General features: G+C 39.0%; 1 protein-coding gene across 1 annotated transcript; it reads right to left on the reverse strand.

Annotated features, from left to right (window-relative positions):
• Positions 1 to 17681: 17681 nt before the first annotated feature.
• LOC109419378 (uncharacterized) lies at positions 17682 to 44474 on the reverse strand. Its single transcript, XM_029879297.2, has 4 exons — positions 44140 to 44474; positions 28421 to 28537; positions 27865 to 27986; positions 17682 to 18216 (listed from the first exon to the last, which is right to left on the reverse strand). Exons 1-4 carry the CDS (start codon positions 44195 to 44197, stop codon positions 17887 to 17889), a joined length of 627 nt encoding a protein of 208 aa, XP_029735157.1. The 5' UTR covers positions 44198 to 44474; the 3' UTR covers positions 17682 to 17886.
• Positions 44475 to 72089: the final 27615 nt, after the last annotated feature.

The raw sequence follows: 72089 nt of genomic DNA on the forward strand, positions 1-72089 counted from the left end.
GAGACAAAGCTTCCCTGCGGAACACTACTAGTTCTGATTTTCGTGCTGAATAGGGTCCACAATTCACTGTTGTAAGCTGATTCAGATACGCATCTCATGATAGCGATAGGCGATAGTCTCCATAGATCAATCGCTGCGCATGTCATATAGCGTAGGACATCCCGCTCGATAGAAATAGGTGCTAGGCCGCCGGGCTATGCATACTGATTCAGCGGGGCAGCGTCATTAGAATGTTGAACTATTTGTTGTATGATTCAAGTGCAGGGTTAATTAATTGCTATGTGGGTATTGCAGGGGATGGTCGATAATCCCCCTGCTTTCAATAGCTGCTACTTTGTATTAATTGACTGGATGGCATTCTACGAGGTTAGTGCGTAAATGTGGTATGAGATTGATTATTTTATCATTCTACTAGTTTAGCGTCGCTGTGAATACCCGCTTGCAAATATTCATAGTAGGGTGATAAACCAAATTTGACTTACAGTTTGCACACCAATGTTCTAGGCTATCCCAGAAAGCATGATTACGACTTTGCATAGCAAAAAAACAATAATTTCCTCAAATAATGACACATTTTTAGGTTATATTCTCATGCATCCAAATTATACACATTGGCATATGTAATGAGTTTATACATTGAAAGGAGTTTTTATAAACAGAATGTTTATTATAGAAAATCAAAGGTTTAAATCCATACACAAACCACTTTTTTCTTTCTAGATAAGATGTGTGCGTAGACATGGGATTGTCCACCATGATGCAGATTTTTTGAGTTTGTATTCAATTTCAGGTGCAAACACTACAATATCTTTGCTTTGATGATGGTTTTCTTTATGTTTGATAACTAATCGAAAAAAAAATAAACGCTTCTAAGAATAGAAACAACGTCTGCGAAACCCCTTCAGTTCCACCATACGATAAAATATATAGAAATTCTTTTGCCAATCTTATTATAATTTTGTCATTGAAATAGGTCGATACCTCCGGTTCGGTCGGTCACATCACCGAATCAGTTCCTGTGTACAAAAATAGACGATATACTATGTCTACAGTAAAACCAGTTGGGGATGAAGATCTGCTTTACGACCGGCATCACCGTGGCGATAAATGTTTAAATCCACGAGTGATGATAGCAAAACACACTCTAGTTTTGAATGATGCTTGATGGAGCATAAAACCGTTGATGTTATGCGCCGATTCAAACGTTGAACTTCACATTTCGCCAATCAAATAGAAATAAAAATGATGATCTCGTAAAACTTGGATTCCGTACCTTAAAAAGCCGCATTTGCACATGAAATGGCCGAACGAATCAATTTGGATCGTCAAAACATATCAAACATAGTCACACAAATTCGACTTCGTTTCAGATCAATCACGATTTTATTCGATACCGCAGCGATCAGGTGCTACGGTACCATCACCTGTGGGTGATGTGCACTGGCATTGCTAGGGAATACATCAGAAGGGTGCTTTGTGAGGTTCAAGCCGTGATGGTTGCAATACATTGAGGATAATAGAGCAAAGCAAAGCAAAGCAAAGCAAAGCAAAGCAAAGCAAAGCAAAGCAAAGCAAAGCAAAGCAAAGCAAAGCAAAGCAAAGCAAAGCAAAGCAAAGCAAAGCAAAGCAAAGCAAAGCAAAGCAAAGCAAAGCAAAGCAAAGCAAAGCAAAGCAAAGCAAAGCAAAGCAAAGCAAAGCAAAGCAAAGCAAAGCAAAGCAAAGCAAAGCAAAGCAAAGCAAAGCAAAGCAAAGCAAAGCAAAGCAAAGCAAAGCAAAGCAAAGCAAAGCAAAGCAAAGCAAAGCAAAGCAAAGCAAAGCAAAGCAAAGCAAAGCAAAGCAAAGCAAAGCAAAGCAAAGCAAAGCAAAGCAAAGCAAAGCAAAGCAAAGCAAAGCAAAGCAAAGCAAAGCAAAGCAAAGCAAAGCAAAGCAAAGCAAAGCAAAGCAAAGCAAAGCAAAGCAAAGCAAAGCAAAGCAAAGCAAAGCAAAGCAAAGCAAAGCAAAGCAAAGCAAAGCAAAGCAAAGCAAAGCAAAGCAAAGCAAAGCAAAGCAAAGCAAAGCAAAGCAAAGCAAAGCAAAGCAAAGCAAAGCAAAGCAAAGCAAAGCAAAGCAAAGCAAAGCAAAGCAAAGCAAAGCAAAGCAAAGCAAAGCAAAGCAAAGCAAAGCAAAGCAAAGCAAAGCAAAGCAAAGCAAAGCAAAGCAAAGCAAAGCAAAGCAAAGCAAAGCAAAGCAAAGCAAAGCAAAGCAAAGCAAAGCAAAGCAAAGCAAAGCAAAGCAAAGCAAAGCAAAGCAAAGCAAAGCAAAGCAAAGCAAAGCAAAGCAAAGCAAAGCAAAGCAAAGCAAAGCAAAGCAAAGCAAAGCAAAGCAAAGCAAAGCAAAGCAAAGCAAAGCAAAGCAAAGCAAAGCAAAGCAAAGCAAAGCAAAGCAAAGCAAAGCAAAGCAAAGCAAAGCAAAGCAAAGCAAAGCAAAGCAAAGCAAAGCAAAGCAAAGCAAAGCAAAGCAAAGCAAAGCAAAGCAAAGCAAAGCAAAGCAAAGCAAAGCAAAGCAAAGCAAAGCAAAGCAAAGCAAAGCAAAGCAAAGCAAAGCAAAGCAAAGCAAAGCAAAGCAAAGCAAAGCAAAGCAAAGCAAAGCAAAGCAAAGCAAAGCAAAGCAAAGCAAAGCAAAGCAAAGCAAAGCAAAGCAAAGCAAAGCAAAGCAAAGCAAAGCAAAGCAAAGCAAAGCAAAGCAAAGCAAAGCAAAGCAAAGCAAAGCAAAGCAAAGCAAAGCAAAGCAAAGCAAAGCAAAGCAAAGCAAAGCAAAGCAAAGCAAAGCAAAGCAAAGCAAAGCAAAGCAAAGCAAAGCAAAGCAAAGCAAAGCAAAGCAAAGCAAAGCAAAGCAAAGCAAAGCAAAGCAAAGCAAAGCAAAGCAAAGCAAAGCAAAGCAAAGCAAAGCAAAGCAAAGCAAAGCAAAGCAAAGCAAAGCAAAGCAAAGCAAAGCAAAGCAAAGCAAAGCAAAGCAAAGCAAAGCAAAGCAAAGCAAAGCAAAGCAAAGCAAAGCAAAGCAAAGCAAAGCAAAGCAAAGCAAAGCAAAGCAAAGCAAAGCAAAGCAAAGCAAAGCAAAGCAAAGCAAAGCAAAGCAAAGCAAAGCAAAGCAAAGCAAAGCAAAGCAAAGCAAAGCAAAGCAAAGCAAAGCAAAGCAAAGCAAAGCAAAGCAAAGCAAAGCAAAGCAAAGCAAAGCAAAGCAAAGCAAAGCAAAGCAAAGCAAAGCAAAGCAAAGCAAAGCAAAGCAAAGCAAAGCAAAGCAAAGCAAAGCAAAGCAAAGCAAAGCAAAGCAAAGCAAAGCAAAGCAAAGCAAAGCAAAGCAAAGCAAAGCAAAGCAAAGCAAAGCAAAGCAAAGCAAAGCAAAGCAAAGCAAAGCAAAGCAAAGCAACAAGTTCAAAGAGATATGCTCCTATCAACTCGTCTGCGGATTCCGTGAGAATAATTGTAATGATTTCATGCCTCATTGATTAAGTTACAGAATTTTTGTGTTTGTTTAGATATTTTTTTTCATAAACTTGTCTTAAAATTACTCTAGGAATTAAAAAAAAAACCTCTACCCCCTTTGTTGCCACACTAATGCTTATGCATTGACTACTAGGCTCCTAGGCTTTAGGGGCGATCGATAACGATGACAACGATCACGACAAAACGCCGACGATGACGACGATGATGTGATGACGCTTCTCACTCGAAGGTTGGGGTTAAAGCATAGCTGTAGGTTTTTCTCTGTGTAAAACAAAGCTTACTTTAGCTTAGCTTAGCTCTTCACCCTGCAGAAGCTTGCAGCTTCAATTCCGTGCATTCCACGACAAAAACACTTGTCCCTGCTCAATGTCACCATCATCAGCAGTAGTAGCAGCAGCAGCAGCGCCAGCGGTCCCAACAACGATCATCTAATTGATCGATTTTGAATTTGTTAACATTGGCATTGTGGTTAATCAGTTGGGTAGCTAGCAGCGCGCAAAGCTAAGCCGTAACTTACGGTCCGTATGCGCGATTGTAGGCATAGTGTCGTGTGTATCTCGTGCAGCTTCGTTTGCTCATTTGCGTTGGAACACCATAATCAATGTGATTCATGATATTGTTTCATCAATGGGGACATTCTAGCTTGGAGGTTCTCTTTTGTTCGATGGTTTCTTGTTTTCGGGCGATGAAACGAAGCACAACTTTCTCGATTTTGTTTCTCTCGCTGTCGTTTGGAAATAGCTCTCTAGAGGTTAACATTCTGTTTCACGTTTTCAATGACGCTCATTTCCGTGTGATGTGTTTTGAACTAGGAAGGAAGCAGGAAGGTGTGTTGTTTTTGAAAGTTTATACAGACCACGAGCCGCACAAAAATTTGTTTGTGGATGGTACATTTCAAGAACAGTAAGATTGGTCGGCCTGTAACTGATCATTCGCCCTGACAGCAGATTATTAAATTATGGGCAACTAAGAATCGTTATGATCGTTATGTTCCAACAACAGAATTGCCAGTAAATCCTCTTAAAGTTTATCAAATGAAGTACTCCAAGGTAGATTACTGACGTCGTTCCTGATGTGCCCGAAGCACTATCACCTGTACTGGGGTACTCTGGAGAGAGTTGCTTCCGGATGTGAGGAATTTCTGAAGACGCCCCGCAGGGCCAACTGCTGAGCCCCCGTCACGCCTAGGCAGAATTTCCTCTAGAACAGTGATTCCCAAAGTGGGCGAAATCGCCCCCTTGGGGCGAAAATCAGGCCTAGGGGGGCGAAAATTTTAGAAATCAAAATTGGGGGGTGAAAATACTAAAAAGGGGGTCCATTTTTTCAATGATTGGTAAACATCGAAAGTATTGAATTACAAGTCGAGAAAGTGAACTGAATCATAAAAACTCCCTGATATTCAAGCTTACAGTTCAAGTTTTGTCTAGGATTATAAAAAATGCTGTGACTATTAAACATAAGCATCGACTTAATTTTACAGAATAATTGGTATTTATGTGGACTCTTTGGCAAAATTTCCAGACAAGACCGCTACACGTATTTCTGAAGGGTTTGTGAGATTCTGGAAATCTAAATAAAAATATATTTGGAAACTCCTATAATGAACATTCGTGAATCGTGACTAGTTTTTGTCAAAATTATGAAAAGATCATAGTTTCTTTTCGCGAATTGATGAGAAAAATTGCGTTTCAACTCGTAGGCGGACTTGTTCATGGAATTTCCAAGCAAAAACATGAATACCAGACGAATTTTAGAACACTTTTTTGATGAAATTCGTATCACAGTGTTTACAAACAACTGTGTTTGAAAATATTTCAGAGAAGCTTCTCAGAGGAATTCCAAATATTACTGAAGTTAATTTGATAACATTCCAAAAATTCTGCGTAAAATCCCATTTAAATATTCCATTTAAATCTAGTCATGAATGCTGCAGTGCATACTTATTTGTTTGATATTTTTTTTAGACCATAGAAAGCATTCAAATTTATATGATGCTCGTTGGTTTGAATCTGGATGTGGATTTGGAGAAACGTAACTACATTTGAAAATACACCAATATTTATTTTATTATCGAGATATTCAGCCCTCGGCAACACACCGATATTTTTCTGAGTTGCACTTTTTTCACACAACATATGTTTGTAAATGTTAAAAAAACATCTGTTTAGGAATATCAAGTGTTTATATGTGTTTACAGTTCGTTCTATTTTGATTAATAAATGTTCAATTAACAACGGTTTCAGAAGTAGGCATAAACACGATTTAAATTTTTTGTAAGTACGAAGAAAATTCACTATATTTTTTTTCAAATGCGGAAAATCAACGCAGTTACAAAACAATTTAATGAAAATGAGAGTGACACAGATATAGATGCACTGAATGGCACTGCTAGATTTGCCAAAGTAGCGCTTTTAAAGGCTTTAGCTAAGCACAGTTTCAGCCTTCTACTATAGAAAATATAAAATCTCAGCTAGGGGGGCGAAAATATTTTTTTTGAAGCTCTAAGGGGGCGATACCTCCTAAAAGATTGGGAAACATTGCTCTAGAAGATCCTCGAGAAGTTTCTTTCAGAATTTCTCTAGAAAAGCTTCCACGATTTCCTCAGAAATTTTTACCGGAGATAGTCCAATAGTCCATGAGTTGCATTCGGCGATTCTTTCAGAAAATCAAAAATTCATAATTCCTTCAGAAATTTCTCCAAGAATTCCTTTAGGAAATATTTAACAGACTTTTTCGGAAATTCCCTTCAGAAATTCTTGTATGAACTCCTTAAGAAATATCCATGGAGACTCCTTCAGAAATTCTAAATGATATTTGTCCATATATTTGTTCATGGTTTCTTTAAGAAGTCTTTTATATTTTTTTTTCGATATTGCTCCATGGATTTTTTCAGAAATTGCTTCAGGAATTTTCTCTTAAAATCTACCAAGATTTCCTTCTCAAGCGGTTTCTTCAGATTTTTTTCCAGGAATTCTTAAAGAAATTTTTCCAAAGCTTCCTTCAGATATTTCCTCAATAGTTTCTTCAGAAATATCTCTAAGAATTCTTTCATGAGCTCATTCTGGAACTCCACCAGGGATTACTTCAGATATTCTTCTAGGGATTCGTGTAGACATTTCTTCAAAAATTTCACCAGAAATGCCATTAGAATTTGCAACACGGATTCCTTCGGAAATGCTTTCATATTTTTTTCCAGTAGTTCCTTCAGAAAATCTTCTAAAGATTATTTCAGAAATTATGTGTATTTTACCTTAAAGTTGAAATTCTGCAATTAAGAGTAACCTAGAGATTTTTTCGGGAATTGCTCTAGGTATTCTATTAAACCTTCTTGTAAAAGTGTTAGCAAGAATTTCTTCAGGGATTCATTAAAAAAAAAAGCCTGCAGTAACACTCCAGAGGTCCTTGCATTATTGCTTTCGGTGATTTAGGCAGGAGTTCGACCAGAGATTACTGCAGTAGCTCATACAGAGGTTCCTTCGTGATTTCTTCCAAATATTCCTCCATGTATCTACCCAGCAATAGTATAAGGAATAATTCTTTAGATTTTTAAGGTTCTTCAAAGAAGCTTATCTAGGCGTTTCTCCAGGTATTCCAACAGGAATATCTTTATAAATACCATCACAGATTATTCCAGAAATAAAGAATTTTTAGCATGCCCCAATTTTTTGATAAATATTTTCTTATATGCCCCCTCAAAATGCATTATTTAGCCGAAAAATTTTAGAGGGGAGTCAAAATTAAATTTGTATCAGTCCAAAAGGATTTCTTCAAAAAAATTCATTAAAATTCTCAATAAACTTTCCTAGGAATTTCGTCGAGGTTTTCCTGAGGAGCTTCGCCAGATATTTCTCCAGAAAGTATTTTTTCAAGAATTACTCTGAGATTTCTTCGGATATTCCTCTAGAGATTAATTCAATAGTACTTCAGAGAACAGAGATTCTATTTTAGATTTGCGTTGCGTTGCGTTGCGTTGTAACGGAGTAATTCGTAGATTGCATACTGAAAGTTGTCATGTTAAAACTTCAATACTCCTATTCTAATTGCTTATGGAATGCTATTTGGGAAGGAACAGCTATCCAATCAGAGGTTGAAGTAAAAAAGACATGAGAACTTGCATTGCTGGCCACGCCCATCTTCTCCGTTACGAGGATAGGAAAGGATGTGATGATATGACACCTACTTTATGAAAGGTCAGCGACTCACCGACGCCCCTTAGGTGTCATGGAGTTGGATATTTGGAATGGATTGATTGGGGATTCACTATAAGCGAATGATGCGGCAAGATTGTGTAAGCGTATTTGAGTAGCTCATGTAGATGTGTTGGTGTGAGTGTAAATGTTTTAGAATGTTAAAACACCAACGTTGGGAGTGACGAAGCTAAGAGACTTTGTCACTCCATGGGCCTTTTTGCTTCAGGGATGGGGCACAGGCATTTTAACTGTGTCCTGGCTAACAAGCCTAGGCTTAAGCGCCATATTGATCGCTCTCTGAAACGATAAGAAACACGTTATGTGGATGGAAAGGGATAATAGGGAAGGGATGATATCTTTTTAACGAGATGCCAGCGACTGCCCGACGCCCTCGTAAATAGAAAGTAAATAGGATTTTGGTACGGGAATGGTTTGGAATTATTAGGTTATGCTGGAATTTGGATGGGATGTAATGGGCGTAAAATATTTTTTTTAATACGTCAATACAAATGATTTACCTTTAACTGCTGAAATAGAAAGTATTAGGAATAAATTTTCAAAACTTTAATGAATCATGCGTTTTTATGACGAAAATGTTCATTAGTGATAAAATGTCCTTTAACTCCCTACGTCCGGTGTTTGCTCTACAGCATCATTGAGGTTCTTAGATGACTATGATGCAATAGTTTTGAAAAAATGTTTGTTACCTATAATGTGGCAAACTTTAATGCTCTTTATTTGTTTCAATAGCAGGACTATTGATAAACAATGAAAAACCAAACTCAATCAATTAAAAGTAAATAAGAAAATCGAATCGGTCAATTAGTTAGTTTTACAATTATGTAACTCAACACAAATCAGCAAATCAGAAGCAAATTAGAAAGGTCTCACCGGTTACACTGATGGACGTCCAAAAGGTGCTGCGCGTCAATCCTGATCCACGACATTCCATCGGCAACATCATGACGAGCCAGGGTTTTTGGAATCCGCTTCACCTTCCATCATGACGCTCCATAATGAATACTCAATCAATCAGCAGTAAGATGCCAATGGATGTGTAGAGGAACTCGGCATCCTGGATTTTTGGTGTTGTACATTTCGATCACACATTCCTTCACAACTTCGCCCATGTGTCCCGGGAGCCGGGGTTTTCCACCGGAAGTTCCGATCGAAAGGCGCAGCGTTACTTGTGTTGGTCGTATCGCTTATTACTAGAATGCGACTCATTCCTCACCAACACACGCGATTCCAAAAACAGAAAGTTTCGCACTTTTCAAACACTCATTATAATCAGTATTCCTGCGGATATCAAATCAAACCAAATCCCGAAATTGACGTAGTAAATCACAGAGATTCTATTTTAGATTTTCTCAAAAATCCATTTTGAGAATCCTTTAATAACTCCAGATACTTTCTCAGAATTTTAGGGATTCCTCAGAAGTCCATGGAGTTTTTTTTTAGAAATTCCGCTAAAAAGGCTTTGAAAATCCTACAGAGATTTCTTCCGAAATTCTTTCAAGGGTTGCACCAGTTGAATTTTTTTCAGGGTTTCTTCAAGAATGGATTTTTGTTTAGAAATTACTCCTGCGAATCCGTCAGAAATATCTGCTTTCCGAGATTTCTGCAGGAATGGATATTCATGCAGAGAGTTTTTCAGTTTTTTTTTCCAGAAATGATCCAAAAATACTGAAAGAAATGTTACCTGACTGAAATACCTGACGAGAATTCTTAAAAAATCCCTGGGGGATTGTTTGAAAACATACCCTAAACAATTTCGAGGTATACCTTTGAAGATGTTTAGAAGCAAGTCTAGATTTTTTTTGTAGCGGTTCCTGAACGGAAATTTTTGAAGTTATCTTTGAAGAATTCCTAATTGAATGCCTGGAAGATAACCTTGAAAAACTCTTTGAGATGACTCCCTAATTCCTAGGAAAAAAAAGTCATGGGATACTTCCGGAGGAGCTCCAGCAACAATTAAAAAAAGCTTGAGGAATTTCTGGAGAGCTTCGTGGAGGAATCTGTAGTGGAATTTCTGATGATTAATCTGAAAAGTTTTGCAGAAATTGCAAACAAATGTACTGGTGAAGTTCTGAAGAAACTTCTCAATAAATTTTTAAGGGATCCTTGGATGTTTTGAAGGAATCCTTGAAAAAACTCCTAGAGATATTTTGGAGGAAGTTACAGAAGAATTTCTTTTACGAGTTCTGACTCGTATAGACAAATCCCTGAGTACTACCTGGAGACATTTCTGAAGCAAGTCCTGCAGAAATACGTTGGAAAATTTTATGGAGAACCTTCTGCAGGTATTCATAGAAGAATTTCTTGGAAAACTTCTTTAACCCTTCAGGCCGAGCGCCGTTGTAAAAAGTACAACAACAACACCACCAAAAGACCTCGGTCGCCGTATACAGCGCAAGCGTGGTGCAGTTCTAAGATCAAACAGACGCGCGTCCCAAAAAGCTAAAAATGCCAAGAAATCCAGTCTGGAGTAAATTTTGCAGGAATTGTTGAGAGAATCTCTGGAGAAATTCTTGAAGCAACGCCGGATTTTTTTAAAGAATCCGATCGACGGATTTTTTTAAAGACTGACCAAATCACAAACAATCCGTGGAACAAACCCCTGATGGGACATCTAGAAGAATCTTTTGAGGGTTTTCTAGAGGAATACTACCTATCGCGTATCCGTCCCATTTGCTGGGTTCCTATTCATATGGGACAGTTGCAATCATAGATAGAATATTTGTCTGGCAGAATACCTGAATATATGGAGAACCTTGGAAAAAAAATCCAAATACATATAATTTCTGGAAGAGTTTCAGAAAAAAAAAAAAACTGAATTGCAAAAGTGAACCCCTAGGAAGAAACAATTTGTGAAAAATATACGAATATCAGTGAAACAATTTCTCATCAAATTGCATCTTTTGAATAGATCTTAGGCGGAATTCCTATAAACATATAGAATAGTAGAATATGTAGAAATAATTTTTAAGAAATTTCAAGAAGAATTCCTGGAGAAATCCCAAGGAAAAATTCGTGGAGGTATTCCTTCAGAAATGTTTTACAAGATACTAGTGTATCTTGTCCATACAGCAATTTTTTCGTCAGTATAGTTTTTAACTTCTTCAAATGTTATTAACTTCTTTGCCTGTCTCGTACACCAGTGTATCGAAAGGCTTATATGTTGACTCCAAAAACGAAATTCTTATAGAACCCCCGGGGGGCAAGTTTCATACACCAATCAACTCAGCTCGACGAGTTGAGAAGATATCTGTGTATGTGTGTGTATGCGAGTGTGTATGTATGTGAGTGTGTATGTGTACAAAAAAGGTCACCTAAATTTTAAATAGTAAATATAAACAGATTTTAAGGATCGACGGCTCATTCGACGCGGAATCTGGTCCCATTGTTTCCTATTGAAATGGTTCGGATCGGTCCAGCCGTTAAGGAGTTGTGGCCATATAGGTGTTCCATGAAAATGCAACTATCTCCCCTATTCTGCCCCTGGGCAGCATGCACATTTTATTAATTGTATACCTTTATGTCAGTCAGACTCGAAAGGAATCCTCCGTGGAACTATTAAGAGTATACCAGTTGAAACAACTAGACTTATAAAAAGAATTTAAAATATAAAGAATTGCGAAACAAGTGTTTATTTTTATGCTATACTGATCAGCTTTGCCGAAGACACCAACTTTCTAAGTTAACAGGATTCTGAGCTATGAGATTTCTAAAATTTGCATGTTCACTAGCGCCGCCTAATGGCAGAATTGCGAAACAAGTGTTTTTATGTAAGTTTATGTCATACTGATCAACTTTGCCAAAGACACCAACTTTCTAAGTTATCGGGATACGTATCGCCATAGCGCCGCCCAGTGGAGGAATTTCGAACTTCGCAACTCATCGTCAGTAAGTTATTGGCGTACCCAACTATCAAACCTGGTAAAATTTTGAGCGAGATTGAATAAGTTTCATGTAAGTTATGGAACATTTAGTAAAGCTTAATAGTTAATTGAATAAAATTTTAATACTCTATTTCTCAAAGAATATTGGATGGAATATTATCAAAATTTTTTGAGAGAACACTAACACATGAATATTTAATACGCAATGTTGTAAGGGTTAATTTGTTCACTACAAACAAATATGAAAAATCTGTTTATGTAGTTGTCGATGTTTATAAATTTACCATATTTTACACATATAATCTGCCACACGTTTTCCACTCATTAAAGTGCATTAAAAAATGCATAGGACTTACTCTGCATATGTGGTTTAGCATGTCCTGTATAAAAATATTACATTGAAAAAGTTTTAAGAAGTTGAAAATACTTGGCACTTTTATTGATCAAAATATTATAAATTTCCAATGCCTGAAAGCCTGCCCGTGTAGCTGCCGGCTTAGAATAGCACTACGGACCACCTGTTCTGGTGGTAAAAGTCCACCAAACAGGTAACCCCAATCCAAAGTGTCAGGCGACCCGTGCTGAGGGATGAATGGTTGAGGGGGTTTAAAATATGCTCGATCTTTAACGGAGCCCGTAGCGTGGGTAGATCGCCTTTTTGGGTTGCGTTGCGGTGAAAGATCTACCAAACCGAACCCAAGTCCTAACTGCTTCCAACTAGTGGAACAGCATAACTTAGTAATCAAAGGAAAACACTTTGGTCCTTATTACATTTTACACCTTGTTGAAAGTGATAGGTCTCGGTTTTAGGTGTGGCCGAGATAGACCTTGAAACAGGGACAAATGGATTAGTATTCCTAATCTTTTATTCGGTGTTCACTAGTTTGAAACAGTAAGGACTAGGGTTCCGATGCATGGTCAATATCGGTATCATTTCTTGACTTTATCGTTAGGGGATCCGATTTTGACTGAAAAAGGAGCGTGTTCAAAGCGGAACCTATCAATCAGAATCCTCCCTTGCGATCAAGTTGAAAATGACTACTGTAATAAAACCGAATACTTTATAACTTCTCAATGGTAATAAAGTAATACGACATGCACTATACAAATGACACGGGATATACCACAATAGATCAAATATTGGTCGCAGTGGTTTATGTTCCGAACAGAGAAAAAAAATGCCTGAAAGCCTGGGATATAAGTTATAACACACCAAAAAATGTAATAGTTTCATCAAGTACATATTAAGATATGATGTTTTGAAAATTTGTTCAAAAATTTTACAAGTTTTACTAAAAGTTCTATTACTTTCAGAAACGTTATTCAATCTCGCTTAAAATTCTACCAATGGAGAACCTATACATTGTCTATGATTGATCAAAATTTCAGCGTTTTTGATTGACGTATAAAAAAGTTATGAACATTTGAATTAATAACTGTTTTGACGAAAAAATTGATGTACGGCCAATTGTTTGATACACTGTACATGCATGAAATTGTGTAGTAATTCTAGAATTAGTTCCTGAAGAACCCCTGAAGAAATACCAGGATATATTTGTGATGGAATCTCTGAAAAAAAAAACAAACCGTTCAACATGAATCTTTTGGATCTCCTTAAAAAAATCTATGGAGCAATCTCTGTAGAATAGAAATTATCAAAGCTACATGGTCAGGAATGCATTGGGGGAATTCTTGCTCAAATTCTTACTACTAAATCCTGCGTGAATTTTGATAAATCCTGAAGGAATCTTTTAGAGAACTATTGGCGGTGTCTGGTGGTAATCTTGGAGAAGAAGCAGACGAATTTCGCGCCAACCCTTCTATGGGGGTGGCAGCACCCTCTCAGAATGGACTACCCGCTTTGCGCGCAGCCACAATTGATCAGCAGGAGTAAATCAATTTAATTTTGTATGGCGAAATGCATCTAAACTTGAATTACTTGAAATACAAAGCTTTTCCCGAAAAAATATTTGGTAGGCTTAATAGCGGTCACCATTGCGCACAACCACTACCAAATAGTTTTTCGAATAATGTGTTCCACTTTGAAGAATTTGCCTTTAGATGGTATTCGCCATACAATATTTTTGCGATTTACTTTTAGCGATTTTTCGCGCATAGAAGCTAGCGCCACATTGGTTGATGCGGAGAGTAGGAAAACAGCCGATGCAGGTTGTTAGGAACAACGTATCCCCTTAAGCGTTCATCCACGTAAGGTTGGGCATAGAGCTTCACTGTAAGCAAATAAAACATACCTACACGGACACCACATGCAATAGAGCCCGTATCATTGTTCGTCCACATCCAATACACCATTCGTTACTAGATACTACAGTAGGAAACACATGAATATTGTTAAGAAGTAGATTTTTTGTTATAGATCGTAAAACGTAAGAATTGGTTGCTACTTATGCCTATAATTTGTTACTACTTAATATAAATTTGTCCTTAATCTAGGTTTCCTAAAGCTAATTGAATCCTAAAGTAAATTTGTTGCTAAGGTGTACATTTGTGTGGAGATTAATTGTAAGTAACATTATACTACTGTCGAAAAACGTGCAATTAAATAATGACAATATATTTCAGCTTCGAGCTAACTATCGAGAAAAATCGAGTTTGCTTCGGAGTATCCGAACGTTTAGCAACACAGGTAATTAATTGAACGAAACTTTGTGGGCATAATCAATAGGTCTTTCTAAGCAACTTTGCATATTTTGTTTTTCGAAATTTTTCAAGAGTAACATTTGAAGAGGGCCTATTTTTTCATAGATTTTTTTCAAATCGATGTAACTCAAAAATGACAAGACCTACAAAAAGTGTTGTATGGCGGACTATCGTGAAATTCCATGAAGTTTTTTAGAAAAATATCTTAAAAATACAAAATTAATTCCTACACTGAAAAATAAAGGTTTTAAAAATTTAAATCGATATTACAAAAAACCCTATGTTTTTAAATCAATGGTTTTTTTTTCTGGAGAAAGATATTTCAATTACCTACATTTTCTCCAAACAATGTTGCTGTGACATATTTCAGGGAAAAAAGTTTTTCTAACAAAAACTTTTTTCATGTCTACATTGAGTGAATATTTTTCATCGTGTTTCGTGCCAACATGGCCATATATAGATTCAGCAGCCTCTCATCAACCAATGAAACTTTATGGCAGTTCAAAAAATTGATTAAGAAGCAACTTTGCATAATCTAATATTTACCTAGACTAACATTTGAAAGGGGCGTATTGGAGTGACCCACACTTATATGAAAAACATAACATTCAAAAAATGCCAAGCCTTACCTCCTGCATCAGTTGTTTTGGATTCCCAGAAGCCACGTTCAGCATTTGAGCGAAATCGATTTAGTCTAAGGGGTGATACACAAATTATGTCACGCAAAATTCGACCTTCTTCAACCCCCTCTCCTCTAAGTCACGCTTTTTATATGGGACCTCACCTCTGTTTGTATAGGTCGTCACGTTCTGCAAAACCTCGTCCCCTCCCCTTCTAAAGCGTGACGTAATTTGTGCATGGCCCCTAATGGGGCGCTCAACGAGCTTGAAGTTTGTATGGGAAAACTTAGCCAAATGTATGCAGAAATCTTAAGCTTTTGATTTTTGCCGCTAGGTGGCGCTGTAAGCGTTGAATTAATTAAAAAAATAATTAAAAACCTTAGCTATTCTTGTAGGTGACGATATGCCAAACAACTTTACCGCAGATCACAAAGTGATCCGAAGCCTGTTAAAAATTTATACCCTATGTTTTTAAGGGTTTTTTGTAATATCGATTTAAATTTTTAAAACCTTTTTTTTTTCAGTGTAGGAATTAATTTTGTATTTTTTGGATATTTTTCTAAAAAACTTCATGGAATTTCACGATAGTCCGCCATACAACACTTTTTTGTAGGTCTTGTCATTTTTGAGTTACATCGATTTGAAAAAAATCTATGAAAAAATTAGGCCCTCTTCAAATGTTACTCTTGAAAAATTTCGAAAAACAAAATATGCAAAGTTGCTTAGAAAGACCTATTGTTTATGCCCACAATGTTTCGTTCGATTCTGAGAGGGTGCTGCCAACCGTTGGTCGAGTTGGCGCGAAATTCGTCAGCAAGTCAATGTTATACCAGACCAAATTGTGTGTTGCAATGGCAGCCCATTATCACGAAGCATCCAAACGACTTCGAGTTCTACTAGATAGATGGCGCTTTGAAATTCAGAATTGCAGAGTAAGCTGGGTAACCTTGTCGATCGTTCCTCAACAGCACGATTTATCATCAGCATGAATCAACCCTCTAATACTCAACCCCGCCTTCAGACGGGGTAAGTTTGAGCATTTTTGTATTTTTTTCTTTCCGGGCAATCCAAACTTTTATATTTTTGGTTGATAGTAAGAACTGTCCTGTATATTTCAAAATAGTTTTTGGTGCCTTTTAAAGCGTTTTTTTTTTGAATATGTGTAGGTCACCTTTCAGATGTCCCTGTTTCTTTTGTATTGGATCGCAATGATTAACATACTTTATTTTTTTCCTCAACCATTCTATTAAAGTCAAAGAGTTTAACGTTCAACTTTTCGTCATTGAAATCATCGTCATCATCAAACATTTGAAAGCAGTTTTTTCGTTCAAAACAAAAGTTTTTGCCGTGAAAATATATTCACTGTACTCCACATGAGGAATATAATGCGGTGAATATATTTTCTTGGCCCTTGTTTTGATTAGCAGCGAGAAAACTGCTTTTTATTTTCCGAAAAATGATGACGTATGCTTGAGCCTTAAAGGAGTTGAATATACTCTAAAATTATTTTCCTTAATGTTACACGAATAGAATGAAAAAAAAAAATAACAGTTTTCATCAAATCTCAAAATTTGTATTAAGAAATCGGTATCCTAAATAGGCTACCAATAAATAGAAAAATGTAGGAATATTAAAAAAAATATAAAAAAAAATCAAAAACATAATTTTCTAAAATCGCGAACAATAAATCATCTTCCAAAACATGTTTTAATAGATTTTAGTTGACGAAAAATGATATTTAGATCAAAATCAACATTTTGGGTATTAGATCAATCATCATCAATTAGATTAGAGGGTCAAAAGTAGATTCTTGCAGACACAGGCAATTTCTCAGGAAGGAAATCATTCTCGTCGTCCCTTGACAACACCAAAGGTGTGCATGGCTAAAAGTAAGTCCAACAGCTCGACCACCATTCAGTTTTCGAAAGTCTGGGTACGTGCTAAACATACGCTCTGCACTTTGGTGTCATCAGTTTCGTCAGTCGTTGACGCCATACTGAGGGATTTACAAAAACCTTAATCAAGCATGACACGTTCTGGTGACATATCGAACGTCATGGCCCATCCAAAAGGCATGGAACCCCCATTTTTGCAAAATAAAAGAATTCCCACTATCGCCCCTCGGTATGCATCGAAACGTGCCTCAACCAACAGGTGTCCAAGTGAATTTCAATTAATTACGCACCATTCCCGGATTCATCAAAATGCCGGCCCAAGTGCCGGCCGGTGTTGCGATGCGGTGGATGTCTACTGACGTTGATTCCCGGTCACAGACAGCCAACAGGAGTATGGCGAGGGAGATCCATTAAGATTCAATCCCGAAACAATGGCCAGGTATTGGATCAGGTGATCGCGATCATCACGCGCGCAGAGTTACGGTGACAGACATTGAGGACATATAAATCAACCGGTAGAGTTCTGAGCCGCAAAGAAGGTGAAACCGAACTTTGACGATCTCTTGTATTTTATATGTTTCGCACTGGCTAGAAGATGTAGAGGCTATTGGCAAAAATGACGGAATCTTTAAATAATTCCACTGAATTTTAGCATAGTTTGGACCACCTCCTACAACTTCTCCAGATATGAAAAAAAAAATTCATATTCATAAAGGAGGTTATTAAAATACGTGTAAATGTAAACCATATCCAAAATCAGTATTTATCGATACACTGATGCATCAATGCAATGGTGTTGTTTTTTCCAACCTTCTTGGTGTTCAGGAGTTCTAGAATGTAAATGATATCAAACCCTATTACTCATAGTTTTTCTTAGTTAATTTTTCAGTTGGCCACAAAGGATTAAATAAAACAACATTATTATAACATGTAGCTTAATTAATTCACTTCTAGTAAATTTATTCTCGAACTTCGTTAAAATTTATGTCAAATGTGCAATCTTTCGACAGCCTTTCTTTCTTCCGATAGTTGTCCAGACAATCATTTCTAGTTATTCGTCCCATATCATAAATATCTAATTTATTTGACTGCACGCTGCTTCCGAATGAACACTCCCACAACCAGCCCGCGACATTTTACTGTTTGAGGCTACCGTAGGCCACGGCCGCCAGCAAAGCCACTATCAGTGTTTTCATCGACACCACAATGCTCATGGCACCATCGGCATAGTGTCGGAAATTGCATCCATGTCCATCGCAGACGTGGCAGTTTTGCTCGGTGGTCCGGCAGAATTCGCTCTCCGATAGGCAGCCACGTTCCACACGATCTCCGACAACGTTCACAAAGCACTGGTCCTGCACGTCGAAGAAACGGCACAGCCGAGCGGTGGTGGTGATTTCCTCGCCGCAGGTATCGTTAGTGGTACCGGTACACTGGTGGCAGTGCAGTCTGTGCTCCGGGAAGACCTGGAATGAGTGGGAAAATGGGAAAAGCTTAGAGTGATGGAAGTGGAAACTTTCGAACATATAGAGCAGAAAAAGTTTATTAGGTGTCTGTCAAATTAGTAATGAATTTCTTATGCCTAATTTCTAATGCAGCAGAAATAAATAATCGTTGGCCGAGTTTTTCAAGCGGCTTTTAGAAAATAAATTCCCACAATATGAGAAATCTGAACTAGTAAAAAAAAAAAAACAATAATATCTAAATGGGAAATTGCTTCACGCAATTCAGGCTATGTTAATGAACAGTTCCAAGCGGAATTTTCACATCATTCGTGATGAATTTCGTAAAGGAATATTTGAAAAGATCTAGCATGTAATTATAAATCAGAAAAACTAGGAGGAGAAGAAGAATAAGTCTAAGAAGAAAACTGAGGTGAAGAATAAGGAGAAGAAATAAAAGAAGGAGCAGAAGTAAAACAAAAGATGATGATGATGAAGAAGAAGAGGAACCAGAGGAATAAGGAGACACATAAGAAAAATAAGGAGATGGAGAAGAAGAAGAATCTGCAAAAAAAAAACATCTTTGACAGCGCTCTGTTTCTTCAGTTTGTTTTTTTTTTCAGATTTTGTTTCGTTCCTTGAATGAGATGATAGTAAAAGTGATGGTATTGCAGGCAGCACTACCAATAATGTTGCCAATGTAATTAAAGAGAAAGTAGACAAAGAGAGCACTGCTATTTACCATTTAAAGAGGTTTCTTGAAACATAACCCCTTGAAACATGTTTTTTATCGGAGTTTCAAAATTGGCGTGATGCATAGTTTATATTTTTAATCTTGAATTTATAGAAAAACTGATGGTGTGGTCAATAAATTTTACTGAAATCCAAAAGCAAGAAAAATTATTTACATACTTTTAGAACTAGAGAAGCGACCATGTTCAGTGATGTATGACAAATTTGATGCAGGGATGGATTTAGATATGGATATTTTTGGATGATCACCTGGCTTTGGTTCAAAATGTTAAACACTTTATAAGGCCGAGAAAACTAGAAGAGTTGTTAGCACATACTATTATGGAAATGATAATGTACATGATTACGTTAACATAACGAATTTTGTTTGGAAGAAACTCAAAAATCTAGGTGGCGATAGTTTTTGCTCCTGTTTGACGTTTGCGCACTACCGCCATCTAGTGGCAGCCCGGCACAGTACGTTTAGCATTGGGCGATTATGTTTTCATGACGATTTTTTTTTAAATAAAATTTGTTCTAAGTGTTACGTCTGTTTTTCTGTAATCCAAGTATACTTCGATTTAGTGGACCCTCGATTATATAGACCATCGACTTTATGTACATTTTTAAGGGTAAAATTTTAATTATCCAATAAGTTTAAAACTTTGTATTATGATGACTTATAAAGCAGGGGTTTTCATACTTTTGAAACGTGGAACACTTCATATTAATAAACGTTTTGTGTAGCACCCTTAATAATGCCAAAGCATACCTCATGACATACTTATTTCCATATATTTCCGTAAATACCTTAAGGGAAGTATCTTTCTGACTTCATTTTTTATAAATATCTCTCGCTTTCTCGATGATCACGATGAGCAGAGTATATGGGGTGATTTTCTGGCGATATTTTTCGCAGATCCCTTAGCAGATACACCATTTTTGATTTTTTTTTATTTATTAAAAAAAAAATCATTTTTGATGGTTGCATGCAAACTGCCCATTTGTCAGACTTTTCCTCGAAGCTTTCTAACAAACTCAAGATTTTGTAATATATTCCTGATATTTTTGGTGGATTCTTTATACTGTCTTGTACTCCGCTTGTTTGAATTCCAAAATTTGTAGCAAATTCCATAAAAAGGTCATTGTAATGCTTCTGCAGATTACTGACGACAAGATGTGTGATAAATTATTTCCAGTGCTTCTTCTTCTTCTTCTTCTTTATGGCTCTACGTCCGCACTGGGACTTGGCCTGCCTCGCTTCAAGAACATTAAGCTTTGAGCACTTCCACAGTTATTATTTGAAGGGCTTTCTTTGCCTGCCATTGCATGAATTTGTATATTGTGAGGCAAGTACAATGATACAATATGCCCAGGGAGTCGAGAAAATTTTATCGACCGGAATGGGAAACAAACCCGCCGTCTCCAGATTGGCGATCCATAGCCTTAACCACTAGGTTAACTGGAGACCCAAGCTATCGTGGTAAAATCAGAGCTAGTTAGTGAAGATTCCTCGGTTTCAGTGCCCCTTCACTGGTACATTCCCATGGATGAATTCCTGAAGCAATCTCTGAAGGAACAGTTTGAGCAATTCCTGAGGAATTGCTAGAAAAATTTCTGAAAGAACCAATGGAACAACTTTTGAAAAAATACCTGCTGAAATTTTTGAAGTAATTCTTGCAATATTGAAGAAATATCTAAACATATTTCCAAAAGTATTGATGAAAAAACTTCAGAAAGAATTTAAAAAACTGAAGAAAGTTATAAATGAATTCCTGAAAATATTTTTGAAAAATCAGGAATATGGAATCCATAGATGGATTTTCTGAAGAAATTCCAGAAGAAATTTTTTTTAGAGAAATTCCTAGAGGCACGCTTGGAGGATTTTTCGAGAAAATATATAGAAGAATACCCGGCGGAATTTCTGATGAAATCTCTGAGTGATTTTTTGCAGGAATCTCTGCAAGATTGTCTTCCAGCCTTCCCATAAAAATCCTAAAAAAAAACTCTGACAGACGCTGTAAAACAATTTCTGAAGAAACTCTTGGAGCAATTACTTGAAGAGTAATGTCTTGGAGAAATATCTAAAAAAATGTGAAGAAATTTTGAGAATTTCCTCAACCGAGGAATTGTAACACGCGCCATTGTAAAAAGTACAGTACTACCCAAAAACCTCGCTCGTCGTATACAGCGCGAGCGCGGTTCAGTGTCAGCTGCTCGATGGCGCGCACCCTGGAAGGTGAATAATCTTGCAGAATTTATAAAGCAATCCTTGGAGAAAAATCTTTAGAAAGATTGTAGGAAAATTTTGAAGGAGTCCTGAATTTCTGATTCTCAATGTACTGAAAAAAAAACAATCCATGGATTATTTGTGAGAAAGTTCATGAAAGGTTTTCTAGATGAATGCTTTGAAAAATTTCTGATTCCTCCATGAAAAAAAAATCTGAAGAAATTCATAGATAAATTTATGGAGCAATCTATCCAAGATTCTTTTTAAAAGGAACTTTTGCAGTATTTTCCAAAGGAATTCTGTTGCATGCTATTGGTGCAAGACTTTCTTAAGAAGTCTTAGGAGGACATTTTAAAATCTAAAGGAGTCGCTAGAAGATTTCATGGAAGAATTTCTGACTGAATTTCTTTAGGATTTCCTGGATGAATCCCAGAAGAATTTCTATAAGAACCCCTGGGAGAATTTTTTCATGAACTCGTAAAAGAATGTTTAAATAAATACTAGGATGAATTTCAGCAAAGGTCCATGAAACAATTATCGAAAAATCTATGGAAGTTTTTTCAAAGTAATTTTTAGAGAAATTTGTAAAGAAAGCTCTAAAGGAAAATCTGGAGATATTTCTGAAGAAATTATTAGTCGAATTTATAATAAAAACCAAGGGAAAGAAAGAATCTCTCGAAAATTTTGTGAAGGAACCCTTAGGGCAATTTCTATAAAAATGCCTGCAGAAAATGCCCGAATGGATCTCACACATTTTTTTTAAAAGAGTCCCTGGATGAATTTGTTAAGAGTTTTCAGGAAGATTTGCGGACAGAAATTGTGGAGAAATTAGAAGTTGCCGTGGAAATTTCTGGGAAATCATTGAAAATAAATCCGAAGTATAATTTTTTGAAGATACTTTTGATTACATTTTCTGAAAAACTGTGGAATTTTTGGAAACTATTCCATCACTGAAAGTTTTATTAACCTTCTGTAACTCGCGAGGTTGACCACCACTGCCAGCACCGGAAAATTCTGAATAAATGTTTAAAGAAATTTCTGAAGGAATCCCAGGACGAATTTTTTAAGGAATCACTGAAGTTTCTGCTCAGATTCATGGATAGAAATGGAGGAATTTAAGAAGTAAAATATGCAAGATGCTCTGAAAAAATTCATGTGGAACTTGTTGAATAGGAGGAATTTATAAACAATTCCCTGAAGAAAATTTCCGGATAAGTCCATGGAAGATTTTTTGAAAGATTTTTTTGGTTTTTAGATTTTTTTGGAAAGAATTTTCGGGCTTTAGAGGATGCAATATTGTTGTCACTGCCCATTTAGGGTACTTTTTCTCTGGACTTCGACAAAAAATGAAAAAGAGATTTTTTGAGTGGATTGGGGCTTAACCCTTTGAAGCCGGCATTTTCCAAGCGTTATTATGGAGTTTTTCTACGTTTTTCTGTAGTTTTGGTGGTCAATAGCATAAACATGATGGAATATTATGAAGAATATTTTTTTTCTGGATATCTTAAGTCTACGGGTGTAACGGTAACTTCTTTCATTATACAAAGCTACGATTTGTAATCTATCTATCCAGTATATCTTCTAAAAGGTTAATAGACAATATCAGGTCAGTCGGGATATCCTTGGTTATCCAAACTGTTCTTGAATTTAGATCCGTAAGTCTACAGGTGTATCGGTTACTTCTTCCATTATACAAAGCTACGATTATACGATACGATTATACGATTAACAAAGTTATTCTTGTAGAATTGAAAGACTTCATTATAGAACAGTTTGGACGAACCTGAATGTCCCAAAGGTTTATAATAAGCTAGTGAACTTCAGATTGCTCCAGCAACTGTGGTTGAATATGCAGTGTCACTCAGTATAACAGATATGGCTACTATTACGAGTGTTGACTTGAAGTTGTTAACTCCAAGATAGTTGAGCTGACCTGGAATAGCCCTGTAGTGTCTGTAAATGACATTTGAGATTTAAAGAGCTTCGCTGATCCCAACAGATTATGCAATACTATTATTTGTGGCGAAAACACACATAGTTTTTTTTTTTGTTGATTTGAAGGACTTCATTATAGACAGTTTGGATGAACCTAAATGCTCCAAAGGCTTATAATAAAAAAGTAGACTTCAGATTGTTCCAGTAACCACGGATAAATATGCAACGTTACTCAGTATAGCAGATATGGCTGTTGTTACCCTGAATGTTCCAAAGGTTTATAATGAAAAGGAGACTTCTGATTGCTCCAGTAACTGCGGTTGATTATGCAGCGGTACAAAGTATAACAGATATGGATACTGTTACGAGTGTAGACCTAAAGCCCTGAATTCTAAGGTAGTTTGGCTGATCTGTAATATCCATGTAGTGTCTATAAATGATATTTGAGATTTCAAGAGCTTCGCGGATCTCAGCAGATTATGAAATACATATTATTTTTTATGGTGAAAACACATAAAGTTATTCTTGTAGATTTGAAAGACTTCATTATAGAACAGTTTGGATGACTCTGAATGTTCCAAAGGTTTATAATAAGCTGGTAGACTTCAGATTGGTCCAGTAATCGCGTTTGATTATGCAACGTTACTCAGTATAACAGATATGGCTACTGTTACTGTTCTGGCACAAATTTCCCAAATGGAGGAGAACGTGCCTCTAGAGCCGACCTACTGATGGCTACTGTTACAAGTGTTGATCTTAAGTTCTGAACTCAAAGGTAGTTTAGTTGACCTGGAATATCCCTATAGTGTCTATTAATGACATTGTAGATGTCAAGAGCTTCACGGATCCCAGTAGGTTATGCAATACTATTATTTGTGGCGAAAATACATAACATTTTCATTGTAGATTTGAAGGACTTCACTATAGGACAGTTTGGAACACCTAGAACATCCGAGAATATAAAACACCTTTTAATATTCTTGACGAAGGCTAAATAAATACACATAAACGTAACCCACATCCAAGTTCAGCTTTTAGAACAACTGGTATGTAAATTATTTCGGTTTCTCCAAATTTCATGGTGTTCAGGATGTTCTAGGTTATCAATGAAGTCCCAAATACAAATATTCCTATTTTTCCGTAATAGAGGACTCAATTTTCAACAACTTTGCCGAAGACAGTATTCTGTTTTATCGAATGGGTGAATTTATAAGCCGTTTCTATGTTGGGGTCATATACAGGGGATAGACAAAATGATCGGGACAAGCAAAATTTTCACTTTTCAAAAAATGTTCAATTAGCTGTAACTTTTTGAAAAGTGCATCAAATATTCTCAAATTTTTACTGTGAGTTCATTAACTAGTTGTGCATCAGTGGTTCAAATTTGGAAAAGATCGGGCCATTCTCCACGAAGTTATAAAGATTCTTGAAAAAGGTAAAAATATCCGATAGCCAACTTTGAGCTGTTTTATCTCCGGATTCAATAGGTGAATCCAACGGAAGCTAACGATCCCTCCGCATCTGGTGGCAGGAATGAGAACCCTATGAAAAACGTGGCTCCTCCAAAATTTCACATGGCGCAGCATAGGCAAAGTGCACTTTTTTCACGTTTTCGTATCGAATTCCGCATCGTAAAGAAACAAACGAGCACTTTTTGGAAAGAAAATTTACTCCTCTTTCAGATGCGCTTAGATCCGGTAGGTACTTACGAATAATTTATGTGATTAATTTGAGAAGCTCTTGCTATGCCTCCGGCGGGCGATCTTCCGGATTTTTTGTTAGCTGGCCAATCCGATCTCTGTCGGCGTGGGCATCAAGAATGATGATAATGGAAGCCATTGCAAATGGAAAATAGCAACTTCTAGAGCAAAAAATGAGTAAAATTTGACGACAAAAAATTGACTTTTTTATGTAAACAAACGATTTTCTCCTTATCTCATTAAGCGCCTCTACAATTGGGGGTCAGCTGGATTAGCCTATGAACTGATTGAAATGAAATTTTGACCATTCATGACTTATATCATGAACTCTGGAAAACATTTGACTTCTTCAAATTTTTAACAAGGGACAAAATTATAGCGATTTTAATTTTTTCACGATTTTTTAGTAAATTGGTCTATTTTTGATATGCATTCTATTACTTTTTCAATTTATTGATGGCTATGTTGTTACTTTCCTTCAAATCACATTTATATATAAGTCAATTAGAGGAAAATCAATGAACTATAATTTGCATCTTGAATTTTTAAACGATGTTGGTATTTTGGATAATTTGGTGTTTTATTAGAAAAATAATCTAATCGTTATAATTTTCTTCCGTGTTCAAAATATTGAGTTAAGTCAATGGTTTTTCATAACTTATTATATAAGTCATAAATGGTCAAAATTTCATTTCAATTGGTTCGTTGAATCCGGAGATATAACAGCTCAAAGTTGGCTATCGGATAATTTTACCTTTTCCAAGAATCTTTATAACTTCGTGGAGAATGGCCCGATCTTTTCTAATTTCGGACCACTGATACACATCTAGTTGATGAACTTACAGTAAAAATTTGAGAATTTTTTGATGCACTTTTCGAAAAGTTACAGCTAGTTGAACACTTTTTGAAAAGTGAAAATTTTGCCTTTCCCGATCATTTTGTCTATCCCCTGTATGAACCCTCCGGCTCCAAAGGGTTAAGCCATAATATACACATTGTAGTTCAGCTTCAGCTTATGTAAACCCATAATTTGAAAAATTTTCAAAATATTTAACAAATCGTCAGTTTTATAATAAATTCGAGCTAAATTTCTTCACGCGGCATTAATTTATTTATGAGACTATAAACGGCCCCCAAATTGTTGTACAGGTCGGGCTCGATTATCCGGGTGACTCCAAAATTATTTCACCCGGATAATCGAATCACCCGGATAATCGAGCCATGCTTCTTTTCTTTTATTTTTGATGTTCTTCAATCAAAAACTGTTTGTTAAACATAGAAGCTAACATACATAACGTTGTAGTGCCTAAACTCAACGTTTGGTATTATTACAACCATGTTTTTTTTTAAAATGAAATTTTAGTTGAAAAATGTGAAAAAATAAAAACAATTTACAAATAGGCAAAATCCTACTTACAGGTGTTGTATTTGATGTTTATCACATTTTTTGACATATTGTAATCTAAAAATTTGTAAACAAAGCAAAAACAAACTTTTCCCCGGATAATCGAGCCGTTTTTCCCGGATAATCGAACCCCGGATAATCGGGCCCCCGGTTAATTGAACCCCCGGATAATCGAGTCCGACCTATGCTTTGTTCAGTACCAAAAAAAAAAAAAATACCAAGCGTTTTTGGTAATCCCAATTTTGCGTAAACTCAAAAAAAAGTTAGAAATGAATTGTTATAGAGCAGAAAAATATAAAACAGTAAGTGGCAATATATGGAGTTGTCACTGCCTTTTAAATGGTTAATAGAAAGGCATCAAAGTTGACTGTTAGAAATGGAATCATGAAGCAATAGTTTCTCAAAAAGCAATAATTTCTTGAATTTTAAGAATCCAAGACATTGGTTGTGATGAAATAAAACAATAAAAATAATAAAAAAAACAAGATACACTGGGGCAAGTTGTAACGGGTGGGGCAAGACGAAACAGTGGGTTAACATGATGTTTTCTAATGATGATAAACAGTTTGATCGCCATAACACATAGTTTTTGATTCAAACAATCTTTTCGTGAAGGACAAATTTCCAAATTGTATTGAAATCTATTTCACAACTTCGTGTTTCATCTTGCCCCACCCGTTTCAATTTGCCCTGGTGTACCTTATAAAATTCCAACAAAATTACCTCCTTTACATTCAACAAATTTCTCCATTAGATTGTAAACTTACAGATTCGCTGCGGTATAAAGCTTGCTGACAATATTGCAGACAAACAAAAATCTTTTAATGAATCCGAAGTTTAAACGTTCTAATCTTTACATGGCCTGTAGGTTTCAGGTTTTTTTTCTTCTGTGTAGGCATAATACTATCATGTTTGGGATATTTTGATTAATGGAAGCATAATTATGTAGATAATTCATGGAACGCTGCTTCCTGTAATCTTTGTTATCACACTTACATAAACCACCTATTACGGAAATGTACATCATTCCACGAAAGAGAATTATATTTATACTACTTGCTCTTGGTAATAGTTATTTATGTGACGAGTTGCAAAAAGTTGATTTTTTCAGCACGAGTCGTACATTTATCCAACGCTGAGTTGGATAAACACGAAGAGTGCTGCAAAAATCGAGTTTTGCAACGAGTGGCATACAAAATTTTATGCAATGATTTTTTTCATTATACAACTCATTTGGGTTGCATAATGTTCATAATGCAACTCAAATGAGTTGCATAATGAACATTATGCAACTATTTTTCATTATGCAACTCATTTCAGTTGCATAATGAACCAGTTCGGAAAAAATGGCCATTATGATACCAAAATGTGTCCTATAAAATGGATATTACGATACTGAATTGCATAAAGAACTTTAGTAGGCTATGATTATAGCATGATGATTGCATGAACTGATTAATTTTAAACAGTTATGCCATTGAAACTTACGCACTGAACCAGCGGAAGTGCGTATAACCTATGTTCATGCTCCACCGTGACCTTCGTAACCGAAAGTGTGCCCATGGTCAATGTTACACATATTTTACGAGGAGGCATTTGCAGCTACCTACATACATCGCCGTATCGTTATCGTATGAATAATGTAAAAAAGCATCAGGATGTCCACTTACCGCACCGTTGCATCGACCCTGGTTTTCGACGTCATGGCACAGCTCACAAACGGTATCGGCGTTGCAGTTGGCCACGTCCGCGACGCTCAATGTCGCCAAACAACCTCGCTCGATTTCACGGTCTGGCGGTGGGCGAGAAAAAATATTCGTGAGACAAATTATCACTTCCAATCAGTGGATACTCGAGCAGAGGAAAAGAGCTCAATAATAGCATATTTTGATATGGAGAACAAAAAGTGATATTTGTTTGTTTGAGATAAGAGGTAAAAGTACTGAAAATAATATCATAATTTTACTCCTGGAATATCATCATCATAGCACATTTAGCTCTTGGTAAGATCTAGCTAATAGCAGTGAGCTATTTGATTGATCTTCAAATATCATATTTTGCTATTGGTTAGATGGTTCAAGAACAAATTTTTGCTATTATTTTCAGTAGTTTTACCTCTCATCTCAAACAAACCAATATCACATTTTGATCGTCAGTACTTGAACTCTGCCCGGGTAACCCTAGCCTTTGTCGGAAAAGGTTTGTGGGTACATGGGAGACACTTACTGACTATCCGGGTGAAGCAGGTGTTGTTATTGGAACCGTGGCAATCTCGCATCAGGAGAGTTCCTTCTGGATGCAGACAAGCGGTGTCATCTCGGGTGTTGCAAACGAAACAGAAATCTGTGGGGGAAAATGTAAAAAAAAATCATAATATCTTTGCTGCTGGTCATTCAATTAAAATAGATACGATCAGTATGATACAGAGTTGTAGGACCCAGATGGCCGCAGCGGTAAACGAACGGATGTGTATTCAATAAGACTATGATTTGGGTGCTAGTGATGGGCTCTCTGAGCCATCGAAATTTACTTCTGCGGCTATTTAGCAATGTTACCTCAAGGGTTTGTCCCAAAGTGAAATTTTATAACAAGTCTCGTCCCCTCTTTTAACTCTTCTAAGGTTTTTCGCACCACGATGGTGTAGTGCACGTTCAGCGTGCCATATTGACCACAACATCCTGCTAGGTTCAAGGCCGTCAAACATACAACATTAATACATTATTCCAGTAGAATAAACATATTTGAAAATATGCAGCGACGTTGCATATAATGGACCCCACCAGGGTACATAATAGGATTGTTTACACATATCTTGGTGCCTTGTGGACCCCCATTTGATTGCCATGTAATCTGCCTCGGTGCCGTCAGTAAACTATAGAGGACCCTCCTGACTGTGCCAATAGTGGACCCTTTTGAGTGTTTACATTCATCAAATTGTTGAAATAGGGTATGTGTACCCCTTAAGCCTATGTACTTATGTTCATCCTACTTATTCCAAGGACAGACGATTTAAGCACCAATTGTCTCCATTCTTTTTGTTATCATGCATGCCCATTGCCCAGTGAACATTGAGCATGGCTCACTTCAAACAAAAAATACAAAAATAAACAACAAAATAAATAGCGCATATTAGCTTTGTTTTCGATAGGATGAAAATGAGAGCAATAAGGTGATGATGGGCTCCGTTCCCCTATTTGAGTTTTGTGGCTACTGGGCAATCCGTTTGCCAGGAACTGCTGTGCAGCAATGTAATTGACGTTCCCCCGTGGAATTTGCTCAAAATCATTTGATTTAGGCATTTATACCTATTTGAGTTTTTATGTAAGGCGTCCACTATAGGCACACGGTCCATTACTAGCACCCAATTTCTATGTTGACGTTTTCGATTCCGATTTCGTAATGGAAATTTCCTTGACTTTCTTGGGCATAGAATTTCTTCGTGCCTAGCACACGATACACACGTGCAAAATGGTCATTTTCGAAGGAAGCTCTTAGTTAGGAACCATTCATAAACCACGTAGACTTTTTGAGGGGAAGGGGGTGGTCTGGCCATGGTCTACGCTCCATACAAATTTCAATTGTTTTGTATGGACGAAAGTCTACGAGGGGGGGGGGGTCTGAGATGGACAAAATTGAAGTAGGCTTTGTTTCAGAGGGGACGCTACACATAGCAAAGGAGAGGAGAGAAGTATACATTAAATCTGCATCCACATCGGTATTAAAAATAATTCATATGCGAAAATAATATATACGTTGTTCATCTAAGATTTCTAATTCAACCATTGAGAAATTCCGATGATATCGTAGAAGTTTTTTGCCGTAGGCAGTTTCTTCCCGATGATTTATATGACGTCATTGAGATAAAATTTTGACCATGCTGTGCCGCCAATGCAAAGTTATGCTAGAAATAATACATAGGTATTTGCACGAAAATATACTGTGAATTGGCGAAGTCATATTTTTTTCTACATATTCTTAGCATATAGGCCCACTGATGAACACAATGCCATGTACAGCATGATAGAATGTGCCACAGAATGACTTTACTAATCGTGGAATACATTTTGGCAAACGCTCTCATGGTTTACGATTTGTTTAACGCCAACATTAGAACATTTTGATCCAAATTTTGTACGATATCATAAAAAATGGAATTCATTCTTACAGTCATATGACGGTTTTCACAGAGGCGAATGAACCAGATGGTTTAAAACCTCTATAATAAAAAAAAATATGCCGGTTTCATTCGATCTTACTTCTCTTATCAATCGACCACACATTTTGGATCGTTATCTATTACCTATATCAGCATGCAGCTTATCTCGTCAACCACAGTTTGGGCTACTGTGTCGATACTCGAGTGTACTGCTTTGGATGTGTTATACACGCAAACGTCGTCGATTCCATCTTTTTAAAGTGGTTCGTTCCGATTCCGAGGAAAATTTGTCGGCATGTCGGAGATTATCTGATAACACAAGATTGTTGTCAATCACGTTACCAGTATGATTTGTGTCTGGTGACATAATTGTGTAATGATTCACTCCTGGTTCCAACTCCAACGGCATTGCTCCAACTGTGCGCTGGTTATGTGACATTGACACACCAACTACCATGCGACTCCTTCTTCTTCAGTTGCTGCTGTGATGAGTTTTATGGAGACCCTAGGTGTTTCTTTACATAAATATAGAAACGGGAAATGCTAGAGGGCGTTTCACCTCACTTCAAAAGGCGCTTTACTTCCTTCCGCGTTTCCGTTGTATACGAGGAGCGAGGTTTTTCAGTAGTGTTGTACTTATTACAATGGCACGCGTCCTGAATTAATTGGATTGAGAAATTTCTGGGTTAATTAGATTGGGTTATTTTGGTTCAACGTGGACCAAATTTTGTTGATTTTTTTGGGCTAGGAGTGATTTTTTATGATAATTGAGAAAGAACAGTGTGAACTTGACTATTTCTGTATTGAACATTCAAATAAAAAATGACATTGTTGATATTCCTCTTCATTAATTCAGTCATTTCGTAGTCAAAGATGATAGAAGCTGTGTAAAATATAATTAAATGTATCCGAGTTGTTGACATTTATCAGCAATTCAGGCGCATTCTATAACAGGACTCAATCAGACCCCGAACCCCGAATTTCTATGGAAAAAAAACTGTTTCATCTGTATTGCGAAGTGTCAGTATCAACCGATATTTGAAGCTGAAATTAAGATAGATAACCTACTCATTTATCCACTTTCCAGCGGAATATTAATTGACTTGTTTCTGATCATTCAATTGACTCTTCGGTTGTTTGTGCCTGTATGAAGTTGATCATCAATATTAACTTCTTTTCTCGATAAGCCCCGATAACTGTGTAGTAGCGTGGGACACAAAAGGACAATTTAATACTGTGCACTTTTTGAGTTCCTTTTTGGCCCCATATCAACTGTGCCAAATTTCAGCTTGATCGGAGATGCTATATTTTAGCGCCAACTGTTTTAAGTTTTCATATTATTTACTAGAAAAATCGCCACAGGTTTCCCCTTAACCCCTGTAATCGATGAATGATTTCTGTTGGAATGATTATGATGAACCAACCCTCTGAAGACCGCAAAGCGATCTAAGGGATTTGAAAAAAAAAATATTGACTGCAATCCGAATAGCATGGGAACGCTGTTTAACATGTAAGACAACACAATAAATAATAAAATCTCGTCATTATCGATTGGGTAAGGCTTAATAACTTTTTCCACGATTGTCGCATTTCTTTGCAGTCTTCGGAGGTCTGATTTCTTATGAAGTTTTCTGTAGACTTATTTTTAGTGATCAAGGGGTAACCCTTAGTGATTTTTCTTTGAGGAAATATTTTTTCCCCATAGTAAATGATATGAAAAACTATTTAAGAATGGCGGGCGCCAAAATATAGTTATCTCGATCGATCTGAAATTTTGCACAGTTGATATGGAACCAAAAGAGAACTTAAAAAGTATACAGGAGCTAGTGTTTTTGCATTTTTTTATATTTTCCCGCATAAACCGTGTCCCAGGCCACTGTGTAGTTTCGGTAGCGGTTGTCTCAATGGACTACCCGCTTGGCGCACACCCACAGTTGATCAGCAGGAGTAAATCCATTTTATTTTGTATGATGAAAAGCATCTAATCTTGAATTACTTGAAATAGAAAGCTTTTTCTGAAAAAATATTTGGTAGACTTAATAGTAGTCACCATTGTGCACAACCACTACCAAATATTTTTTCGAATAATGTATGTAGCAACTTTGGCTAACTCACTACACTTTTCCAACCTGGAAAAAAAGGGATACGCGTTCTGGCTGAAAACCTCGGATATCGCGATAATTGAAACACGGCAATACAGTTTAAGACGTATATTCTTCGAATAGAAAAACAACCGCACGATAGCTCTCACCGATTAATACTGTTCTCCTCCTATGCGATGGGGTCGTAGTCGGGCGGTCGTCTGCGATTGAGAGAGCACACATGTAGATAGAGATGTCTACAATCCCACATGTATTCCACTTCGATAAATTTGCCTTTAGATGCTATTCGCCATACAATATTTTTGGGATTTACTCTTAGCGATTTTTCGCGCATAGGAGCTAGCGCCACATTGGTCGATGCGGAGAGTAGGAAAACAGCCGATGTAGTTAATTCATTGGCTAAGAATAACACTACCCATGAAGTTCAGATGAATGTTCCGAATGGAACATTCTGGCTGCTTAAGAGGCTAACCATGAGTCTTGTTAGCCTCCTAAGCAGCTTTCAAGCTGCTGAACAGTAGTGAAGCTTTAGAGTTACTAATTTCGCCGAAGAAGACTCTAATACGAGTCGAAACGTTGGGAGAAATCTAAAACTATCGTTTCAATTATCTAAGACTGCAGTGCCGAAATTAGTAGCTCTATAGATCGTAACAGTCGAACTCTCCTTATCCGTAGTGAAGTTAGTTTGACTTTGTCAAGTGTTTTCAGCAACGCAGCGATAAATCAGCAGGCTATCACGCAGGAGGATCCAGTTCAAATCTACATACAGCGACATGTGCGGAAAATAATTATCAGAAGCAATTTCTGTTGTAAGTAGGCTGGTAACCGCGTCGCTATGCACTTGTTAGTTAGATAAACAGTTGAGAAAATAAATTTGTTCATTCCATTGTGTAACGTTCAATAGAACAGTTCGTTTTTCCTCTGCGTATTACAATTGGTTATGGGCCCAGAACCCAAATCGGAATAAAGTTGAATAGCGGAAGTATCGTTTTTGTGAAGAATGGCGAATTCAGGAAGTTCTCGTTCCGGCCAGTTTGGAGATGGTTCAGGACACGGAAGTTCGGCTGTCACAGGAAGTGTTCGAGTCAACGGAGGATCCGTGGCGCTGCCTGCCATAGAAAAGCTGCGCGGAAGAGACAACTATTCAACTTGGGCCTTTGCTATGCGGATGATTCTAATCCGGGAAGGAAGCTGGAATGCCGTAAGCAATGACGAAGGATTGAGCGAGGACATCAAGCAACGTGCACTGGCAACAATTTGTTTGAGCCTTGAAAGCTATAACTACAGCTTAGTACAGGACGCAGTCAACGCGAAGGAAGCTTGGAAGAAGCTGGAGGCGGCCTTTCAAGATAGCGGATTAACCAGGAAGATTGGATTACTGCGGAAATTCACGTCGGTGCGTCTGGTAAACTGTGCAAGTGTAGAAGCTTACGTCGACGAACTCATGAGCACGAGCCATAAGCTGGCGTCAATCGGATTTAAGGTGGACGATTCCTGGCTAGCTGCAATCCTCTTGATGGGACTTCCCGATCAATATGAGCCGATGATTATGGGGCTTGAAGCATCAGGAGCGGCATTGACGGCGGACGCTGTAAAAGCTAAAATATTGCAAGATGTGAAGCTGGAACGTGGTCCGGTAAGTAGCAATACCGAAGGAGCTTTGTACAGCAAAGGGAATGTGAAGAAATCCAGCTCATCGAAGTCGAAGGACAGGACGGACTCAAGAATTTGTTTCAATTGTCAGAAGCCAGGTCACTTTGCTGCGAAATGTCCAGAAAAGAAATCTACGATGAAGCCGAGCAAGTCCAAGGGGCTTTGCAGTATTTTTGCGATTGGAAACGTGAAGACGAACGAGTGGTATTTTGACTCCGGCGCGACCTGTCATATGGCGAGAGCGGAACAAAGATTTATCGATGAAGAGGCGATGAACCATGATGTCGGGACAGCTAACAACAGCAGTATGAAGGCAATTGCGAAAGGTTCTGTATCCCTGGATGGCAGTGAAGGTTGTGTGAATGTCGGAAGCGTGCTCAAGATACCGGATTTGGCTACTAATTTACTATCCGTAAGTACGATTTGCAAACGTGGTCACAAGATGATTTTTACGGCGGACAAATGTGAAGTATGGGACGAAGATGGAGAACTGATTATCACTGGTGTTGAAGATGGTGGGCTGTACCGAGTGAACCGTCAAGAACAAGCTTTCCTCACGAGCGGTATTGAACTGTGGCACAGACGCCTTGGACATCTCAACGAAGCAAGTCTGAAGAAGCTGAAACAAATTGCTTGTGGTATCGATTTCGAGAATGAAGCTTTAGCCAGCTGTGTATCCTGTCTGGAAGGTAAGCAAGTGCGACAACCGTTTCCAAGCAGTGAATCGAGGACCGAGGAGCTACTGCAGTTGGTGCATTCAGACTTATGTGGTCCAATCGAAGTTCCGTCGAAAGGAGGCAGCCGCTATTTTATGACGTTTGTGGACGATGCCAGCCGGAAGGTGAATGTTTCCTTTCTCCAGAATAAAAATCAGGCGTTTGAAGCATTTAAGATTTTTAAAGCCTGGCTGAGAAGCAAACCGCTGAGAAGCAAACCGGCTGAGAAGCAAACCGGTAAGCAGATCAAAATTGTACGATCGGATAATGGCACGGAATATGTGAATGGAGAGTTTCGCCAACTGTTTCAAGCCGAGGGTATTCGTCACCAAACAACATGTCCATACACGCCGCAGCAGAACGGCGTTGCTGAGAGAATGAATCGTACTCTGGTAGAGAAGGCTAGATGTTTGTTAAACGACGCTAAACTAGGCAAAGAGTTTTGGGCAGAAGCAATATCGACTGCAGCGTATTTGGTGAATCGAAGTCCGTCACGAGCGTTGGAAAACAAGACACCTGAAGAAGCCTGGTCTGGTGCAAAACCGAACCTGAAGCACTTGAAGATTTTCGGATCAAGTGTGATGGTTCACGTTCCCAAAGTCAAACGGCGGAAATTGGATCCCAAATCCAGGAGAGCCATTTTTGTTGGATATTGTGAAGACACTAAAGGCTACAGAGTGTATGACCCAGCCAGCGACAGTTTCGAAATCAGCCGAGATGTAGCAATGTTGACTGAAGGCGTTCAAGTGTCGGAAGCGAGCCGTACCGAATCCGTCAAGCCCGTAGAATTCATGGAATTGTATTTCGAAGACGTTGTTGTTCCTGCGATAGAAACTGTGGAACAAAGCTGCGAACGGGCCAAAGATAGCTTGGGAAGCGAAGATTTTGAAGACGCTTGCGATGAAGTTGCGCTCCCACCGCAAACAAGTAGACCAGCTGATGAAATGCAGCAAGGGTTAAGGCGCAGCGGTCGGGAGCGCCGATGTCCAGGCAAGTATAACGATTTTATTTCTTATGGTTCATTTACTGGCGGAACCGTTTCCTCTCAGATGCCAACGAACGATGCGAATCCAACTGATGATCCAACGAGTTACGAGGAAGTCCTGCGTCGGCCGGACCGAAAGCGCTGGATCGAGGCTATGAAGGACGAGATGAAATCCTTGTACGAGAATCAAACGTGGGTCTTGGACAATCTCCCAGAAGGACGGAAGGCGACCAAAAACAAATGGGTGTTTAAGACGAAGCGTGGTCCCGACGGAAGCATTCAACGGTATAAAGCGCGACTTGTGGTGAAGGGATGTTCTCAACGCCCAGGGATGGACTACGACGAGGTATACTCTCCAGTAGTAAGGTATGCGACGGTGCGTTTCTTGATGGCAATGGCAGTGAAACATGACCTGGACGTTGATCAAATGGATGCGGTGACAGCATTTCTCCAGGGTGAGCTGAATGACGAGGACATTTTCATGATGCAGCCGGAAGGATTTCCTGCAGTGACCGGCAAAGTCTGCAAACTCAAGAAAGCGCTTTATGGTCTCAAACAATCAAGTCGTGTGTGGAACATGCAGCTTGATGTCGTCCTGAAAGAATTCGGCCTTAACCGTTCAAGCGTTGATCCGTGTTTATACTGGATGATTCGTGGTGACCAGATGATGTTTGTTACCATATACGTGGATGATTTCCTGATATTTACCAATGATCGGAATTTGAAGAAGCAGTTGAAGAGACATTTATGCACAAGATTCAAAATGAAAGACTTGGGAGAAGCAAAGTGTTGTCTAGGAATACGGATTTCGAGGAATCGTGCGGAAGGCAAGCTTTGGCTGGATCAACAGAGATACGTTGAAGAAATAATCGAGAGGTTTGGCATGGCCGATTCCCACCCAGTTACTACACCTACCGAACCAAGCGTTAAATTGGATAAATCGATGGCACCCAAAAACCAGACCGAAAAGGAGGAAATGGATCGTGTACCTTTCAAAGAAGCGGTTGGATGTCTATCATTCGTAGCACAAGTGACTCGTCCGGATATCTCGTATGCTGTTAACGTTGTAAGCCAATATTCTTCGAACCCCGGAAGGCAACACTGGGAAGCCGTGAAAAGAATAATACGATATCTGAAGGGAACAGCGGAGAAGAAACTGGAGTATTCGAAGCAAGGATCCCCTGATATCATTGGATATAGCGATGCAGATTGGGGAGGAGATCCGGACAATCGCAAGTCTACAACCGGGTATGTTTTCACGATGCAAGGCGGAGCAATCTCTTGGTGTGTCAAGAAACAACCAACGGTGGCTTTATCCTCTTGTGAAGCGGAATATATGGCACTATTTCGCGCTATCCAGGAAGGCATGTGGTGGAACAAATTGCGTACTCAAATTTTCGAAGAAGGACCTATTACCATTTTCTGCGATAACCAGTCCGCAATCTCCATCGCTGGTAATGAAGCATACAATCCTCGCACAAAGCATATCAGCATTCGTTACCATTTCGTGCATGACAGTTTACGACAAGGTGAAGTCAAACTTGGCTATATTCCAACCAACGAGCAACCTGCGGATGGCTTTACAAAACCGATTGCAGTATTGAAGCAAAAGAAGTTCTGTAAGCTCATAGGCGTCGCGGATTAGGGAGGAGTGTTGTAAGTAGGCTGGTAACCGCGTCGCTATGCACTTGTTAGTTAGATAAACAGTTGAGAAAATAAATTTGTTCATTCCATTGTGTAACGTTCAATAGAACAGTTCGTTTTTCCTCTGCGTATTACAATTATTTCAGACATGGATCACACACCCACAACAAGGTTGTGATTCTGAAAGATACATTTTTGTTTCTGCATGAGTTCTGTTAAAGTTCTGTCAAATCAGTTTCGAAGGATATCTAGCTTGCTTATGTGAACTTACAAGTTCCAAAATTACTTAAAAATGAAGCTGCCTCTTATCTGAATTTTTGGTTACTTGGGTACGGACTGCCTGTTACGGTGGTAAGAGTTCACTAAACAGGTGACCCCAAATTCATGGTGTGATGCGGCTGTATGCTTACCGTGCCAAGGAGTGAATAGCCAAGGAGTTCTAATAAAAACATAATTGCTAACGGCGCCTGTGGAGCACCAGGGAGCCACAGTATTTTGCCCTTACTGTGCTAACTGGAGCAATGGAGCTATTGCTCACCATATCATCTGGGGCAACTCAGACATTAACTTGAGACGCTCCAGTTTAATGGAATTCTTAAGTAGTACAGATCTTGGATTACTTAACATAGGCAACCGTCCAACCTGCTACATCTTGAACATGTGGATGTTACTTCGTAAACTTTGCGTTTCAGGAATCTCCGGTCAACCAACTGGAATCTCTTCACTGATTTGGTTGCGGCCAAATTTCATGGATACTCGCTATTCATTGACACTCCAAGTGATTTAGATGACGCCGTTGATACTACAACGACCTTCATCATGGAAAGTTATTGGAGAAGCTGGCCCTCTACGGTATGTAAAGACCACAAGAGGAACCCTTTGCTGGCACTCTGATCTGGCGGAGTTCAGGTAACAATGTAGAAGGAGTTGAAACAGACGACGTTCTGCTGGTTAAGGAGCTTTCAGGTGGGCTCTCAAGGCCTACAGGAAACCTATCCGGTCTGCTGAACCATCCGGCTGGAAAAACCTTTGTACAAATGCTTCCAGTTTGAGTGAATCCAGTCGGTTCAACAACATCCTTTCAAAATCTAAGGATTTCAGAGTGAACGAACTTTGTTTGCCAAATGGCGACTTCACTTCCTCTGACGACGAAATTTGGAATGTTTATTCAGTACACACATCCCCGGATGTGTGGATATTACATCTTCGGATGAAGCTGAAGTTTTTTTTTTCTTGTAGTTATAATTATTTAGCTTCGGCTTGGAGTATTATAACTATAGAATCGACTGAGTGGGCACTAAATAGCTTTGCTCCTTCCAAATCGTCAGATGGGATATATCCCGGCAGAATATTACTGTAAAGTTTATTCCGAAAGTGTCGACACACTTACGACACGTCGTATGAAGAAGCAAATAGTTTCAGACGTATCGGTTTAACCTCTTTCTTAGATCGCATTGTGGATCATCACATCCGTGATGTGCATCTGACTAACATGCCTTTTTATGTGAACCAAGCTTGTTTGCGTGTTTTTCTTAGATATCAAGTGTGTTTTTGACACAACGTGCCTTTCGATGCCATATTGGAAGCCACACGGAGTCATGGTATATCTCCAATGATTTCCTATTGGATTTACCAAATGCTCAAGAACCGACATCTCTTCTCGACATTGAGTGTTTGTGGATGCCCCCAAGGGGAAGCTCTATCACCACTTTTATGGATTCTCGTAGCAGATACGCTAATGAGGCAGCTCAATAATAACGGGTTTGCTACTTATGGTTTTGCCGACGACTATCTAACATTGTTAGCTGGTATTCCAAGCAACCAAAAGTTAGGATTAAATAGCATGTTTGGGCTTAATCAGCTATTCGAAGGAAGATGAATAGCATTTTATACAGCTCACTTTTTAAGTAATTGACCGAACTTGAGTTTACAAAAAGTACACTTGTGTCGCTGAAAGGAACGCTATTCAGCTTAAAAATTAGCTTCGAAAAATGAAAAAAAAGCGCTACGCCCCCAAAAGTAATTAAAAAAGACGCGGACACCGTCTTCAGCCAGAGGCTGCACAGACTGAATGAAACTCAAACACTACACAAGGGACACACGGAGCATGCACCAGTGGATACGGAGAAGAAACTATTCTCAAGGAAAGTTTCACCGCCCGGAGCGGGAATCGAACCCTCACCCCATAACATGGTGCGATTGGAAGCTTGGTGACCCTGACCGCACGGCTACGAGGCTCTAACAATTCATTGTATTATTAAGAAACGTTAGTACATGTGTAATCCAAGCTCACTTATACCGTGAAATAATTATTGTTGTTTTTTTTACATACTGAGAATTGAACTCGGGTTCTCCTCGTTGAAAGCCGGCGCCTAACTGTGGGATTATACTCAATGTGCTGATATCATTTAGTATAGCTCAATCAGGTACAAGTGTGAACTTTCTCTGAACTTAAGGGAAATATATAACGAAGCCACACCTCAAATTTTCAAGAGCACAAATCTGAGGAACCAAGAGACGGACTGCGCTGAAAAGTTGATCGATTGGTGACCCGCTGGTGGTTACCAATCGATCAATTTTTCACCGCAAACCAACCATCGGTTCTTCAGATTTGTGCATTTGAAAATTCGAAGTGTGGCTTCGTTTTATATTCACCTTAAAATACGCTGCGAGACAAAACTTTTTGAAGCCGTCGATTACCGTCACGCTGGTGCGATAAGTGAGACGGGGTTGAAAACATCCAGCCAGCAAAGCTGGAAGACTTTTATCCGCAGCCCAAAAAACTCCGGCGGAATCCTGGGCAGAACAGTTGTCCGCTGCGGGGGCAGCCTTTAAGCCACACAGACTCAATACGGATGCTTTGCGTTGATTACAAGTAAATACGTTGAAATAAAGTAAACTTGTGAAATTGACACTAGCTGTGGCTGCTGCGCTCGCTCGATTTCCGAGTGATTTAATTGAATGAGAATTTCTACCCAGCTCCGCTGTCGCCGAAGTTCAAGTAGAGTTCACTTTTGATACGGTTAATATTTATCCGAACTTTGAGTAGTAAGTTCAAAACAAGTTCGGAACGGAACATTTCAAGTTGTTGGAATATGTCTAAATCAGTGATCCTCAGCCTAACTGTCTATGCGGGCCAAAATTGAATTTTGAAAAGAGACAATGGGCCGCAGGTCATTCAAGATATAATTTCAACTATTTTCAAGATTCAACACACAATCCATTTGTTTGATTTTTTGAAAATATTGAACAAGAGCAAAGAACTAAACAACCTGGTGTTACTAGGAGATTTTATTTCACTGAAATTCTGAAATTCAAGACAATAATATTTATTTTTTGTATTCCATTGACATTGCTGATGTCGCTACTATCTACAATGTCATAGATTCACTCAGCTCCACACACCTGGCCAAGTCCTTGCAAGCATTTATAAATCCCTTCATCAACTTAGAAAGAGCCCAGAACTGAAGCATCTTCCAATAGATGAAAGGATGTTGAAAATAGCGAATTTTCAACTTATATGCAGTTATGAAGTAGAATTATTTATAAATAAAAAATATTGGAAAGATCTAACCAATTGTTGTGGGGTTTTTGTGGTTCAATGCCGATCATCTAATTGTCTTGATTAATGTTCTTCTCTGTAAAGAACAACACAATACACAGCAAAGAACAACACAATACTGAACACTAAACACCCGCGCATCTATTGTTTTGATTTTCACTCGAGACATTAGCGAACGCGATCGATTATGCTGCCATACTCACCCCTTACAGGAGCGATACATGCACAGTAAAGAACAACACCATTATTTTAGACTAGTTACTAGTTTTACAAAAAATAAGCAATATTCACGCTGGCTAGAACAACATGGACCACCTTAAGAATATTGTGGATAAACTAACAGCGTCCTTATAGCGCAGATTATTAGTGCAGAATTGTGGAAGTTCTAGACACGAACACTGACAAATTTCTTGTAAAACCCTTGGATCCAGTTGTGACAAATTTATGAATGGAGTTTCTCACTGCAGCTTAAGGATTTCCTGAAAAGTATATCGAACCCTCTTTAAAAAAAATCTTGGAACTGTGAGGTTTTGTGAGACATCTCGTGGATTTTGAGAAATTGTCAGAATGATTTGTAGGGATTTCATTTCAGGGCTCTCGGAAAAAAATCCGAAAAACTGCCTGGAGATACTGGAAATTCTGGATGATTTTTTAAAAGTTTTTCTTGTGTCATTTCTTAGAAAGCCAATGAAGAAAAATCTGCAGACATTATTTTCTGAGCAATGCATCCGAGTATTTGTAGCCGATTTAGAATAGATATATTTAAAGGAATTGCCAGAAGCATTGCTAGGGGAATGGAATGACTACACGCACCATGAAAAATGCACGCTTACGGTACACAGCGTGAGCGTGTCATCATTGCAGGTAGTCAAAGACACGACTGCTCAAAGGTTAAATAAATTATTATTGACAAATTCCCCTCAAGTCCAAAATTCATTGCAGAAAACAAACCGTTATTAATCGGAACTGTTGTTAATAACGGTACCATATTTTCGGAACAAAATTAGAAAAAGTAGTATTTTACAATTTGTGAAGCTTTAAAAAATCTTACTTCTTTTGAAAAACTCTCCATGATATTGGCAAAATTTCAGGAGTTAATATTCATTATCATAAAAGTTTTAAAATATTATGATTTTCATTATGGAATCTTTGCATGGGCCACTTTCTTATACATTTCAAAATCAGCTCGCGGGCCGCACGAAACCTTGTCGAGGGCCGCATGCGGCCCGCGGGCCGCAGTTTGGTAATCACTGGTCTAAATGAACTATATTTGAGTCTTCGAATGAGTGTAATCAGTTTCGTACCTTTTAATTCCGCCCTAATTGCTTATGACAACTGCATTTAAGGAATTATATGTATATGTTGAGGTCGTAGTGTGTATATCTGAAACTTTAAACGCGATTATCTCCAAATCATGTTTTTCCGAAAACGTCGATGTGGGTAACTACGATAGCACTAACAGTTCTCAACTTATTTTCTTTTTTTTTGTTTGAAAGCCATTGAATTGTAGTTTTCAGGAAAAATACGTTAAAGGGGCTAAAATGTAAAGAGTACTATAAAATATGCAAATATATTAGTTTTTTCACGTTTTCATGGTCTCGGGACCAAAGAGGTACCCTGGTTTTATATTTTTATCAGAAAATTCAGGAAATTTGGCGTAACATATCAAAAAATCAGAAATGCATGTTGTTTTGTTTTTGAGATATGATTGTGGATCCACTTGAGTGGATAACTGACACTGAGGAAGATTAAAAGTGGTAGTCGAAACACGCGTATCTGTCAAAGGATAAGCAATTAGGGCGGAATTAAAAGGTACGAAACTGATTACACTCATTCGAAGAGGGTATTCTGCTTAGAGGGTTCGAAAAGTCGGTACAAGATATATTTGAGTTTTAGAGGCACGCAAAAGTTCAACACGACGCGTTCGGTTAATATTTGATTGAACTCTGTTTTAAAGTTCAACGTAAGTTCTTTCTGAACCTTTTTTTCGACTTTAATGTCGTTTTGAAGAGATGTCTAAAGCTTGTACATGCAATTCCAAGTTCATAATACGTAAGTAACTTTTTGGATATTTAAGTTCAATGAAACCGGAATTGAACCAAACTTAATCTTCTGAGTTCGTTCTTCAAGTGGAATCCGAACTTTTGATTGCTTGGGATGTGCATCAGCACCCTTTTCGACCTGATGCAATGCGCTCTTCAAGTAGTTGAGGGGTGGTGTCAGTGATATGACGAAATGAATTTTTCAGCACTGGGTGTCACCAATATGGAATTTCCGTAAATCCGAGGAAACATCTATCGTACGGTTTTTGTTCAATTAATGCACTTTTATTAGTGGAAAACGTTTGGCAGATTATATGGGGGATGTTCATAAACCACGTAGACCAAAATTTGGCCATCTCAGACCCCCCCCTCCCCCCTCGTAGACTTTTGTCCATACAAAAAAATTGAAATTTGTATGGAGCGTAGACTTTGACTGTTGTATGGTAGGAATAGAGCCCTTTAAATGTGTATGATGTAACGACACAAATCTTAAATGTTTTGAAAATTCTTCCGAAAGATAACGGCTACCATTACACATAACCACTACTAATTCTGGGTGTAGTATGTAATTCCTCCTGGGTCCATTTATCCTCCTGACGATACTAGGTTAAGCAACTGCCGAAGCCGTCATATGTCATTATCATATTATGTAGAGGATTTTCAGCATATCGTTATCTCGTGGCCTTTATTCTAAATTTGAACAGTGAGTCAATACTGACGGTAACTTTAATATAATACGATAATGATAGCACAGTGGGATTTGTTTAGATAACAAACCTTTGCTAATATTTTGCTAAGTTTGACACCTATTGCAAAAATTAGGCGGCTGCTCTATGTTTTATGCACTCCACGTTATACAATGTGACAATTATATCGCTTAATTTATACAGTCAAAATGTCTCACGAATTGGTCGCTTTAGGACGCCTTTGCCAACCGCGTGCTGAATTGCCCCTCAAACAATCGTCTTGATTAATCACTTTGTAACTCTTGGCCCGTACCGAACCTTCTGTGTTGGTTCAGATCGGTCTGCCCCGAAAGCTGTGGCTGTGCCGGAGCTGCAAAAATTAACCCATTTTACACTTACTTGCGCTTACGGATGCCACCACGCCGGCGAGGGCAATCACCACCAAGAGGCTCTTCATCGTTGTAATCCGCGACAACTGCGCTGAGGAGATCTAATTGAAATTCACCGAAGGTTTCGTCGCAGAACAATTGAATAACCACGTTTTTCGGGCGCGAATTTTCACTCGACTAACAAGCCGACCAGACTGGACAAACCGTTCGAACCGTTGCCGGAATGCGCGCATCGACCGGGTGTAGTTTTATTTTCGGGCCATTTATCTTATCTTTAGGTTGGGTACCTATACTACACTGACTGTGTGCAAGTGCTCTCTGGGCCGGGTGTTGTAGAGATAAACAAACTGGGGTGAGCTGTCGTGTGCGGATGCGTTTGGCTGTATTTGCTAAGCGTGTTTAGACGACAAGGAAAACTGAATATATCGATGGCTCGGATTACCCTTTGGTGTCCGAGGATAAATATTATGGTTACGCCAAACAAAATGTATTTTATTAACGGTCACTACGCAAGTCACCAGAGCATTTGCCTATAAGTTCTAAGGCATGAAAAGCATCATTAACTTAATTCTTTTAGATACCTATTGAAACCTGCACACGCCTATGGATGGACACACCCGATTGGAATCGAATACGCAATGTTTACTCAGCATACACTGCTGGCCTGGTCGTCTTCTTTCCGGAGCGAGTGGTAGGGCATGTCCATAGACTACGTAGACGTTTTGGGGGAGAAAGCAAGCTCTGATCAAATACTGCAATAATTTGTTCAAAAGGGGAAAAGCGATTTGGAGAGAAGTTATTTGAGATGATCTTTGGTGAAATCAGATTACGAGTAGTGTTGAGTATGGACAACACCTCAGTTTTCTATTTGTGAAGTGGGATCGTAGAACAGGCGATAATCGATTTGGACGCGAATGCGGTGTCGGTTGAATGTTTCTGGACACACAAAACAATAACTATCGAAGTGGGGTAATTTACACACAAGTGCAAACGTACTTAATTAGTTGACTTGTACTTATGCTCCATGCTTCACGCTTCGAGCATTTCGTTCACACGTTGGAGTGTCAACTCGTTCCAGGTAATGTATCCAACCAAATCCGATGGAACCTAGTCGCCGCGATACATGGTTACAACATCGCGTGTAAGCGCAAACGTGGTGACGACGACGTTCCAATATGAGTCAGAACTACGGTGAGAACAGACCGATTGATAATAAATTTCTATGTAAACTGTGCGACGGAAGTGATAAGGTACCAGTTCGGCTTAAAAGTTACTCACTTCATGCATGTAATAGCGGATAAAGCTATTTTTTTTTCTATTGATGAATCGTTGGACATAACTCAGTACTGGAGTTTTTATTATTCCATTCGACACACTCAAACAAACATTTATCCAGATGACCAAGGGGATCCAAGTTTAAGATTTGGATTGTACCAGCCACTTTTATTGTGATTTTCTAAGCATGATTTATTAAAACTTCTATGTATTTAGTTTTCCAATTTACAAAAACATTTCAACAACTTCAATCATTATCTCAGTACCTAGCTAACAATGCCCGACAAATCATTATTTAAAAACAAAAACACTCGTCAAATCTAAGTACTGGGCTCGAATCCTGTAGCCCAGAGTTGCAGCAAATTTGAAAAATATCCTAGTATGTATTAAATTACTCAAAATAAACCTTATTTGAATTTATAAATATAAACAAAATGCCTACAACCATGTCTAAAAAGTAGTTGAAGTCGCTCTCGACTTATATTACTTCCTACCGCCATGAGCCCCTGGGCCTGCCTTTGCTACGATGTCCTACTGGGTTTTCAATCTAACGCTTGCTTGCAGATTTCGTTTCCATTTCTTCGTAGAGTGTGGCCGACCCACCTCCACTTCCGCTCCAGAATTTCTGTCGCTATCTGCCTTTGATGACATCAACGATGGAGATCCAATTGTGAGGCAACCGCATGTACCGCAGGCATTTATTGATGAATACCTGCAGGCGTTGAGTGTTCTCCACTGATACACGCCACGTTTCACTGGCGTGCAGCAGCATAGATTTCACGTTTGAGTTAAATTTTTGGATCTTGGTACGTTGATTAATCGACCACACGCTAAAACCACTCATCATCTAGAATGTGTAAGCCCTACTCATAAGTGCATAATTTCCAGACCACACAAAAATGTGTAACAATTACACATTCTCAAAAACAGCTCGTACACTCGTCTAGACGCGAAATGTCGATATTTTTTGCTTTCCAAGGTCAATAGTAAACCTAGCTAGATTGCTGTACAATTTTTTTTTTTGCGAATTTAACGATTTTGCGGACACAGGAACTGATTTTGTGAATGTACAAAGGTTACACATTTTTGGTGTAGTCTGGAAATTATGCACTTTAGTGCTGAGCGGCGTTAGCGTGCATACATCTCTCAATCTCGCAAAAGTAGCCCTCGCTTCCTTGATCCGTGCACCTATGTCGATCCTGGTGCCGCCATCGGCCGCCATTTTTCTACCAAGATATTGGAAGCTTTCAACATTCTCCTCTGCTTGCCCAGCTAGCGTAAAGCTGGAAGTGTTGACCATGTTTACATCCAACGATTTGATCTTGTTGACGTTGATGATAAGACCTGCCGCCAAGGAGCGATCGGTAAGATCATCGAGCTTACTCTGCATATAAGAGCGCCGTTGAGTTTGGGGAGTAATTTAATCAGCCAGTTTGAAGTCATTTAGGTGCTCCATGGTCACACTACTTTCAGTCCTGGGCACCCACGGTTGTGTAGAGGACCGAATTGAAAGATTTCCATCCTGGGCGATTGCCAGCCATCGCACAGTGATGCGAGGGCGGAAAAAAGTCGAAAAATCAACTTACGTATTTTGGTTCAAATGTATTTTTGCATTTTTTCTCGACATTTGAATAGTCTACTTTCAAAATTTGGTGCTGATTGAACGAAAATTGATTTTTTTTTCCAGGGTGTAAAATCATACTTGAAATTTAAGCTTCCATATAAAATGTATGGAAAAACAAAAACAAACTTCCTCTAAGTTTTCAAATATGAGCACACATTTGTACACATTTGACGCTATATTCATTTTGAAGATTTTTTTTGTCAGCTTTCAGAAAACCTAGGGGTTATTGTGTGCAAACTTGCGCAACATATGTTTTTCGGCAAAGAAACAACTAGAAAGCCCTTATGTTGAATGACATTTGACCTCCTGCTTATAGTTAGCGTATTGCTTTACTTATTTTGCGAAAAAAAAGGAGATACATTTATATCTTCAAATTGTTACGATTGTATTGCTTCCATTTCTTATCTTTTATCATTCATCTTTTTATTTTCAAAGCTCAGACGGCATGAAGCTTTACGGAGCCATGCAAGCAACTCATACATAGACGAGAGGTCAATGGGAAAACATCTTTATATCTAAATTATTTCCAACATTTTCTCAAATTCTACATTGAAGAAGTTTCTATTAATTTGTATCGGCTCAGCTACCATAGCGCATAACAGAGCCGATGCTTGCTGTAGAATGTTAAGATTTTTATATGTGAAAAGTATTTTAAGACAAGACATAAATAGCTATTATGCGCGCAGGTATTCAGCAAGAGTACGTTGATGATGTCTGTGTTCGATTTATGACCTTTCCAGAATATTTTCGTATTTAAAATTTCAATTGCAATGGTGTCCCTTTTGGCCCTGTTACTTGATTTTCTCGAAGTAAAATGGACCAATTTTAATTAGAAAGCATGAAATGACCCTAATATTCAAATCTGATCTTTTGATAAGTTGGTTGGCATGAATTTATCAACAAGCAAAAGGTTGATATTCGCGCAAAACGTAACGCGTGGAATGTGTCAAACGCCAAAAAAAGGTAAATTGGCATATACAATTTTCAGTAAATAACTACGGAAGTCTTTAAAGAACTTTAATTGAAGCTGATGAGCAGCTTTGTTGAAGCTGGGACGTTACGCCAATAAATAGAAGGATGTTGTTTTTATCGATACCCATGTATCTAAAATGAAAAAAAAAAAATAAACAAAATACTTGAACTTATTAACCCATTTTAAATATATCAGGTTTTGTAATTGTTTGCATTACACACTTCTGGTAAACTTTTTTTTGTCATAAATGAGTAATTACATGCTTTTGTTTTTCTATTGGATATTTTGCCTAATTCAGATAGATCCTAATTTTCGCCACTTCCACAAGCATTAACCAATAACTCTATGCTCTGGCTTATTTTACCGGTAGCTGTTCGAAAAATATTTCTTTACAATATTTTTTTTAGTATTGATTCAACTTTTTTTTTGTGTTCATGAATATTAGAAATTTATGGAAAATATAAATAAATACATAAATAAGTACTGGTACGAAATGGTTTTAGTTGGTTCAAAAGTGTAACGGTCAAACGAATCTTCTGATCATTTAGGAGAACTTTAACGTTTCTCAAACTGAACAATAATTTATTTTAAACGTTTCATAACTAAGTTGGTTTTAGCCAGTTTGCAAAATCATTTAGTTTCGTTGATCTGTCAATCTTTAAAAATAATAATGTTTTTTTACACTGACATTGCACAGACGGAACTTTTTTATTCTTTTCAAAAGTTTATCGGATTAGTGAACCGGCTTTCCTTATCACTTATTTTGATCCTATGTTTAATCGTTCATAAAAATAAATTAACAATTATCAAGCTGGACAGCAAAATTAATTAACCGGTTCATAAATTATTGTTTTTGATTAACCGGCTCTCAAAATTATCATTTTTTTGTCGAATGGGTATCCATTTACTAGTGGGATGAATTTCTTGATTTTACCGGTTCGAAAATGAACCGGTTATCCAATTCACTTATTTTATTTTTTTGTGGAAGGTTAGCCATAAGAAGTAATTATAAAACAACTTTCCTCAAGAGATATACTGTAATTATTTAACCGGTTCAAAAATAGATTGGTTAGACAAAACGGTCCAACAAATAATGTATTCTCCACTTGTTTATCATCATAATGTATAGAATATCAGCATAATACCAGTTGGACGAAATGCTTGATTTTACCGGTTCAAAAGTGAACCGGTTGAGCAAACCGGTTCGCAAAATAATACATTTTATTCATGTTTAAATTCTCATGAAAATAAATTATAAAAAATTAACGATTTCTAATCGGAATTATGAAATATTTTTTACCGGTTCAAAAATGAATCGATAAAATGAACCGGTTCGGCGAAATGAACATTTCTATTGTACTATTCGCTTCTCACTCAAAAAAATCTGTTATCTCCATTGGTTCCGTATTGGACGTTGGAGGGTAAAAAACATTCCCAAATTGTCCACTTCCCGAGGGGAACCAGGATTCCGGAACGGTCCTGAAAGTGGCCAATGTGGCCCATAGGATGTCAACATGACTTCTAGTTAACTTATTCTAATAAATAATAAAGTTTTTATAAGCTTTGAACGAATATCATGCATGTTAAGACTTTTTGCCACCTTTTGTATGGAGCCGCATCACTGTGCATCGCCTTGACCTGTGGCCTTGTCAAATTTCTGTCGACATGCTTGATTTCGTTGTTGAGTCTGCGTCGCCATGAGCCTCTGGGTCTGCCTCTGCTGCGATGTCCTGCTGGGTTGCAGTCTAACGCTTGCAGGTTTCGTTTCCGCCCTTGAGTAGAGTGTGGCCAACCCACCTCCACTTTCGCTCCCGAATTTCTCTCGCTATCGACTTTTGATGACAACGAAGATGGAGCTCTACGTTGGAGATCCAATTGTGAGGCCACCAAGCACGAATTATTCTCCGCTGATACACACCAGGTTTCACTGGCGTACTGCTGCACAGATTTCACGTTCAAGTTGAAAATTCGGATTTTGGTGCGTCAACTAATGTGGTTGTTTTTCCATACGTTTCTTAAATTCGCCAAAGGAGCTCTCGCCTTCTTGATCCGTGCACCCATCGGCCGCCATTTGGCTACCAAGATATTGGAAGCTTTCAACATTCTCCACTGTTTGCCCAGCTATCGTAAAACTGGAAGGGTTGACCGTGTATACATCCAACGATTTGGCCTTGTTGACGTTGCGTTGATGGTAAGACCTGCCGCTAAGGAGCGATTGGCAAGATCATCGAGCTTGCTCTGCATATCAGAGCGCCGTTGAGCTAGGAGAGCAACGTCATCAGACAGTTCGAAGTCATTTAGGTGCTCCATGGTAATGGGCTGCCACAGCAATCCACGATTTGGTTCACGGTCAATCGCACCTCAGAATCTCGTCGATACGATGAGGAGCACTAGCGGTGATAGGGATACAACCTTGCCTCACTCCTGCAACGACCCGACTGGGATCGGACAAGACACCGTTGTGCAGTAATCTGCACGAAAACGCCCTGTACTGTGCTTCAATGAGTCCGAAGCTCAGGGACACCCTAGCGCCTGAGGGCTCCTCACATGTTTTCATGATAGAGACGGTCGAAAGCTGTTTCGTTATCAGTGAACACCTGGTGGAGAGACTCTTGGAATTTGTTGATTTGCTCCAAGATGATACGAAGCGTGACAATATTGTCCACACAGGATCGTCCAGCAAGGAATCCTGCTCGCTGCCGTCAGAGAGTTGCATCAATCTTCTCCTGTATCCGGTTATGGATCACTTTGCAGAGGACTTTGAGAACGATACACAGTAACATGATGCCCCGCCAATTATCGGCCGAAAAAGTCGCGGTTTCCCATATGTTGAAGAATAATTGATGCTGCAGTTATGCAGATGCTACGGGATCAGCTTTGAGCATCTCAGCTATTACACGATCAACCCCCGGGACTCTGTTCGATTTCATGCTACGGATTGCTGTTTCTATCCCCTGCACTACTGATATAACTTCGGTGTTAACTTGGATAATGCGTCGAACCCTAGGCGGATCTTGCTGATGGCGTGATCGACACTTGAAAAAGGGTTCCAAAGTGCTCGAACCAGTGTTTGAACTAGTCGACCGGACTGTCCAGACTTGTCTTTCACGGGCATCGTGGCATTCATTTTACTCCCGCTAAGGTGACGTAGAACATCGTAGAGGAGACGGATGCTGCTGGTGTTTGCGCCTTTCTCGCCTTCGTCGGCTAGGGATTCCGCCCACGCTCTTTTGTCCCGTCTACATGAGCGTCGGCGTGGCTTTCCAGGATATTGAGCATGTCGTATGGGGATGCGATGCGCATCGTGAGGTCAGATCTGAGCTGTATGAAATTCTCCGGGTCCGGGGAAAACAACAGAAACCTGTTAGAGAAGTGTTGGCAGGCCTTGATTTGGAATACCTGAATCTCATTTATTAGTTTTTGAAACGTGTTGATGTCTGAATTTGATGTAGAACGTCCCTTGTTTTCGTTGTCCGCCATTTGGTTTTATTGTTCGCCCTTGTCTGTCGTAGTCCTTCTTTCGTTTGTCCTCTTATTTCGTTGTTTACCGATAAAGACCTTTCTGTTTGGTTCCGTTATAAATCTGGACAATTTGTCCCATCAATATTTTTAGTATAAATTAGCAAACAATTTTGTTTATACCCCCAAATTCCTCCTTTCCAATTTTAAATATTTGTTATCCCTTACCTCCAAACAGCCGCGAGTACTTCGGCTCTCCAAACTAACATAGTATTAAGGCAATAAAAATTAGAAAAATGTTAAAAACGTAAACACAAAAATGCATAAAATAAGTGATTCCCACTCTGTTATGCCCATGTTGCGCCCGAACCTTCCAAATAAAAAAAGCAGACTCCGTCTCCATTTTGGCTGCTGCAGATAAGATCGATTTGAATTTCCGTGACACCATCACGGGAAACCCATGTCACTTCATCAATCACCATGTCATTGTTGTCACAAAACTCTGCAAACAGCTCGCCATACTCCGAGGCCATGGCGTCCCATCATGGGACTCCCATGACGTGCTCACGGTCCGAGTTGTCGGATTCAACCTTCGCGTTGAAGTCATTTATGAGGACCTTGATATCACCAGGATAGGTTTGTGCGTATCATTTGTTGGTAAGGTTGGGTAAGGTTTCGAACCCGTATTCAGAATCTGACCACAATTATCCTCTCATTCATGGTTTCCCACTTCTTGAGCGCAACGTGGCCGTAAGCGCTAAGCAGGAAACCAACTCTGACGAGCAACGTGTTTACATCGTCGGCCAAAGTATTGCAAATCTCAGACTTGAGGCCAATTTGTGTTCTCCAAAGTTGTGTTCGCTCAGTACTTTGACCTCAAGCTTCATACGGCATGCCAGTTTATCCTGCTGAGCTAGGGTTAGTGAATTCCAAGTTCCCATTTTGTCCTTTGTTAGTGAATTCCAAGTTCCCACTTTGTTCTTTGGCTGTTCGAGTCCGTATGAAGTTGATCATCAATATTAACTTCTTTTCTCGATCAGCCTAGATAGCTGTGTAGTGTCGATAGCGATTGTCTCAATTGGCTAAGAATAACACTATGGACCGCCTGTTCCGGTGGTAAGAATCCAGCAATCAGGTGACCCCTAATTCATGGTGTAATGCGGCTTTATGCTTACCGTGCCTAGGAATGAATGGCTAGGGGGGTCTAATAAAAACCTAACCGCTAACGGAGCCTGTGGAGTACCAGGGCGCCCTCCACAGTATGTAGCCCTTACTGCGCTAACCGGAGCAATGGTGCAGCTGCCCTTCTTTAGTCTCACTTGAGGCTAAATAAGGGCGGGATTATGAAGATGTTTGTTAATTAGTTTAAATTTTCACCTATATGGTTTCGCATTATGCGATTTACACAGTGTATTCTGTGTATCCTCGCCTTTGGCGTTTTCCAATCGATACCGATTTGGATTTATTGTTGCTGTTCTTTGTTGTGCTGTTGTTGCGAAGAGTTTAATCTTACCTAGTTTGGGTAGTGGCTACGGTTAGGATAGCTCAGATCAATCTTCAGCACAAAAGAACAGCAACGATCAATCTTTGCGGACTTATGCAAAATGGTACAGCCCAAGTGGCTTTGGTACAAGAACCTTACTTTCGTAAGGGAAATTTCTATCTAGGAAACCTTGTGAACCCGGTGTTTGCCATTTTCAGTAAACATGAAATGGCAAACTCGCGTGTCATGCCTCGAGCCTGTGTGCTTGTCAACAACGCAATAGTTGCTACACTCATCTCTGAACTAACCACCAGAGATGCATGTGCTATCACAATTGATGTATCTGTTGGAAACCTCAACAGGAAATACGTCTATTGTTCTGTGTATTTACCGCATGATGAACCATCCCCTACGGATGCTTTCAAACAAGTCATCGCACACTGCACTTCAAAAGGCCTTCCGCTAATTGTTGGCAGTGATGCTGATGCTCATCATATCATCTGGGACAGCTCAGACATCAACTTGAGAGGCTCCAGTTTGATGGAGTACTTAAGTAGTACAGATCTTGCATTACTTAACATAGGCAACCGCCCAACCTTCATGGTATCTGCTAGAGAGGAAGTGTTAGATATAACGCTTTGCTCTAGCAGAATTAGTCACGAGCTGACCAATTGACATGTGTCAGATGAAGAATCTTTATCTGACCATCGCTATATCTTTTTTGAACATTTAAATGTTACTTCGCAAACATTGCGTTTCAGGAATCCTCGGTCAACAAACTGGGATCTTTATACTGATTTGGTTGCGGCCATATTTCATGGATATTCACCATCCATTGACACTCCAAGTGATTTAGATGATGCCGTTGATACTACAACGACCTTCATCATGGAAGCTTTTGAAGAAGCATGCCCTCTACGGTCTGTGAAGATCACAAGAGGAACCCCTTGGTGGAACTCTGATCTGGCGAAACTCAGGAAACAATGTAGAAAGAGTTGGAACAGACGACGTTCGGCTGGTTCGGAGGCTTTCAGGTCGGCTCGCAAGGCCTACAGGAAAGCTCTTCGGTCTGCTGAACGATCCGGCTGGAAAAACCTTTGAACAAATGTTTCCAACTTGAATGAAGCCAGTCGGTTAAACAAAATCCTTGCGAAATCTAAGGATTTCCGGGTGAACGAACTTCGTTTGCCAAATGGCGATCTGACTTCCTCTGATGAGGAAGTTCTGGAATGCTTATTCAGCACACACTTCCCAGGATGTGTGGATATTACATCTTCGGATGATCCTGATGTCTTTTCTTGTAGTTATGATTCTTTAGCTTCGGCTCGGAGTATTGTAACTATAGAATCGATTGAGTGGGCTCTTAATAGTTTTGCTCCTTTCAAATCTCCTGGGGCAGATGGGATTTATCCTATTTTGCTTCAGAAGGGATTTGATTATTTCAAACATGTTTTGAAAAAAAACTACTTGTTTGCAGTTTTGCTACAGGGTATATTCCCAAATCCTGGAGGGATATTACTGTAAAGTTTATTCCGAAAGTGGGTCGTGCGTCGTATGAAGAAGCCAAGAGTTTCAGACCTATCAGTTTGACCTCTTTTCTTCTGAAATGCTTAGAACTTATTGTGGATCATCACATCCGTGATGTTCATCTGGCCAACGTGCCTCTTCATGTGAACCAACATGCCTACCAATCTGGTAAGTCCACTGTGACTCTTTTACACAAGGTTGTTTACGATATCGAGAAAGCATTCGCTCAAAAGCAATCTTGTTTGGGTGTTTTCTTAGATATCGAGGGTGCCTTTGACAACGTGCCTTTCGATGCCATATTGGAAGCCGCACGGAGTCATGGTATATCTCCAATGATATCCAATTGGGTTCACCAAATGCTCAAAAACCGATATCTCTTCTCGACATTGCGTCTAGCAGGGATTAGGAAATTGAGTGTTTGTGGATGCCCTCAAGGGGGAGTCTTATCACCGCTTTTGTGGAATCTCGTAGCAGATACGCTATTGAGGCAACTCAATAATAGCGGTTTTCCTACTTATGGTTTTGCCGACGACTACCTAACATTGTTAGTTGGTATGTGCATCAGCACCCTTTTCGACCTGATGCAAAACGCCCTTCAGGTAGTTGAGGGTTGGTGTCGCCAATATGGCCTTTCGGTTAATCCGTGTAAAACATCTATTGTTCTTTTCACGGAAAGGCGAAACCGTAATGGCGTTCGACCTTTGCGTCTCTTTGATTCTGAAATCAATGTGACTGAAAAGGTAAAGTACGTTGGAGTCATTCTTGATTCCAAGCTTTCCTGGACACCTCACATTGAGTTCAGAATCAAGAAAGCTTGTATGGCCTTCGGGCAATGCCGGCGTACTTTTGGTACAACTTGGGGTCTAAAACCCAAGTATATCAAATGGATTTACACAACTGTGGTTCGGCCAATATTGGCTTATGGATGTCTTGTGTGGTGGCAAAAGGGTGAAGTGAGAACGGTCCAATCAAAATTAGGCCATCTCCAAAGGATGTGCTTAATGGCGATGTCTGGAGCGTTCTCTTCAACTCCAACGGCAGCGCTAGAAATTCTCTTTGACGTTGTCCCACTACACATTCATCTCAAACAAGAAGCACTTTCTTGCACTTACCGGTTACGGGTACTCGGTCTACTAGAGGAAACTCCTATGAACCGCACATCAATACACACCTCGTTGTTTCCACTTCTGGTGCATTGGGACAAAATTGTCCTTGCTCCAAGTGATCTTACCATTGTTTGTAATTTTCCATATAGGACATTTTCCACGAAATTCCCTTCCCGGGAAGAGTGGCCATCTGGTTATCTGGAAAGAAGTATTTTAGACGGCATCGTATGTTACACTGATGGCTCCCTTCTCGAAGGTCGAGCAGGTGCTGGTGTTTATTCTCGTGAGCTAAGGCTGTATCAGTCTTACTCACTTGGTAGACACTGTACCGTTTTTCAGGCCGAAATCTTTGCTCTTATGTGCGGAGTGCAATCAGCACTTCAGCAGCACGTAATGGGCAAAGTAATATACTTCTGTTCAGATAGCCAGGCTACTATTAAAGCACTTGCTTCGGCCAACTCCAGGTCGAAGATAGTTATCGCTTGTCGAACTCAAATCGAGGAGCTGAATTCAGCAAACGCTGTTCACCTTCTATGGGTACCTGGTCATTCTTCCATCGCTGGAAATGAATTGGCTGATGAGTTAGCTCGCTCTGGAGCATCACATGACTTCATTGGCCCTGAGCCAGCTATTCCGATATCGAAGTGTTGGATTAAGCTTCAGATTCACACCTGGGCTGTCACTCAACACAGACAATATTGGAATAGTTTGGAGTCATGTCGTCAAACCAAATTGTATAGTGCTGAGCCATCTCTACGGGTGGCGAAGTATCTAACTAATCTGTCTAAGCAGAATTGCAGCATGCTGGTCAAAGCATTGACTGGCCACTGCCAACTCAGCTATCACATGGCGAATATTCAGCAAGCTGATTCATTTGCCTGTGATAGCTGTGAATCCGATTATGGAACTTCGTATCATTTGATATGTAACTGTCCAGTTTTCGCGCAACTGCGTATCCGAGTATTCGGTAAACACTTATTAAGTGAAACTGACTTCAGAAACCTGAATCTTCAGGATATTCTGTTGTTCTTAACCCGCTGTGGTAAGGAGCTATAGGCTCTCTTTCGCTTTATGCGTTATTACAGTGCCCTTTTCAGGGCGCTGTTTGAACCCATTGTGGTACGCTCGTGCGTTAGTACCCTCTTCCAGGGTATTTTTCCTATTTCCCTACCTGTCCCTATCCCCATCCAAATCCTTTTTCCTTCCTTTTCCCTCAGGTAGATGATGAAATAGGCTGATATTTTTGGCGATGGCACAAATGTCCCAAATGGAGGATAACGTGCCTCTGGAGCCGGCCTTCTGATACCTGAAAGTATTGCAAATCTCAGACCCGAGGCCAATTTGTGTACTCCAAAGTTGTGTTCGCTCAGTACTTTGACTTCAAGCTTCATACGGCATGCCTCTTGGCTAGTTGTGCCAGTTTATCCTGCTGAGCTAGGGTTAGTGAATTCCAAGTTCCCATGTTGTCCTTTGTTTCGCGCTATAAGTTTTTGCCATTAAATCTGTTCGTAATCTATCATTTTCTATTTCCATAAAGGTTGCCGGGTTTCTAGAACAGTAGGTTGTTGGCCAAAGGTCCCCTATCCACCGTGGTGGGGCTGCCACCTTAGGTACACCTTCCGGTGGAGGAACATTTTATACTCAGCCGCTGGATGCCAGAACAGACACTGTTTGAGACGCACCTCTTTAGTGAACAGACGCTCGGGACGTATCTTCTCAATCTAGCTGTAGTAATAAGGACAACAGTGCCTAGGCTGCAGTACCTGCTAAGCACACAACTCTTAGCTGGCGGTCTTTGCCAACGATTGACCCGTAGAAGCATGAGATAGAAACATATGAGAATCAGTAGTGGTTGGACGCTCTGCCGTTCCTCTACTCCATTTTTTTTTCAAATAAAAGGCTGTATTTCCGATCGTCATAATGTTTTACACAATACTATAGGTTTAATGACCCATCATATATGATACAATGGTCAGAACTAATGGGGTTGATAGATGATATCGTATGAACATTTTTGTTGACATTCGAACGTTGTTGTTCTAACACACATCATGGTCTACGCTGCGCTTGAAGAGCACTTTCAACGATTAATCCGGACAAGAATTGGTATTCTTCCTGCGGTGGAAGAACGTCAACCGCCTGCTCGCCTTCGGAGACCAACTCAGCATATTTACCCCAGTCGATATGGTCATGAGTGATGTTGACCATGCAACAGTCTAACACCAGTTACGGGAAGGATTCAGCTAATGAACAACAAATTATTCAATGCATACCCATGATCAGCTTACACTTTGAAGCAGCCCATTTAGGGTTGTAGTTCTCGTCAAACATAAGAACTCCTTTAGCAGGTAGATGGATCCAATCACACGGAATGCTATGCTTTAGTTAAGTCGCGCACTTTGGCTTACATAATACACATGACACCACGTCGAGTAGTCGTCTTCGTCTTCAGCAGCAGCGTCATCATCGCGTTCGTATACAAACGGACACGGCATGGCAGAAGCAATCAAGTTGCGATGTCGCGTTGCCGATGTTGATGCGTGGTTTTGGTGGACGCTTGCTGCTCATTCTTCATTCAGTAAATATGTTGCGTTGCTCCGGTTGGCGTTGGTTGATAGGCCATTGCTGGTACCCTCCCCAGCCCCCAACCACAGTCTAGCAAAAAGATGCAACCAAAAGTGCGACACGGCAGGGCAGCGAAAATGAAAATAAAAATCAGAAATAAAACGTACCGTGGCTTGCGTGCTGCGCAAAAGTTTTCATAACAAATTCATCAGCTACTAGGTAGGTAGCACTTCCACGCCGAGCGAAACGAGGAAAAAGCAACACACAAACTCCGATTTGGGACTGATTTGTTGACTTTCGGCCGTTGTCCGTCGTGTCGGTTGGCCTTGATACTGTTACAGATTCAGATTTGGTAATGATCTCTTTTCAATGCGAAATCAAAATGTTATAGACCTTTTAATGGAGCGATTAAACCTATTTTGTTGCTGAATAAACCAAGGTCTTGTTGGAACATGTGACTGCTCTCAGATACTGCTGATCAGCTACATAGATTAAAAAAGGTAAGAGTTAAAGTGGGGCAAGTTTTTTTTAGCTAAATTCAAATTGTTTCTTCCGGTAGTCAATGCAATGTTATGTCAAAATGTTGGTCTTTGACCAAAAATGTAGTTTGTCATGATGATCCAGCACATGCATAGAATTTCAGTGAATTTAAGTTCGATCTGGAGCGCAAATTCGATGTTGAATTAAATAAATGAAATGGGATGGCACGCATGGTATTGGTGGGTTTCCTGTAAATTTTGAAATGTCTTTCCCTCTTTAGTAATAGATCCAAAAATGGAAGTTTTCCCCTTCTTTTCTTCTTCGTGAGTGAACTTGATATTCTTATGCACATTGTTGATGACCTCCAGAACCTTAGATAAAGCTTCCCGTTTGATCAGGGTGGCAATATCGTCGACGTACCTCTACCATTTCTCCGGAAGTAAACCTTGCTCATTTAGCTTGGTTTCTAAATTTGCCATGAAAAGTTCGCATAATAATGGGAATAGGATATTTTCCATGAGGGCTCCTTTGGGCTGCTTTTAGAATTTTCCACAGAATTGGAAGTAATCCTCATCCATACACAACCTCGCTAGACGTAAATAAGTCCTAACTTTTCCTTTCCAAGCTGCTTCAGACTTTTGGGGTAGTAACCAATCCTACCCCATTTTAGTATCCAACCAAAAAAAACTTAAATAGGACAATTTCTTCAATTATCTAAAAGATATCGCAATTTCGAGGTCTACTTGAAAAAGACGCAATAATGGTGGCAAAGGAGGCTTTCACTCGGGCCAGGTTTGAGAGGGCTTTGAGATCTTTCGAGCCATTTGGGTCTCCTGGCATGGATGGAATATTCCCAGCGATGATCCAAAAAGAGGAGAAAACACTGGTTTCACCCTTGGTAGAGATTTTAAGAGCAAGCCTGATTTTGGGGCACATACCTAACGATTGACGTCAAGTCCGGGCTGTCTTCATTCTGAAGGCAGGAAAGAGAGATAAAACCATCCCAAAGCATTCAGGCCGATGAGTCTATCTTCTGTAATGTTAACAATTATGGAAAAGGTACTATGCGGGTACATAAATTTACGGGTACACAAATTTATGAAATCAATATGCCTTTGTGGGCTTCGTGGCCGTGCGGTTAGCGGCGTCAGTCGTCTAGGCGTTTCGTAACCCTCGGAGTGCGGGTTCGATTCCCGCTCCAGTCGGGGAAAACTTTTCGTCAAACGGAAAATTCTCCATTGGGCCACTGGGTGTTATGTGTGTTGTCCGTTGTCTCGTGTTGGTAATGTTCAGTCTGTGCAGCCTCTGGCTGAAGATGGTGTAGTGTCTTTTTGTAAAAAAAAAACAATTCGCTGATCAAAGTGGAATATCTACGATCTCGGCACTGCATCCGGTAGATCAACAGATAAAAAAAGAAAAAGCTCTTGTAGCATTTCTTAATATTGAGGGTGCATTCGATAACGCTTCTTATTCGTCAATAGGGGCAGGTATCAGGTATCAGTCGGTCGGCTCCAGAGGCACGTTCTCCTCCATTTGGGAGATTTGCGCCATCGCCATTGCACTCATCATTTACCTGAGGGAGTGCAAAGGGATCAGATAGGGATAACACACATGCATGCGCATGCAAAAAACAACCATGGTCACAAAACAGTCACGGCAGCGCAGGTAAGGGTTAGGCAGTAAGTCACGGTGACTTCTGTGCAACCCTTATAGAGCATTTTAACTACTGTGTCCATTATTTAAGGGGCCATTAGACTATTTGTCATCATGACAAATATTTGTCATTGTAGTCCGACATTCATCCGAGGTTGCCATGATTCACGTTGTGTTGGTTTGTTGTTGAGATTGTTTGGCCAAATATTTGTCACGTCTACCTTTACATGCGCTACCGTGACTGCTTTGTTACCATGTGTGTTGCTCGGTAAGGTAAGGGAAAAGGATCGACATAATCGCGTAAGCGTATCACATCGCGTTCAAACAGCGCCCTGAAAAGAACACAGTAAAAAACGCACACATCGTAAAACAAGGCTATAGCTTCTTACTACAACGGGTTCAGAACAACAAAACATCCTGAAGATTCAGGTTTCTTAGGTCAGTTTCACTTAATCAAGTGTTTACCGAGTACTCGGAAACGCAGTTGCGTAAAAAATGGAAAATTACATATCAAATGATACGACGTTAATCATATTCTCAGCTAAGATATATGAAGCAAAATCATAAGTAGAAAAACCACATTGAGTTATCTCAATTGCGTTTCTGCTACGAGATTCCTTAAGGTGTCTTACTGCATCACTAAGTTTTCAAACGAATCATTGACTTTTTGCTTTTCAATGATTGTTTGCCTCGCATTTTTGAAGTGATAAAAAACTGTCAATTCAGCAGCAATGCAGCAGAAAAAGTATCATCGCAATCAATACGAGTAAGCATATAGGATGATACTTTTTCATACAAATATTCGCTTTGGTGGCAGAGAATTATCACTTTGAAATTTCGAGGCGCATATCCAACATGGCTGCCGATGCTGATGATGCCGTAAAAAGCCTTAAAAGAGTCCCACAACAGGGTGGGGTTAGTTTTAAAAAATCTCTCCGGGATATGATTTCCCAAGTGGCATGTGATCAACTAGTCGAAATAAGTGACGATTGTATGTCATTCCCCAGAAACCCATTCCCCAGAACGACATTCACCAGAATGGAATTCCCCAGAAGGACCCAATCCCCAGAAATCCATTCCCCAGAATGGGACATTCCCCAGAAAATTATTCCCCAGAATGGGACATTCCCCAGAAAAATATGAGAATCAGAAGTTCCATGGGAATTCTGGTGAATTGTTTGTTTTTAAAGCTCAAGGTGATTTGGCTGAACACCAGCGGAAGACTAGAACACTTTAGCGTGGTGTCAATCACCCTTCCATCCAGGAAAGTTAAAAATCGTTGAATGAGATAACTTTCAAATGGAAATGGTTTCCATATAATGATACCTTCTTTACTGTATTTCAAAATTCATGTAAAGAATATTGAGTTAAAAACAAAAATGCGGCAACCTTACTTAAAGAAGGTTGTATTTCTATAATAGTGGTAACTAATGACAGTCATTTTATCATTCATCTTTGAATAACATCCAATAAAAGAAAATCTTAATTCCAAAATATCCCAAAAGAACAGCCTGTTGATTATCGAAGGCAAGTTTCAGATGAAAAAAGTCAGCCATTCTATTGGACGCACCTCGGAATGACGGTTTCAACAGTACGTTAAGTTGTAGAGTTCCACATTTTTGCATGAAGTTGAATTATATACCAGTGTTATGAAAAATGAAAAAGAAAATATGGTAACTCATTAGGACAAAGGACAATAGGCTGCAAATATGTTGTTTGGATTTATCGGAGACAAAACAGCGAATTAAAAAAAAGCAAAACATATAGATGGAAAGTTTAACTGTATATTTGCCAAAGTACTGCGCTACAATTACAGTTTAGAGCAGTTTAGGTTTTTACTTGTTACAGTTTGTGCTCATGTAAATTGAAAGTGTGCCTTCGTTATCTATGCAACTTAGTTTGAAAGAACAGCGTATTATAAAAAGAAGGAGGAGTCTTTTATAGAATAAGCCGTTTGCCTGCCAATATACTACATAACAGCAAAGGTGGTTAGAAGGAAATGATGAACGACATATTCCATTGTACGATAATACGAATAGGTTTGTAAAAATAGTTCTACTTCAAATGATACTTTTGTGTAAACCAAGTTGTCAAATGCCTTAGTGAAGGTTTTCGGATGCCAGACACTGGATTCTATCCTTGTGACCAAATTCCCTTCGAATTTTTTTGGGTGGATGCAACCATAGATGTATTTATTCCGATGGGCACTCAAAAATAATTAATGGAAATTTTCATACTATTCATTTTACTTACACCTGCCATATAAATCCGATACATTAAAATAACTTTGTTTGCATTATTAAGAAATTTACAAAAAAAGGTGAATTGGGTTTACTCGACGCAATTTCGTGTTGACCTGTTTTAGTGTGATTTGAGTTAGCGTCAAAATGGTACTCACTAACCTGAATCCAGCAAAAATAATGTTTTTCGCGCTTCTCGCTCGACAGATGGCGATAGTGTATCATGCACAGTGTGTCGCCGAGTACGAAGAAAAAGCTAGAGTCAGTCATCTTTTTCCTTCTAACCATGTTTGATAATAGTGCAGCTATAAAGAACAGCCTTTGATGATAAGAAGGAACAATCTCTTATATAAAGTTAAGCAGTTTAGCCGCCAAAGAGCTTTCCAACAAATCAACTAGAAAGAACAGCCAATTTCAAAAAGAAGGGATAATCTCAGATGAAGTCAGCAGCTACTATTACAAGCCACCAATCAATTAAGTAATGGTATATGTAGCCAAACACTAGTGCAACTACAAGCTTAGTACTGCTCAATCTACCGTATCAGAGTTACTCAAATTTTGTCCCGAAACCAATTTGAAAATAAAAATAGAAACGATTCTGGGGATTGTCCTATTCTGTAGAATGGCTTTCTGGGGAATGGGTCATTCTGGGGAACGGCTTTCTGGGAAATGTCCCATTCTGGGGAATGGGATTCCGGGGAATGGCATTCTGGGGAACGGCATTCTGGGGAATGTGATTCTGGGAAATGAACTACAACCTAAGTGACTACTTATTTACTTTCAGTCCTGGGCCTCCACGGTGGTGCACTTTCATTTTCGGTTTCAGTAACGTTTTTGGGTTTCGAAAACAGTAGGGTTCATTCAAATATTACGTAACGCTAAGGGGGGAGGGAGGGGGTCTAGCGCTGTGTTACGCTTCATACAAAATTTCGAAATCTCTCATACAAAATTAGTTACGTGGGGGAGGGAGGGGGTCTAAAATTGCAAAATTTTGCGTTTCGTAATATTTGAATGAACCCAGCAAGTAGTTGGCCTAAGGTCTCCTATCTACCGTGGTGGGGCTGCCATCTTAGATATAGCTTCCGGTGGAGGAGCATTTCATACTCAGCCGCTGGATGCCAGAACAGACGCTGTTTGAGCCGCACCTCCTTGGTGAACAGACGCTCGAGACGTACCTCCTCAATCTAGCTGAAGTCAGAAGGACAACAGTGCCCAGGTTGCACTACCAGCCAAGCACACAACTCTTAACTGGCGGTCTTTGTCATCGCTTGACCCGTGGAAGCATGAGGTAGGAACTTGTGAGGACCAGAGCTATGTTGGACGCTCTCCATTTCGACTCACCGTTTTACAGTCGAAATAAGTGAGCAGTGAAAAAATGAGCGATTTCGGTTGATATTTAGGGGTGGTGAAAGAGTTTAAGTAGATACTTTTGCAAGTGTTCGCAGTTCAGTGTGGAGTGTTTTTGAGATTTTGTGTAAATTTTATATCGTGTTTAATATAAAATAGTGCAGGTAGTGTTCGTATGTGTTGTGCAGTTTTCTTCGTCAATGAGTTGTCAGGCAAAAGTAGGTTAGTCTACCTTACCGCGCCGCCATACCTGCAGATTCCACAACCCACCACCAGAGGGAAAGAAGGATCCTGTTGGTAGCCCGAAAGGGGTGGCGATAAGGGAAAGCAAGATGGAAGGATTCTTTGAGAGATTGCTTAACGGACACGAATACTATGGCTTGTGATCTCGGGTCACTGTCCGAACACCAAAGGCCAGTGACCTAAATAGACTCCACTCTATGATGCGAGAAGACTAGAGAAAGAACCGCCAACCCAAATGGTTGAAGTAGTGTATTATGCGGCAAGTTACCCGCCAAACACTGAGCTTGTGAAAAGTGCAATTGAAAGACAGAGACGAGTTGAAGAGGATAGAGAGGAAACGGAGAAGGACACAGAACCCCACTGTTTTTGGACAGAACTACGGTTCTGTAGGAGTTCAAGTGCCCCCCCCCCCTCTTTGAGAAGACCCAGACAGTTCCGCAGCTGACCGAGTCCGTCAACATACTCGACCGCCGGACACCCAGGAAGGCCTGCGAATGCTGCCATCGACTTGCTTCGCCACCCCGTAAGGCCGCAGAAGAACCGGCAGACACTAACTGTGCACGCCGCCATCGATGAAGACCTGGAGGTGTACACTGTGTGGTGGTGGAAGGTAGAAGACGGGGCCCCGAAGAAGTGAAAGAACAGGTTAGATTAGACTATAAGAATGTGGGGAAGAGGAAAGTGGTAGAAGAAGAAGAGGCCGGAAAATTCCGGGAATAAATGTGTAAAATGTGAAGTGACGTGAGTTTTTCTGTACAACAGTGCGAATATTCCCTGCCCGTGAATAACTGGTCGAGAAGCATGCCGATCCTGAGGGAGTCTCAGGGAGGCTCCCCTCTTGAGCTAGTCGGCAGTTACACTTTTTTAATGAAATATTTGTGCGTAGTTAGCCAGAAATATTACGTCTTTTTTTAACTATAGGATGTATTTGCATCGAAATTTTCTTATTTTAACAATTCCACTAATGTGAACTAAAATTCCATAAATTCATGGAGTCAGCCTTGGAGACTCAAATTGTTATCATATTTTAGCCAGAAACTATCTACTTTTACAAAAGTTTTTACTCAATTACTACAAATTCTTTAATTTTTGTAGCTTTTTGTTACCCGAATTCATAACTCTATTTAATTGAGTGGATTTCTGAGTTTTTGAATCGCACCTGATATTATTTTCCAGAACCTGAAAAATCAAAGAATTTCATTTGTGGAGTTTAGTGAAAATAAAATATTTAAATGCTTCTCAAATTAAACTTTTTATAATAAGCATGGAAAGTTCTCTGATATTTTCTAGAAGTATTCCAGAAAATATACATAGATTTTCAAGGAACAACATGAATTAATTCTTAGTATTTTAGATTTACTGGATTCATTTGATAATATGATTAGAATTATGTTCGACATTGTAAATTTTATCTAAATTTTTTTCCGGATCTTCTAGTAGAGATATGTAACCAATATGAAACATTTCAACGTCAAGTTCAATACATTGCATCATCAAACATATTTCTTATTCGAAATGATAATAGGGGGATTCACTTAACAGCGTAAACTGATTAAACTGATTAAACGTCGTGATCACCAAGGCAATCTTTGATTATTTCATTCGCAAAATCATGAAACATTTCAAATAAGCAGAAAATCATGGCTTACGCAGCAATTTTATCTGTTTAGTGAGTACCCCTAATAAGTTAATTAATATATTTGGAAGAATTTAAACATTTTTTTTCCGAAAAGGTTTTATGGAAAAATCTTTTTATTTTAAAAAATTTGATTTAAAGCTAAAATTGAAAATAAGATCGTTCAAATTTTAAGAAGATAACCCATTTTCTAATTGCCTTCAACCACAGAGAACAGACATCCAGGCTAGAACAAATTTCATTCGGAAAGTTGTGTAAGGATTTGAATCTTTACTTGAGTAAGGTTGCAAACCAATACACGATGACAACACTAACGCCACCAAACACCATATTACCACAGTCAGTGGTGAATTGAAACATTTCAAGTGGTGAATTAAATTACTATGGGAAATTAACCGATTGCAGCGCCACGCTATTGCCACTTGTGTTGCCGATTTCAAATGACCGTTAAATTCCTTACACAGTTTCGGAACTGGACTTGGATGTCTGTTCTCTGTGCTTCAACTGTTCTGATTTCAACAGAATTTCATGGCCATGCAGTTGGCGTCACCAAGCGTATAACAGTACAGTGCCATGCCATGGTGTGAGGCTTCGATACCCACGAAATGTTTCTTCTTCGTATCCACTGGTGCCGTGTTCGTTGTCTAGTGTTAAGTTATGTTCAGTCTGTACAGCCTTACACTGAGGCAAAAATACTTAGGAATTTAATAAGTCGCAACTTATGAACGGACGATTTTCATGTTTCATTACTCGCTTATTGATTTCATAGTTGTCGCGAACGCGTTCCATACCCACAACTTAAGATTCGCATTAGCGACATGGTTGTGAAAAAGCCATAATTAAAATCTATGAAAATCTTTACATTGAGGGTATGGATTCCAGCATGCTGCGTCTTAGACAAGCAAGTATTACTCACAGATCAGTTTTCGGAGCTGTCGGACACTCAAAATTAAATTGATTTTATTTAAGTGCCCATGAATTCTCCCAAATCAACAACAACGATGGAATTATACGTAAGTAAAATGATCGATTTCTCTTAATTGATCTAGCGTTAATCATAAAAGTAACAAGAAGCAAGTTTGTGACATTGTATGGTAAAAACAAATAATGCAAACTTGCATCATTAAATGAAAGCACAGTCGAATACGCTCCTTGTTACTTTGTTCCATATGTAGATGAAGAGAAATCGAACATTTTACTTACGCGGTAATTCAAGACACATGACATGAATTGGAGAAGAATTATTTCATCAAAAAATCCACAAAATATGAATACGAATATCATTTTGCTTACGACATGACATTCATAATTACTAACATTGATTTCAATAAGAGCAAACATACGATAGTTATAGTTTTGATTCAATGATACCTCTAAGCAAAACTTATGATTTTGGTAAGTGACTGGACATAAAATTTTCTCTCTTTTAATCATAAGTGAAATTTATGGTTTTAAACAATAATCGTAGTGTCACCAAATCTTAAGGCGATCTTATGCTCTTCCTAAGTTTTTTTGCCTCAGTGTAGGCTGAAGATTATGTCTGTGTCTTTTTCATCGACCAAAAGTTTGGGGTCTCCTCTCAATCTCAGCAAAAAGTTTGTGGTTACATTCGTAAAATATGGAAAAGTTATTGGTTGATGTCTTTGTCATCTTTTTTTTTTCAATTTTAATTCTTCTCAGCTTATTTTAAGGATATCAAAGAATCTTCATAACTCATCAACACAATTCTGAGAAATGCTGATATATGCAGTAGAAAAATGAAACCGTAATTTATATTTGGGGTCTCGGTTGTGAACAAAATATTTACATTGCGTCTTATCGAGCTCACGAGGGCAACAAAAAGTCATCACTTATTTCTCAAGTCGGTTTGAAAATCGCATCGTATGTAATTGAAGGGTTTACAGCAAACTCACCATTTCCGAACTTGTTTTGTTTTCATTATTCCTCCGCGCGTCCGCACACTGCCCGAAACGCAGCTCATCAGGTTGTTTTCGAAGTTCACGGTTTGCGGAAACAATCGCCCTACGACGAGCTCGTCCGTCGGTTATGATGATGGTAAATACCGGCCGGTCGGTCATGTGAAAACACGCAAACTGTAAAGCACTATGCGCCGGCGACGGTGACTAATTTATGCTAGGTTTCCACTCTGCTCATCTACAACCGTTTATAGGTGTTCCGTTCTGGTGCGGCGCGGCTAAATCTTTCACGCAATAATAACTATGCGCATGATCCGGTGCGAAGCGTTTCGATTGCCCGGTTGTAGGTAGAACAATTTGTCGAGAGGCGGATCAACGATGAAATTCCGCTAGATCGCGTGGCAGATGAACGGAAGTAATCTATACTCGCGGGTCAAGATGTGACTAAGTTCCGGTAATCCGAATGGTTCCCATGCTCCCCGTTGAATACTATGTGCTGCTATCGAAGCAGTAGAAACAACAGCAGATTCAACACTAATGGGAAAAACAAATGAACTAGGAAGAGCGGTGCTCAATGGTACCCGGAGATCGCAACGGTTAATGAAACGCAGTGCGACCAGATTCACTTGGTAGGTTGTTGGTTTTGCTGAAGACTCAGTGTTTGAAATAGGGGGTGTTGATTTCAAGGCATTTATGGGAGTTTCATGGCGTTTAAGTTTGTTTCGGAGAAGTTCTCGGGGGTCTCAAATCAGAGATGCATTTGAACGCGTTCTGTTCATGTTCTGTTCAAGAGCTGTGCTCACGTGAGCCGTGTTAATGTTCAAACATTTCAGGCGCCTGATCACAGTGCTCTTCGTAGCTAGTAGCAACTGATAGCAACAAATTGCTACCGTATGTGTCTTACTAGTACCAAACTGCAAAATGGGATTTCGAAGTGAAAATTAAATCACGGCATACATACACCGTAATTCTGACATTCAATACCTTGATCCACCACTTAATTGACATAATCATTTATGTCAATTAAGTGGTGGTTCAAGTTATTGAATGTCAGAATCTTTAATTTTAGTAATCTATTTGGAAGAAATCAGAGAAATTGTGACATAACGCGTGGGCCCCATACTGCGGGGACAACCGACGGGGACTTGACTGCTCCACGAAAAGTATCGAATATTAGGGCTCTTCTCACTACACCCGGCCAAGCTCGGACATCTATTTATGATCAACGGTATTATGGCGTGATCCTTACTGCACCGTTACTGTGCATCTGATGGTCTCTACCGGGCTGGAAAATACGCCCAAGAGCACGCCATAATATCGTTGGAACGGAATCGAAGAGCTCACCCGGCCTAGCGTAATGAGAATGGCATACGATACCTAACGATAGCTAAGGGCTCGGAAGCATTGCAATGTTGCTTTCTCATCGATAGAAAACTCCTTCCCGATCCAAACATAACGCATCTGACCTGTCAGTTTTGAACACCGCTCGGTGTTCAATCTAGTAATCTAGATTGTGTTCAAAATTTTGAACATGCTCTTGAGAGCTTTGAGGGAACAATTTTTGCACGCTCACAGATCATGAGCGTTCAAAATGCATCTCTGTCTCAAATGGGGACCCGCGGGTTTCAGGGAGCTTTAGTAGAGCTTCAAGTAGTACTGTCAGCAGTGTTACAGCGCTGAATTAATAGGTACAAAACTTATAACAGTCAATTGAAGAGGGTTTTCTGCTTACAGGGTTCGAAAAGTCGGTACAAGAATGCTGTCTTGGTAAAATCAGAGCTGATTACTCAGAGTTTCCAAATTTCAGCGAAGAAAAATTTCGAGGGAAATTTTAGAGAAATTTTTGGAGAAACCCATGGAAGCTGTTAAAAAACTTTTAAATTGAATTCTTGGAAGACTTACTGAAAGGTACTCCTGGAGGATTTTCTAAAGAATTCCGTGGAGCAATATTGGAAGGAATTCAAGGAAGGTCTTATTAAGGCGTTTCTCAATTAGCAAATTCTATAATACGGAACTTTGGAGAAAAATTCGAAGTAAACTACACATTTTATATAAGAATCTTAGGAAGAATACTCGAAGAAGTTCTCAGAAAAATCTCAAAAAGTATTCCTGGCAGAACTTTTTAAAAATTCCCTGAAAGATTTTCTGAAGGGATGTCTGGATTAATTCCTTAACCCTCTAATACCCAAATTTTTGATTTTGATCTAAATATCATTTTTCATCATCTAAACTCGATTTAGACATGTTTTGGAAGATGATTCTTTTTAATTCTCGATTTCGTGAATTTCAGTTTTTGATTTTTCTAATTTTTATTTTTGAACATCTCCACACTTTTATATTTTTCCTGGAAGCTTATTTGGGGAACGGATTTTTTGAGATGAAAACATTTTGAGATTTTGTGATCATTGTTAAAATATTATTATTTTAAATTTTTTTCATAGGAAATTTTATTTTCCGTGTAATTTTAAGGAAAATAATTTTAGAGTGTATTCGATTCCCTTTAACTATTAAACAAGGATAGAATGATTTGGGAAAAAAATAAAATATGTTTATTGTAGCGATTCAATACAAAATAAACAATGACTTCTAAAAGATGACTAAAACATCATTTTTTCAATGATTTTCAAAAAATGTAAATACGCTTTAAAATACACCAAAAACCATTTTCAGATATACAGAACAGTTCTAAATATCAGCCAAAAATATAAAAAATTTGATTTTCCACAAAACAAAAATTACAAAAATGCTCAAACTATACCCCGTCTAAAGGCGGGGTTGGGTATTAGAGGGTTAAGATATCCATTGATGGTTTTCTAAATAAGCCGTTCGAGTCATTTTTGGACTCAAAGAATTTTGGAAGGAATCACTAAGAGATTTCTGAAAAAAAAACTTGGGGGATTTTTTAAGCGATCCGTGCAAGATTTTCTCTATCGTTAATAGAAATTGTGAGTGAGTAAAATATCTAAATAAATCCATGGGAATTTATGGGGGTTATCTTTGAATGGATTACTGAAGAAATCCCGTATTGAACTTCTGAAAAAATCTCGAAACAATTCTAGTCTAACATTTGAAAAAGGTGTAACAACCATTGCGAATTTTTGCTTCTCCCGTTCCTCCTGAGCGTATGTCCCATTATTTGCACAGGGTGTTAGGTTCCTGAGTGCAAACTTTTTAAAGGGTGACAGAGAACCATAAATGACAAAAATTGCTCTACACATATGATCAAATCTCAACCGTTGCGTAGTTTTTGAACTTTCCATGTTTTTGACTATAATTAATTTAACTGGTAAATAGAAAATGGTCAAACTTATCACAGTTTTTTACCCTTATTTGAAAGATTATCGAATTTTCCATCAAATGAAATCGTTGAATCGATTATTTTAGATAAATAACTAAGTTTTCTAGAGCAAATAGCTTAAGAGAAATGTGTTAAATTTGTTTTTGTCAATTATTTTTGAAAAAAAATGCGTAATACTTATAAATTATTTCTTAGGAAAAGGTGTGGCCCCTTGTTCCACTCTACAATTTGTTCTATGACATCAAACTTCTATCTCTTATTGTTTTCTTGCAATTTCGATTTAAACATCGCATTTCAGACCATATTGTCAGATTAACTGTCAAGGTAAGCACTTTTTTGCGCACAGTGCCGCGCATTTAAATCGAAATTTCAAGAAAACGATAAGAGCAAGAAGTGGTGCCAAAGAACGAATTGTAGAGTGGAACAGGGGCCACAACTTTGCCCAAGAAATAATTTTAACTTACTTATTACGCGTTTTTCAAAGATAATTGACAAAAACAAATTAAAACACTCTACTTTTGAGCTATTTTGCTCTAGAAAACTTAGTTGTTTTACTAAACCACTAGATTTAAAGATGCCATTTGATAGAAAATTCAATAATCTTTCGAATAAGGGTAAAAAACTGTGGTAAATGCGACCATTTTAAAGTTATAGCCAGCTTAGGCAATAGAATCAAAAACATGGAAAGTTCAATTACTACGTAACGGCTGAGATTTGACCATATGCGTAAAACATTTTTTTATTGTTTATGGTCCTCTATCACCCTTTAAAAAGTTTATATTCATGAACCTAACACCCTGTATAATAGCGTGGTTCAAAAAATCGTTTTTGCTCCACACCGCTTATTGGATTCCTAACCAAATGCGATCTTCGGCAAAGTTGTAGCTGATAGAGTAGCCTAGGAGTATCAAGGGCCAACTAACTCTCTAGGTAACTTGGGGAAGTGTTACGGTCGATTGAATGAAAAACATCGTTTTCCCATAGTAATTCCCATACAAACTTTGAAGGGCTTGTGCACTCTCAATTTTCAACCAAATGAGCTCAAATTTTGGGAGAAGGCATAATATCTGGTAAGGAATCGAATGAGCGGTGTGGAGTAAAAACGATTTTTTGAACCACGCTACTGTATAATCTC

The sequence above is a fragment of the Aedes albopictus genome, chromosome 3 (assembly GCF_035046485.1).
Source record: "Aedes albopictus strain Foshan chromosome 3, AalbF5, whole genome shotgun sequence".
Taxonomy (NCBI): Eukaryota; Metazoa; Arthropoda; class Insecta; order Diptera; family Culicidae; genus Aedes; species Aedes albopictus.

Excerpts from the sequence above, each read along its gene's own strand:
- LOC109419378 (XM_029879297.2), bottom strand. The coding sequence starts at position 44,197 with ATGAAGAGCCTCTTGGTGGTGATTGCCCTCGCCGGCGTGGTGGCATCC. Across the intron at positions 27,987-28,420 it reads CTGCTTCACCCGGATAGTCA|ACCGTGAAATCGAGCGAGGT; the intron begins GTAAGTGTCTCC and ends GCCCACCGCCAG. Across the intron at positions 18,217-27,864 it reads AGGGTCGATGCAACGGTGCG|GTCTTCCCGGAGCACAGACT; the intron begins GTAAGTGGACAT and ends CACTCATTCCAG.